General features: G+C 40.6%; 1 protein-coding gene and 1 long non-coding RNA gene across 8 annotated transcripts; one reads left to right on the top strand and one right to left on the bottom strand.

The window, feature by feature from the left end:
* Positions 1-23,413: 23,413 nt before the first annotated feature.
* Positions 23,414-33,424, bottom strand: LOC117165555 (uncharacterized). Of its 7 annotated transcripts, XR_013060826.1 has the most exons (5): positions 25,026-25,193; positions 24,823-24,913; positions 24,083-24,172; positions 23,763-23,984; positions 23,414-23,659 (listed from the first exon to the last, which is right to left on the bottom strand). It is a non-coding gene; the product is annotated as an uncharacterized LOC117165555 (long non-coding RNA). The 7 variants fall into 7 exon arrangements; XR_013060820.1 differs by having other exon boundaries at positions 23,763-24,172; positions 25,026-25,190; XR_013060822.1 differs by having other exon boundaries at positions 23,763-24,172; positions 24,823-24,910; positions 25,026-25,190.
* A 22,762-nt stretch (positions 33,425-56,186) lies between these two features.
* On the top strand, positions 56,187-58,226 carry LOC143304131 (uncharacterized). Its single transcript, XM_076626497.1, has 5 exons — positions 56,187-56,272; positions 56,350-56,556; positions 56,637-56,772; positions 56,911-57,707; positions 57,779-58,226. Exons 1-5 carry the CDS (start codon positions 56,187-56,189, stop codon positions 58,224-58,226), a joined length of 1,674 nt encoding a protein of 557 aa, XP_076482612.1.
* The last annotated feature ends 13,863 nt before the right edge of the window (positions 58,227-72,089 follow it).

The following is a 72,089-nucleotide window of genomic DNA, read 5'->3' as shown; positions in this document are numbered from 1 at the left end:
GATTGTTGTGCTCACACTGCGACTGTTTGTAAAGCTCAAAACGTGTGTGTACCTGTGAATGTGTATGAAGCCCTGAGGGGGCCAGACGCTCAAAATTTATATTTTCACGTTGAAAGTTTCTTCAGATAATTATTATCCAGATGATGACTAACTCTTACGAATTAATGCGTGTCTGTAGGATAATCCGGTAGACTTGATCCGCTTTTTATATCGAAAGTTGAGCAATCGGTGACGCGTTCTTATACACCGAACCGCGAAAAGCAAAATTTCATATGATCTCACCAATTTCGGATGTCAGTCAAATCAGTCAAATAATAAGTTCGCGTTAATATACACGTTCGATTTTTGAAAAGCTTGTTCAATTTAATAAGAGTCTTGGTAACAGGCTTATGTTTTTAGACCTAATTGGTTGTTTTCATTTACAAGTACCTCGTGTTAAAGTACTCATAAAATGACATTAAAATTAGAAAACTAATAACTGAAAGATTATCATTTCTCCTCTGTGGTAGTTTACATATAACATAATGCAACTAACATGTCACGATTAATGCAAAATAAATAAATTACTAATATAGACATTTTTTTAGTAATTTGTATAATCGTGACACGAATTGAACTTTCTAAAGGCAAATATTAAAGGAAACATGGAATTGATGCCAAATTTATCACAAATATTATTTATACTACTTATTTGCGCAGTTTGAAGCGAATCAAATTGATGAAGGTTTCTTTGTTACATGTTAATTTACATTTTAAAAGACATAACAGGCACGCTAATTAGTTTGCTTAAGATACTTTCGAGATACCAAGTTAGACGCGTTTCCATGAAATCATATCAATTTTACGATGATATTTTTCTATCAAGCATGCAATTATAACCGTATCGTTGATTAGTGCATACAATTATCCATGTACATTCGTCTTTCCGAGTACCGCGCTTCAATATTGCTAATTTCAAATTCGTACATTAATGTTCGTAAATGCTTGAAAATGCTATATAACTGTATCAGCTTCTGCTAAAAACATTTTATAGTAAAATCTCTATAAATTTGTAATATTTTTTAGACAATTTGAATTCATTATATTATACATCATACATTCTAGTCATTTCTAATTAAGTTACTTTTGCGATGTTTAATTACATTTTATGTATATTCTTATAACTCTCTCTGTTACGGCGCGTACGATGGTCCGTGCGCCGTCTGAAACTTTATACTATATACTGATCTACTACATACTATATCCTATAAACTGAATCCTTTGACGTAATCTTAATAGCTTGAAGGAATCTCTAACCCTGTAAGTGTTTTCGGTTTATGGATGGTCCTTAGAACAATGCTTAGGTTTATTGCGCACTCTTACAAATAACGGAGAAAGCGGGTAGTTATTTTTCCAATAAACAATGTCACCCACGAGCCACGTTGGTAGGAGGCTTCCTCCTCCTATCTTCATTCATTAACGTTGGCTATAATCAATGGGCACCCTCACTTTCCTAACGAAAAGTGTGAACAACGAATCCGCGTTCTTCGTTCAGAAAGCACACCCACACTGAGATTTCCTCTCGTGGCGGCACACGAGAACGCAAATCTCACCACTCGAAACCAACTAGTGTCGGACGACGGCAGCGCAGTGGTTAGCGCCATAGAGTACAAACGTTCGGATCCCGGGTTCAAATCCCGGCGCCTCGTACTTTTCCAAAGTCCGATTTTTCTTCCACGACATCTAAATAAGAAGGAAATACAGCAGTACTACACCCCGGCAAGCGACATCTACAGCCAGCAGGCTACAATTATCACGGATATATGAAGGAAGACGGAGAAAAAGAAGAAAAAAAGTGTGTTTCGTCCAGAGCCTGCTAGTGGACTCATCAGTAAGGCTTACCTAGCAGGCTCATGCCTTAGATACAATGGAAGGAGGGGGAAACAAAGCTATGTACATGGCAGAGACATTGAAGACGGATTCCTCCCTCCCACGGCCGGACACTGTATCCAAGGCCGGTCGGATCTCCTACCCTCTCTTGCGACGTATCCCAGTGGAGCGGCCCCACTCTTAATCTAGTTTGGTGGGAAAGGTTCGCGTACACACCGTGTGTAAGAACTATTAAAAACCACACAGTGTATCGCGACTACCTTTCTACTACTTAACCCAAGTCCTATATTATCAGTCTTTGGTCCGAGGCGGCTCCTGTCACGTAAAGTTGGTACTTGGGTGGTAGTAAGAAGGCTGAGTCGTAACCCAACTACTTATTTTCCTTTATAAAACTTTATTATAAATGTTAACACTTACAAAATAACACCAAACCGGAGAATAGGGGTTGTATGAGTACAGCAACTAGAAGAGGAACAAGAACTGCCCGAGCTGGGTGAAGTCTCGGTTTATATACGTTTTGGTTTTAGGATGTTGAGGGGCTAGGTGTAGGTTATGATGTAGAAAAGTGTCCGAAGGTCGGGGGTCCATATCCTATCTCTGATGTGGACTGAGGTGCATCACAGCCTTGGTGTATGTTATGATGATAAGGTGGTGATGTATCCAAAAGTGTCCAAAGGTCGGGGGTCCATATCCTATCTCTGATGTGGACTAAGGTGCGTCACAGTCTTGGTGTATGCTATGATGATAAGGTGGTGATGTGTCCAAAAGTGTTCGAAAGTCGACCGTCGATGTATTATCACTGATGTAGGTTGAGATGTGATTGATGTCACATACCCCCCTCTTTAGATTGATTTTGGTCCTCCAAAATCTTAGTGTTTCCTCAGTATGGAGCGATGGAATTGGACTCTGACTGGCTCGACTTGTACTTGTTCTTCTTCGTCGTGGTATATGCTTTTGCTATTTCAACCTGTGAAGGTTGTTGGCTGGTTAAATTTCGACTACGATTAATAGGGATAATTTGCTAAGTTTGACGAAATGCCGCAGTATCACGCGTTGAATCTTTTGTAGACTTTCTAACAGCCTGTGATATAGAATGAGTTAGTGGTCTTTGAGTAATGGTTTTATACTATCTTGTTGTTTCTTTATAGTTTGATTGTTATCCAGTTGTTCCTTTGATACTTGCATTTCTTTGTTTTGTTTAGCAACTTCTAAAGCCTTTTCAGCATCTACAACTGGTTCTTTTTCCATGCATGTAATTTCTTCTTCGACCAGTACAACTGTGCTTTCCTCTATAGTTCGTGTTTTTGTGTCATTTAGGAAACTTTTCAATTCAATTTCCACAGTATCTGGAGCTTTGGATACCGACTGACTGTCATCTTCTGCATTTTCAATGCCCCAATCATCAAAGATATCCTGAATGACACTTCTTTTGTTAGTTATGCGCACTTTATCTGCTTCACTTATAGATTTATTCCTTCCTTCTGTATTAGCAACATGTATAAGTACGACAATTTTATTATGAATAATTTTCTTTTCTACATTAATTTTATGTGAACTATCAAAAGATCAATCTTGCCATTTCCATTTGTTGTTTCTTGTTATTCTTTTCTTTAATATCAATGTCATCTGCAGTTTCTAGATCACTAATTACTCCTGAGGTAATAGGAGTTATAGAATCGTTTCTTGTCTTTGTATGATTTAATATGTCATAATTGTATTTCTGGCTACAATTTTCAGAAACTTCTTGACCCACAATTTCTGTTGAAATTACTTCTATAATTGTTCCATCACTTTCTCGTGCTTAACCTATCGAATTAAATTCTTCATTTACAATTTCAGCGTTCTTCATTCGTCTTTGTTCTGCAGAAACATTTTTTTTTCTTCATTGGAATTTACAACAGCATCCTTTTCATGTACAGTTAAAACAATATTTTCTTCTGTACTTTCATTCATATCATTAATATATAATAGTTTCTACAGTCAGTACCATTACTTCTGAACTACTATCAACTAGTTTAGACAAATCTGTGTCTGTATCCGTGAGATGCAATGTTTGGGCTTTATCATCAAAAGTTTCACCAAGTGTTTTAATTAATGCTTGACACTGAGCATTAGTAACACTAACTGTATCTATATTTAACACTGTACAAACGTTGTGTTTCTCAATGTTTTGTTCACCCTCATTTGTATTAAATATTTCAACATCGTTCGTACTTTCTTTATCTAAAGATGTGTCACCTGCATATCTTGAATGATCTCCAATCTCAGTTGTATTCTCTGCTTGCTCTTCTTGAAATTTCTCATTTTTTTTTTTTTACATTGATCATCAATTTGTGGGCCCTTATTTATTATTTCTTGTTCTACTTCATTAATCGCAACGTTCTTTATGCTCTCTTTCTCACTACTTTCCTTACTGTACAAATTTTTTTTGTTTTTATTTAAATCTGTTACATCACATTTATTTACTACTAAACCATCTTGAATTGTATTATCTGTACATTCCAGGTGACTTATTTTTTTTTTTATTTTCTGGAATATCATGCACATTCTTTATAATATCAGTCGTTGATTCTGATATTAATGAAAAAGATACATCTACTTTTATCGATGATTCTACTTTATTAATGTCACTGTGCACTTCATCTAGTTGTTCCATAGTAAAACATCAAGATTGTTACAATTACTTAAAAAGTCATGGATTGTTATTTAAATATTTACTGCACTTTTCCATCAATGTAACCCTTTATGGCAGTTTGACATTCTACAGAACACCAATGCTGTATCAGTTTATATTTTTCTTCATCATGAAGTTTTATTATATCACCTAATTCTTCCTGATGTTTTTTTTTCTTTTTTTTTAATTTTCAAATAAGAGTGTGTTTTCTATGTGAATCTTCTAATTCTTGGTTCGCCTCGAGTAAGCGATTATTAACATCTTTGGAAAGTTTTTGGACGTTTTCCAGTTCTTTTCTAAGAAAATTATTTTGTTCGTTCATATCTTTTACTTTACCTTCAATTTCTACCCTACGCAATATTTCAAATTTATTTTCATTGACAAGGATCATTTTTCTTCTTTTTCAAAATCCAGTTTCAATTTATTAGTTTCTTCTTCATATTTATATCCAAAATCACCCACTTTTTCATATTCACCCTTTAGTTCGTCTAGTTCACATTGAAGGACAGATTATTTGTCCTTGTGGTTCAAGAACTACATTTTATCTCTTTTGCATCTTTAGCTCCAGCTTATCACGTTCCTCCATTGAATTACTAACACATGAATTAAGTTTGGCCTTCTTTCTGTTGTTCCAGCAGGTCAACTTCATATTTGTGACTTATGTTATTCCTCCTAATTTTATTGTTAGTTCTTCAATTTGTATTCCAAAAGATTGAACTCTTTTCACGTGTGCGTGTTTTTTTTTTCATCTATCTATCTGAATATTATAACAAAGACTTTACATTGAATATTTTATTAAAATTGTAATATTTTCATAAACGCTTCAAAATCCACAGTCTATTGATCAACTCCTCTATCCTTTCTCTTTCTCCTCACTAAAATAGATAAATTCCTAATGTAGTTCGTGGATAATTTTTTTTTTTCTCTAAAGCAAATCACATTTATCATCTGATATATTTTTTGAAATAATTTCTGTCTGTTCATTTTCTTCTTTTCCCCTACTTCTTTTTCTCCTTCTAATGAATTCTTTTTATTTTTTATTAGGTAATTCTTGTGACTCTTTAAAGCGCTTCGCAAAATTTTATTTGTGTCTGACTGTCTTGTTTGATTATAAACAATTTCTTCAAATTTTGGCGAAGTAGCAGGCTTTGCAGCAACATTATAACGACTGCTCCGTTTACTACTATCTAACATAGATGGAGATGGATTCTTGTCATCTTTATTCTCTAAAGACTTCTCTTGTGTATTAGCATCTAAATTTCTCGACATAAGATCTGCTGAAGTTTTTGATTCTGTAGTGTCACACGCATTTTTCGCTGTCATCATTTGGTCTTCTTCTATAAGCAAATGTTCATTATTGTAAGCATTATCTCTTGCTTTTTGTATGGATTCTAATGATATATTTTGTTCAACGTTGTCTATTGATTTTGTATCATTTTCAGCAGTTGATTTACTAACTGCTTCTAATTCCTTCGTTTCAATTTGGTTTTCTTTATTTGTATCGCCGTCCAAAATATTTCTCATTGAAATATTGTCCTTCTTGTTATGATCTTTTTCTGCTTCTCCTAAACTTTTACTTTTTTTGTCAAACCATTCTTGTAAATTTTGAGTATCTTGTGACGAAGATGGTGACAAATCATTATACAATACTGCAATATCTTCTTTCCTTCGTTTCACAGACTCTTTCTGGTATTCTGTTGCGCTATTGACATCAAACATTAAGTCTGTTTTAATGAAAATATAATCCTGTGAAGCGGTGTCAATTGATACTTTCTTTTCATAAGAATTTTCTACATTAGACTGCAATTCTTTTGAAAATTCTTTCAAAACCATTTCTTCATTTCCTACAGTAACGTCTGTTTTCTGCAAGCTTTTGTTCAAATTATTAGAAACTAAACTACCCTGATAACTCCGACTAGTAGCTTCTTTAATAGTCTCCTTTAACAGTTTTCTTAACTCGATTTCGTCAATTGTTTTTCGTAGCAATTCGATTTTTTTTATCGAGGCGTTGACCCTCTTCTTTTGCTTGTTGGAAAAGGTCCATGCTTCTTCGCAGTCGCGCGATTTGCTCCCGTAGTTGGTTTGTCATTTTAATACTTTGTTCGTCCCTACCAGTGCATGCTTTACCTTTCCACATCGTTTTAAATGTCGCTAACTCTTTGTCTGAGTCTTGTTCAAAGCTAGATAGTCTGCCTCTATATGTAAAATGAATCCAGCGTTTACCTTGATTTGTTAGCTTCCGTAGATGCTTCCAGTTCCAAAGGCCTTCTGGTTTCGTGGATTAAGAATTCGTCGCCGAGGATGAACGTAGTCCAAGTTAGTCCTTCCCGTAGGTATGGATGTCCTTGTTTTCCAGACGAAGCGATGTTTCACAATCCTGGGGTCTAGCGTCCGTAGAAGCTTTATGAATATTTCTTCCGGTTTCGTTGATAGTTACTTCGTTGTCGCGGATGACAGTAGTCCCAAATGATTCTATCTTCCGTAGATGATGAATGTCTTTTGGTTTCCGAACAAACAATTTTCAGTATCCTGGCAGGATCGCCAAAATGTCACGTAAAGTTGGTACTTGGGTGGTAGTAAGAAGGCTGAGTCGTAACCCAACTACTTATTTTCCTTTATAAAACTTTATTATAAATGTTCACACTTACAAAATAACACCGAACCGGAGAATAGGGGTTGTATGAGTACAGCAACTAGAAGAGGAACAAGAACTGCCCGAGCTGGGTGAAGTCTCGGTTTATATACGTTTTGGTTTTAGGACGCTGAGGGGCTAGGTGTAGGTTATGATGTAGAAAGTGTCCGAAGGACGGGGGTCCATATCCTATCTCTGATGTGGACTGAGGTGCATCACAGCCTTGGTGTATGTTATAATGATAAGGTGGTGATGTATCCAAAAGTGTCCAAAGGTCGGGGGTCCATATCCTATCTCTGATGTGGACTAAGGTGCGTCACAGTCTTGGTGTATGCTATGATGATAAGGTGGTGATGTGTCCAAAAGTGTTCGAAAGTCGGCGGTCGATGTATTATCACTGATGTAGGTTGAGATGTGATTGATGTCACAATTTCGTCGATTTTGACGAAAACTAACTGTCATTTCCTTTCCGTTGGAGATATTTCGACGTTTAAGCGCTCGTTGAACTCCATTGTACACTGCAAATGTAATGCACTACCGTTTAAGCGTCGAAACAAGCAAAATAGCTCACAAATCGCGAAGATTTCGTCGATTTCGATGAAATCTAGCCGTCATTTCCTCCCCGTTGGAGTTATTTAGACGTTTAACCGCTCATTTCACTCCATTTTACACGCCAAGTGTAATGCACTACCGTTTCAGCGTCGAAACAAGCAAAATAGCTCGAAAATCGCGAAGATTTCGTCGATTTCGATGAAATCTAGCCGTCATTTCCTTCCCGTTGGAGATAATTCAACGTTTAAGTGCTCGTTGAACTCCATTTTACACTGCAAATGCAATCCACTACCGTTTAAGCGTCGAAACAAGCAAAATAGCTCACAAATCGCGAAGATTTCGTCGATTTCGATGAAATCTAGCCGTCATTTCCTTCCCGTTGGAGTTATTTAGACGTTTAACCGCTCATTTCACACCATTTAACACGCCAAGTGTAATGCACTACCGTTTTAGCGTCGAAACAAGCAAAATAGCTCGCAAATCGCGAAGATTTCGTCGATTTCGATGAAATCTAACCGTCATTTCCTTCCCGTTGGAGTTATTTAGACGTTTAACCGCTCTTTTCACTCCATTTTACACTGCAAATGCAATGCACCACCATTTAAGCGTCGAAACAAGCAAAATAGATCGCAAATCGCGATGATTTGGTCGATTTTGACGTAAAGTAGCCGTCATTCCCTTCCCGTTGGAGATAATTCAACGTTTAAGCGCTCGCTGATGTCACGTCCAGCGCTCCGCACGAGCCGTAACAAGAACAAGAAAACCACTCTATACAAAACTCGCGAATAAGGATTTGAATGCACAAACTAACACACGGCGCTACGAAACTAAAGGAAGGATTAACAAAACGAGGGCGACTAATAGATCCAACCAATAAACAAAATACATATACACACAACTCTAAATAAACCTACCAATAACCGACTTGCAATTTGAAAAACTTATGGTTCAATATAATATAAATCCAACCAGTATAAAATAAAATAAATAGAACCAGCTAATGGATTGAACGAGTTACGAACCAAACAAATAAACCAGGAAATAAGAATAACTACAAAAGGGGATATAATTGAAACGCCAGGAATACATGTATATATATATATATATTTTAATCAATCAACTTGGAGAGTTACATATAAGTATAAACATATATGCCAGACGTGTAATAAACTAGTAAATATTAGAGGCAGTGTTTCCAATACTATGCATCAAATACAATATTATCAATTTATGAAATATAAGTATATATGAAGTCAAAAACTAATAGTCTAACGAATACATAAAACATACAATATTGTATTATTAAAGAAATAAAGGTTACATTGTCAGAAATATATATATATGTGTGCGCATTAAATCAAATAGTAATGTAAGATATATACTTAAAACTAGCCTACATTCCGGTAAAGAGTTATAAAATAAGAACTACATTACTGTTTAGGAAATTCGAGGATTTGGGAATACAAATTATTGACTATATTTCCCACACAGCAGTTATACATCTATATTACTCTCTGAAGAACGTCTTGCACGCACGCTGGTCGCCAACCGACTACCCTAGATTCTTCTAACATCTGGCAACAGTCTTTTGTCTCCACTAAGACCTTGACGCCCTCTAACCCTTACACACACACTCTCATGTACAGTGTAAATGTATCACTTCCCTAACACGCCTCCTTACATTTATACTGTACACTTAATTTTATTTACATACTTGTCGAATTAACAAAATATTTAACATTTATCGCTTTATTTACATTTCTCTTATTTTACATTCATCCATGACCTAAACCTTTCAAATTTCTCTCTACACAGTGCCTTCGTAAAAATATCCGCAGTGTTTTCTTCTGTACTTACTTTTATTATGTTTATCTTATTTTCCTTTACGTACTCGTGAACGTAGTGGTAATGAACTTCAATGTGTTTAGAATTTTTTGTAAAAGTTCCGTATTTTGCTATACTCATTACTCCAGAGTTATCTTCATAGATTTTTACAGGGTTATCGTCTACATTTACATCGAAGATTTTCATTAGTTCTCTGATAGTCATTACTTCGCTCACCGCTTCCGATAGAGCTACATACTATGCATACGTCGAGGCTTTTGTCACACACCTTTGTTTTTTAGACTTCCATCCAATTACATTTCCATACAATCTACTTACATACCCAGAAGTCGATTTCCTATCTATATGATCTCCTGCCCAATCAGCGTCCACATAACAATCTATCGTTTCGCACTTTTCATTTCTTTTATAATGTAGCCCTAAATCTCTAGTCCGGTACAAATATTTCAATATTCGCAAGGCATATTTAAAATGTGTCTCGTTACAACAATCTTGAAATCTACTGAGATAATTCACACTATATATAACTTATATAACTACATATAACTTATATCGGGTCTGGTATTTACACTAATATACAGCAGTGCGCCAATTAAATTCTTGTATCCAATGTCCTCTCTATTTATCTCAGCTTTTTCAATTTTTAAGTTGGTCTCCATAGGTGTACAGTACAATTTGCTATTATGTAATTTATATTTGTTTGCTAATGATTCTATGTATTTCTTTTGGCTTAATCTCATTTCATTTTTTAAATAATCATACTCTATATTTATTCCAAGATATTCTTTTACTTCACCTAAATCTTTCATTTCAAATTTATCAGTTAATAATTTTTTTTTACACTTTGTATCTTCCCTTTGTTTTTACTACAAATCAACAAATCGTCTACGTATATTAACAAATAAACAACATTTTCTCCCTCTCCATAAGTATATAGGCACAGCTCTATATTGTTCTTTTTAAAACCTAATCTCGTCACATACTTATCAAAACACTCATACCAGTCCCTCGGACTTTCTTTTAACCCATAAAGCGCTTTCGATAATTTACTAACTCTATTCGTTCCGTCCGCATATCCCTTTGATTGATTTACATATACCTCCGAGCTTACTTCACCATTTAAAAAGGCAGTTTCTACATCCATTTGCTCAATTATTAATCCATTTTGACAACAATATGATAGCAATATCTTAAAGGTCTGATTACTCGCCACTGGAGAATATATGTCATCGGCTACGTTTCTTTGTTGAAATCCCCTTACCACTAATCTAGCCTTATACCTGTCCTCTGATTTTTTCGTGTAAACCCATTTTACATCTAATACTTCTTTGCCTTTTACCCTTTCTACCAATTTCCAAGTTTTATTCTTATAGAGACATTCTATTTCCTTATCTATAGCCTGTTTCCAAACTTCATTATTTTCGCAACCAATCGCCTCCTCAAATGTACGAGGGATATCTACTTTACAATAATTTGCATGAATCTCGCAAATATTTTCCTTTTCTGGATACCTTACTGGAGTTTTCTTAATACATGTAGATCTCCTAGGAGTGTTTGAGCTTTCAATACTACTATTATTTTCATCTTTCCTACCTTCTAACTCTTCCTTATCCATACCAACCAATGAATAGTTATCATCGCTATCATTTCTATCTGCCTCTGATGAATTTTCCTCAAAACCGATACATTTAGTGTCTGTCTCTATGACCTCTACATGTCTAGCTATTGTTATTTTCCCACCTAATAAGACTCTGTATCCTACTTCACTATATCCTAATAGAATTCCCATATCTGCCTTCTTGTCCCATTTGGAAACTCTTTTTTGTTCTGGCCTTCTTACAAAAACTTTACTTCCATATAGATGTAGATTTTTAACACTTGGTTTTCTCCCGAAGAATATTTCAAAAGGTGTCTTTCTTTCTATAGTATTCGCTAATATTCGATTTTTCAAGTATGCCGCTGTGCAAACTATTTCCGGCCAGTACCTTTTATGTACTTTCGCTTCCGCTAACAAGCAACGCGCCATGCCCATCACTGTTCTATTATACCTTTCCGCTGTGCCGTTTAATTCATGTACGTATGTTGGGCAGTTATTTATTCTTATACCTTTATCCCTAGCAAATTTATAAATTCGATTATTTAAATATTCTTTACCATTATCGCATCTTAATATTTTTAACCTCTTGCCCGTTAAATTTTCGGCTTCATTTACGAACTGTACGAAAGAATCAAAGACCTCATCTTTTGATTTTATACAATAGATCCTAGCTATTTTACTATAATCATCGATAAATGAAATGAAATATTTTTCTCCATTGAATCCGGTGGTCTTAAAAGGACCACATACGTCCGTATGAATAATTTCCATTATTTCCCTAGCCTTAGTTCGATTATTTTTGAAAGGTAAGTTATGCATTTTGCTTTCTATACACACCCTACATTTCAAAAGTTCCTTTTCAAATTCATTCGGTATGCCAGTCACTAGCTGCTCTTTACCCAAAATCTCTAAATATTTAAAATTTACGTGTCCTAGCATCCTATGCCATCTTTCCTTTTTACTCATACCACTACGTTCGGCGCTGTTTACTAAGTGCTTCTTCCCTTTCAATATACTTTTTATTCTATATGTCCCATTTTCTTTGAACGCTACAGCTGTAAGTTTATTATCCTCATCTATTACTTTCGCAATATTTCCTTTGGAAATAACCGTATTCTTATTGTCTGTTAGTTTACCTAAACTAATCAAATTTGCGGACATTTCTTTCGCGTAAAATACTTTCCTCATATTTATTTCATTTTGTTTTCCGAATGCTTCGAAATAACTTATAACATTCCCAACTTTTGTCGCTTTTATCGGTCTATTATCGCCTAAATATATATTTACCGGTTCTTTTAGGTCGATAGATTTATCGAAATAATTTATATTATTAATTATGTGATCGGTACAACCGCTATCTAATAGCCACACTATTTCGTTCTTACTTATTTCATTCGTCTCACTGCTGTTTGCTGCGTGCGCCGTTGCTATCCATATGCCTGCTCTTGAGTTTCCATGCTCGCCCGTGCCGGTTGTTGATTGACGATGAAAGTTTCCACGTCCTCTGCTCGTATTGCCTTTGTTCCCTCTTCCTCTGTTTCGACCACGTGTTGGCCCATGCCAATAGCCGTTACTGCTTCCCGCTTGGACGCCATTTTGACACTCTCTCGCAAAGTGTCCTAATCTTCCACATCTGAAGCATCCTTCCTTTTTGCAGAAAAGGCGTTGGTTTGCATTTCTCCTCGATTGGATTTATTTTTCTTCTCTGCTATCTCTATTTTATTTTTTACATACGCTACCGTTTGATCCTCTTCTTTCAATGCGTCTATTATGTCCGCTATGTAGCTGTATTCTTCGGGTAACGTATTCAGCATGTAATTCAGCTTTTCCCTCTCACTTACTTGTGCGCCCGCACTTTTTAATTCATTGATTAATTTTTCAAAGTCGTTAAAGAATGATGCTGAATCACTGTAGTTCTCCAGTCTTATGTTTTCCAATCTCCTTCTGCATACGATCTGCAGTGCCGTCGACTCTTTCAAGTACATTTCATCAAACCTTTTTATTATATCATACGCCGTTTTTCCTTCCCTAACATACTCCAATTGTCTGTTCGATATTGCACTATAAATTATATTAATCGCCTTCAAATCCTTTTTGTCCCAGTCTTCATCGTCTCTTTCGTTCTTCATTCTAGTTGTAACAACCTCGCATTCCTTATATTTGAGAAACATCGTGATTCTTTGCTTCCACATTCCATAATCCTCACCATCGAATATACGTATCATGATTTCCGATCTCTCCATTTTAATTGATTCTTCTTTTTTTTTCTTTTCTTACTCAAGCGTTCCTACGTGCTCGAAGTATATTTTTTCCTCTGAAAGTTTTTTTTTCTTTACTGAAAACTCACTCGCAAGATCGTAACCACGCACTAAATATCTTGTAAAACTAGTAACCACGCTCTGCTACCAGGTTAAGGAAATTCGAGGATTGGGAATACAAATTATTGACTATATTTCCCACACAACAGTTATACATCTATATTACTCTCTGAAGAACGTCTTGCACGCACGCTGGTCGCCAACCGACTACACTAGGTTCTTCTAACATCTGGCAACAGTCTTTTGTCTCCACTAAGACCTTGACGCCCTCTAACCCTTACACACACACTCTCATGTACAGTGTAAATGTATCACTTCCCTAACAATTACGAAACATGCATGTCTATATATAAATATATAAATAATCCATATTCTAAACTAAACCACTAATAATAATCTACAAAAGAAATAGAACACACAACGCAACACTTGGGACTAAGCGACAACCTGTCGATAGGCCAAACGCTCAAAATAATTAACACCGCAACGACTTGAGGAATTGCGTACAGAAATTCTATCATCAAACACAAATATGTAAACACACATTAAACACACAATAATCTAGAAACAAAACCTTCAATACTATGTTGTCACAATACAAGATATATATGTATATATGAAATCAAATAATTGACACATAACCTCAAATACACAACATTACATCTCTAAAGAATCTAAATGAAAATCACATTGCCAGAAGTATATACATATATACGTGTGCGTGTGCGTGTTCTATCTTATTAAATGAAGTTAATATAAAATAAATAATTAACATTTCATTTCGTATGAATACTACACTGCCAGAAGAAATATGCATATGAATACATATTTATATATATATGTGTGTGTGTGTATGTTTCATACTATCGAACACTCTATAAAATAAACTACTCAAAACAATAAATAACGCTATCGAAGAATTAAAAAACATTAGTCATATTAATATGACACACAACATAAATATATGTCGGGTTAACATTAGGATTTAAGGCGCGTAACGATTCTTCGTTTGAATTAGCCATTGTTTTACAAAACAGAGAATATATTTACACGAATAAACAAGGTTTTACAAATATTATGAATAATGAATTTTGTAAATGATATGATTGATTAACAAATGATAAATTAAATTATTAATTAGATTAAAGAATAATAAGTTTTATCGAACAATAAAAGAAACGAATAATATATCTTACGATTTACTAATTTAACGAATAATGAAAATTAACGATTGATAAATTTACAAATATTGAATTTAATTTACGCTATAAACAATGATCCGGGGTTCAAACGAATCCACGGTCAACGGGAAAACTTTAAACAATTTTATAACACAAAAAAATACGTTTGCTGAATCACTCGGAAAAAATTACTCGATGTATCACTTTCCAAGGCGATCACACGAATGCCTCTCTGCATAAAATCTTTTTCGTAATACGACTGCATTTGTTTGTTATATTCTCGCTGGAAACATCGAGAAGGTTCCAATCGTTGTTGCTAGGCAATATCTGTCAAAAGTTTGTTATATACTCCTTGGAAACATCGAGAAAGATCCAAACGCCGTTACTAGGCAGTTTCTGTCTGGAGATTGATTCCTCATACAACGTGTGTCCCATTATATCGACATCTCTAAAGTACAATTCTATGTGATTTCTAGGGAGAACAATACAACCGATCCACACCTTCGTCAGGCAAAACGTTTATCCCGTGACCGTGGCTACGTTCAGCGACCAGTTGTCACCTCGAACCCACTTTCGCTTTTCACAAATGTCAAACAATTACAGATGACAATTACTTAATTACAGTTATGATAAAATCTGGGCTAAAGCATTAAAAAGCTTCCTCAAAATAGCATAGGGAAGGCTCCGGTTTTCATTTCATCTCCGACATATATATATATATATATATATATATATATATATGTGTGTGTGTCGGAGATGAAAGGACACCGGAACCTTCGGATAGCCCCGCAACATTGCAATCTAAAGTCTACTATAACTGTAACTAAACTATTGTAGTTATTCAATCCGATTGTAATTGTTCGAGATTAGTGACGGTAAGCTTTGGCTCGAGGCAACAGTCTGTCGCCCAACGTAGCCGCGGTCAAGGGATGAACGCTTTGCCTAACAAAGGTATGGAGTAATTCTATAGCTCTCCTTAAAAGAAATATTCGTGGCGACACGCGACAGTAAACATTCCAACGGTTTCTGTCCCGTGGCTCGCCACACGCAGACCCTATTCTTCGAGTAAGATGATTGCCAGATGTCGATGCGTCTCCGCAGTACATGTTCGGCTAGCCCGAGGGCCCGTTATAAATCTTAAGGTTTAGTTAACTAAAGTCCTTCAAACAGACAAACAGTCTTTGTCCCAACTACGGGAAGATAGGGGAGACATATTTTTCAACGAGCGGCGTCTCCCACTAGCAACTTTCCCTCGAGGGCGGCTAGCATCTTTTTCTAACCACCGATATGGAGATTGACCAATTAGCAGCAACGTCAATTTCCCTTACTTCCTAAACGCAGGCTTTCCTCGACGAATCCGATGATCTCGTGTCCTTAGACACACCCCATTATAGTTTTCCTGTGTGGCATCATCGGGACGGGACGGGCATTCTTTGACGCGCTCCCGTCGACTAGAGAGTAACGTCTTTACGCTCAGCAATTATTTTTACGAGTCAGACTTAGATTCAGCGAGAACGCCCATCTGTCATCCCGTTGGCCGCGGATTCGTTATTGAACCGGAGATCACTGTCACTAGTGTCGCGGACGTCTCACCGCCGTGATAGATTGTCAAACCTGTGTTATTCATACCTGTGTCAATAAATCGTATCTTCGCTACACCGCAACGATGGCTACCTTCAATGAAGACTCCTCAAACACCGACAACCCTATCCCCACTGCCTCTCCGACATATATATGTCGGAGATGAAAGGAAAGCCGAAGCCTTTCCTTGGAAATTTTGGGAACATCCTCTAGTACCTTAGCCTAGATTTTATTATAGTTGTAATCGCTTAAGATTTGTAATAAGCGAGATTGGGTTCGAGGTGACAATCGGTCGCTGAACGTAGCCACGGTCACGGGATGGATGTTTTATCTAACGGAGGTCTGGAGTGGTTGTATGTGTTTTCCGAGAAATGTGGTTGTGGCGGCATGCGGCCTCGAGAGCGGGCCTAGCCACGTGTGATGTTGCCTCGGAGGTGCCGATGCAATGGGACATACATTGTATTAGTAATCAAAACTCCAGGCAGAAACTGCCTAGCAACGGCGTTTGGAACTTTCTCGATGCTTCCAACGAGTGTGCCCAGCAACGGCGTTTGGAACCTTCTCGATGCTTCCAAACGGGTATAGAAAACAAAATGCAATCGTACAGGGAGAAAAATCTCCACGAGGCTGGCATTCTTGCGATTGCCTTGGAGAGTGATACATCGAGCATTTTCGACGATCGCATTTGCGTCTAAGTTAGTTTCGCTTAGTAAGGAGTTATCCCGGTGACCGTGGATTCGTTTGAACTCAAACATTGCTAATAGTATTATTTAATTTAATTATTCGTAGATCGTATTATTCATTAGGCTTAGTGTTTGTTAGACTTATTACTAGTTGTACTTATTATTTGTTAAGCTTAGTGATAGACCTGTATATACGTGTAAATAAAATCTCGGCTTTGTGAAACGATGGCTAGTCCACATGAAGAGTCGTCGCGCGCCCAAAATTCGAATCTATATATATATATATATATATATTAAATGTCTTTTGTTTTTATGTATGATATATATATATATATCATACATAAAAACAAAAGACATTTAAAAGAAAAAAAATAATAATAATAAGGAACCTCTGATGGAAATGCCTCCGCAAACATTGTCCGAACGTCGATCACCGAAGCCTAGGGAAACAACAAAAAAGGAAAAAACATTAAAATCGCAAAAACAACCATAATATGCGAATATCCAAACTTACGAAAAATAACTCGAAGAAGGAGGTCCTTGTTGTGGGAGAAAAGCGGAATTGCGCGTGTTGCCCGAGCAAACATCGAGATGATAATGATGCTGCAGCCGCCAGCCCTTGCACGCGCCGAAGAGACACGGGTAATTCCCACGGTACAAAACATAGAAGTTTCTCGCGGAAAAGACTACATCAGCATGGAATGCTTCAAGCCTCCTAGACGCTAGCTCAGCAGAAGCACAGGACTGATAGGAACTAAGTCGAAGTATGGAACTCGCATTCTCTCACGTACGATTTCAAGAAATCCAAACTGCAACATCCCGATTCCCACGGAAGCGTACCCCCAGTGGACCACCACCCCGTGGGGGATGGCATTATAAATAAGCGTAGCAACATAGAGCAGAGCTCATTATAATTTACGTACCATATTGTGCTCATTATTATATTTTGTGTTCATTGTTATTACGGATCATTCGTATTACGCTCATTATACTTTGCGCATTAGTCTTTGTGATCATTCTTATTACGATTATTCTTTGTACTCATTACCATCGTGCTTTTTATTACGTTCGTTCAGAAATTTCTTATAGCATTTACTGTATTAATCAGATTAGTAAATTGTAAGGCGGGTATCTAGATAAAATAAATAAAGTAAAAATTGGAAATTAACTATATTCGAGTTCAAGTAATAAACCCAGAAGTAAAAACACCGACGATCACCGGAGCAGGCGAAGTAATGGCAACCGACAGCACTGTTTCCTCAAGGTAAGAAAATTAATTTTGAAAATTTCTTCTCTGATAATTTCGTTTCCCTCGTGTTACGCCGCGCGACTCTCTGCCTGGCCCAGGTCACACACCGCGGGCCAGACGGACACCAGATGTCCGCTCTTCCGTACGGCGTACCCTCAATAGCCTAAGTACCCGTCATAAACCCGAGTAATTTGCTCGTTAAGGTCCTTCAGACCCAACAAATGTCCTTTTCTAAATCAGTTTCTAAAGACTATTGTTTACTACGGCTTGGCAAGGGAAAGTTGGGTTTTTCCACGTACGATGCTTCCTAATAACAACTTTCTATCAAGGGCAGCTAAGACCCTTCCTAATCCACCAACCTTCGTTTAACCAATTAACAACGAAGCCTATTTCCCTCACTCTCTTAGCCAAAATCGTCACCAACAAATCCGATGGTCCCGTGCGCTAGACACTGATCCTTAGCCTTCCTCCGAGACAGCACCGTCTCCCAAGAGGTACTGATTCTACATCCTTCGAACGGTCAACATCCTTCGAGCGGGTATACACACCCGCAGATCAGTCACTCAATCATCTCGTACATACGCATCAGTGTAACTATCCTCGTTATAAGTTGTGGAATAAACGGTGAAATATAACTTACTACTGTGTCATATTCAATCAACCACCTCTGTTATCCTAACCGAAACAGGGGAACGACTACTTCGCGGCGTCGATTCACCGAATCGTAGCGAGAACTTACGCCTCTCGCTGACGCGTTTTCCTCGCGACCGCGTCTCTCCGCGAACGGTCGTAACACCTCGAGAATCGAATTAGAACTTCCTATCATCGATCTCGTTTTATTTCCGTGAACGGTTTTGAAGAAAGAATCATTGCTTAAACTTTACACAAGTCCCGCACAGAGAGGATCGTTAGAATCATCTTCGATTATTAAATTCAAAAGGCGAGAAAATCGTGGCAATAGAATCCATCGTAGCAAATGAATTGAGCCTCGGTTCTAACGACGAACCACTACAGCGAAATTAAAGGAGAAGAAGAAGTCAAACGTAAAAATAAATTTATATAAAACAACGAAAGATCTCACATTCCTATCCAATCCAGCAACGCTAAAATATATATATCCAGCTAATAAAATATATATATAATAACCTAAGCAATTCTACATTCAAATAAAAATCCGTTCAACGAGGACAAATATTTATTGTACCCAGCTTTAATCCTCTCCCGTGCCAGTATCCCTGCACATAGCAGGTTAGCCGAAAAGTGGAATTCGTTTGCCAGTTGTATTAAACGTCAGTTAACGCTACCCATTAAACGCAAAAAAAAATTTAACAATAAAAAGAAAATTTCTGAAATAGTCCTTAGACTATTTCTGGTGGCAGCAACTAACGTATTAATCAGAAATCTAAATCAATATTTCATACACAATAATATCATTTCAATATTTCTCTTCCGATTAAATTCAAACTCAAACAAAAAAAAAATTTCAGTAAAATTTAAATTTAGAATTTGATCGATTTAAACAAACAAATACGTAACAGATTAAATTTTTGGTGGCAGCGGTGGGATCCGCTTCACGGAGGATTAAAGTTGGTTTAAACGGTTCGATACGCTCCACAGAGGACTAAAGTTGTCACGCTTGTCGATAAAATTTATACCTAAGAAATAATGTCGACTAAATTAGAATCGTTGGACAAAGACATGATCTTGAAGTTATCGGAAAAACTTAAAGCATGGGATGCGAATTTTCGCGACATGAGTACAAAAATGAATAAATTACAAGACGATGTGCGTTCACTGAAAATAAGAAAGGAAATCAAGACACCCGTATCATCGCCGATAATTTCCCAAGCGACAATACCGATAGAAGTTAATCCCCAACCAATTAAGTTAAAAGATGCAATAGAGACAGTACCAGTGTTCGACGGACATCGACCCTCGGTATTTCGATTTTTAAGAGCATGCGAGCGCGCACGAAACATGGTTCCTAGGCATCAAGAATCTCAGTTAGTAAAATTATTAACGAATAAGCTTCGCGGACACGCGTTTCTCGCCGTAGAAGACACAGAAGTAATAAGTTTAAACGATTTCGGGAATAAATTAAAAGATATGTTCGTTCCGGGAAAAACGGTTAACGAATATAAAGGGGAATTAGCTACAATGTTTCAACGACCGGGAGAAGATATTTTGGACTACATAAATCGCGTCAGAGATCTCAGACTGGCAATAATGAACGGGGAAAGGTACGAGTACGGCACCGTATTTCAAGATAGGATAGATCGAGACACGAGGGAAGCTTTCGTTAAGGGGCTCCCAAACGAGGTGTATTTACGAGTAAAGATAGCAGGATACCAATCCTTGGACGATGCGTACCGCCAAGCCGTGAAAGCAACACGAGAATTAAAACAAGCAAACAATAGAATTCGATACCAACATCCGACACCTTCCAATAATTATAACCGAAACAACGCTCATCCACCATGCAATAATATCTACATCGGAAACAACCGCCAGGACTGAAGATTTGTACCGCCGTCGCGGAAACATCTAAACAACCCGGGAATAGAAGAAGATGTCAGGAAAGAAGCAAGAGCAATAACCTGGGAAGAAAGATGCATAAATAAATACCTCGATAGAGATATAAATCAAAAGAGAGATGCTGACCATTTCAACTAATCAACTTTTCAATGCAAACACCATTCCGTTGCTGTGATAAGGAATAATGTCACGTTAAACAATGAAGCAGAAACTAGGAAATTGAACGACGAGACGATAGGCAACGCTTATCCACTGCCTAATATCACGGAGATATTGGACCCGCTGGGAAGTGCGAAGTGCCTCTCCACGTTCGACTTGGCAAAGATACAAAAGCAAGACTCCACAAATTTTGTGAATATTTCAACCATAATAGAAAAAGAGATAGCGAGTGTATCTCACTCAAAAACTTCTATAAAACCATCAGAAGGTAACTTTATTGAACTCAAAGCCAAATCATTAAATTGCAAGGAAGATCACACTATAGAGAATAAAAATATAGCTATCCTTAAATCCAAAACAGAATCTATAAGCAAAAAGGTTTGTAATAAAAATTCAAAGAATAATTCTAAATCTACCGAAAATATTCCTAAACGTTCCATACAAATAAATAATAATTTAATTATAATAAGCACTTCCAGTGAAGCTATTCATCCTGAAAAGGTAGAGAAAAATCAAGGTGGTGTGAATAAAGTAAATAAAGAAGAAAAAAGGGTAACTAAGGAAAAGGATTCTAAACATTTTCAAGCTGAAGAAACGCAAGTTCAACAAGCTCAAAGACATCAAAAGGGAGAAAATAGGGAATCACCAGTTGAAGATATATATAAAAACTTGAATAAATACGCTAGCCATTGGATTATAATTGGATTAAAAATACTTTATTGGTTACTACATCTAATATTTGACGTAGGTAACATAGTAGGTAGTGCTGATCTTATGATTCCCCCAGGAAAATATAGATGGTATCACACTATACTATATACAAAATATTTTTGGGTTAACATGGCTGCGGTACTTTCAAAAATTTGTATTTTGAATGCTATTGGCAAGCAATTGGATAATTGGATCGGTGTCAGTAAACTTGCGTCTTGGCGTAAAATAAAAACTAAAATGAAGAAAGGGAAGAAAATAGTAATTGGATACATGGAAGTCATGAAGCCAATATTACAAAGTTTAGTAGCTTGCAAGGGAAACGAATATATAAACCCAAACGATTCCCCAAATACTCCAACTGCACGAATAGTCTCCCCAGATTTAAAAACTAAAACATATTTACTTTTAGACTCCGGATCAGAAATCAATATCATCAAGAAACCTGCCTTACCCGATTCAGCAACCATCAACGAGCAAGAATCAATTGAATTTCGAGGAATTTCGGCAAAGAATCTGGTCACCCTAGGGCAGACAATAATACAGGTTGCGGGCCATTCAGTTACTTTTCATGTAGTTGATGAATCATTGCTGATCGATCAAAACGGAATCTTAGGATCCGAATTTTTGCAGGATGCAAAGCTCGTCTGCATTACGAGCAAAAACATATTAAATGGGGAAGTATTTACATCCCGTTCGATACAATAATTGTGCTGAAACGAAGTTCGGTACCACGTACAATAAATATTGCAAATCCGGAGGCAAACGAGGGATTTATTCCCAAAATTGAACAGATTAAGGGAGTCTATTTCGGAAACGCGGTTGTGAGAAACCATAAGAGACGGGGTTATCTAAAAGTAATTAATATCACATTGAGGGATTACGAATTTACCATACCTACAATGGTAATTAAAGAATTTATAATTCCCACTTCGCTCTCTCATATTACGTGCAACAATATTTCAGTATCTAAAGAAACAAGGTTCGACAAAATAATGGAATTTTTGCGACTGGAACATTTAAACATAGAAGAAAGAAGAAACGTTGAAGCACTAATACAGAAAAATCAAGACAGATTTCATCTTCCAGGCGAGACGCTGGAGGGAACAGATATATTGAAAAACGCACCAACACGTTCCAACGATTGATGAATTCGATATTATCAGGATTACAAGGAATATCAATCACACCGACCATTATAGTAAAGCAACTACCAACAGTCACTACATCCGCTCCGAACGAGCTCAGAGATGCGATCAGTCAAATTTCCTTCGGAAATTTGAACCCCGAGAGGGGGGGGTGTCACGTCCCGCGCTACGCACGTGCCGTACCGAAAAACGGAAAAACGCAATATATAAATAACGCGAGCGACAATTCGAATATCCAAAACGAACACACGATACAACGAAAATGGAAATTGTTTAAATAAAAGTTTAATTAAATGTAGTCATATATAGAGAATTAGTATACGAGGGCAAATAAGAGATAATAAAGTTAAAATAGGTACTCTAACGAAATGGTAAATATAAAGAGTACAACATAACCTATAATTTCATAATTCGACTAAGGATAAACTATGAAGAACCAATTAACCAAAAGTGACTCGCAAATTAATTAATAAATCACGACATAATACTATATTCAATCAGGATAACCTACAATTCGACAATTTAATCAAATCTCGTAATAACTTTATGAATAATTCAAAGGAAAGGAAAAAGGAATGGAACGATAGGAATACATACCTTTATAACAAACAGGAAATATCAAGCAATTTAATATACAGCAAATATGGACATACAAAACCACAATAAACAAAATATATCTTATATACAGCTAGATATAAAATATATAAAACACCTAGGCATATTAACACACTTCAATAAACCAGGCACTATTGTCAGAATCCACACACGAAACGTCAAGATTAAAGTAAAAGGGATTCCACGAACAATACACTCGAACAAGTTAAAACTAACACAATCGAAACAGACCACAAGAACGATTTCAAGAGACAACGGAGTGCGGTAGTATATGGAACAACACTGCTTGTCGAATACTGCAGATAGTGGTAACCTAAAGGGAAAAAGGAAAATTACTATGCGTGCTCTAACTATTACTTAAATATAAAATGTGTAATTCAATAAAATAATTACAAAACAGTGGAAGTGGAAAATACCTCGTGAACAATTACTCATCGTAGAAGGAAGTGTATGTGCGAAGACAGGTTATGTGTCCATATCCGTAGAACATAATCTACGACAGCCAGCTGAAACAAATGTAGGAATTAACTTTAATTGTTCCGATACAAAACATAATACTACTAAATGTTTATAACAATATTGTGCCTGAACCAAAGGAAGTGTGACACTGCTTATCGAATCATGCAGATAGTACAAACCTAAAAGGAAAAAGAAAATTATTATGTGCGTTCTAACCATTAATTATAAAATGTGTCATTCAATAAAATAATTACGAAACAGTGGAAGTGGAAAGTACCTCGTGAACAATTACTCATCGTAGAAGGAAGTGTATATGCGAAGTCAGGTTATGTGTCCATATCCATAGAACACAAGGTATGACAGCCAACTGAAACAAATGGAAGAATTAACTTCAATTGTTTCAATACAAAACATAATATTACTAAATGTTTATAACAATATTGTGCCTAACTCAAAGGAAGTGTGACAGTGCTTATCGAATCATGCAGATAGTAGAAACGTAAAAGAAAAAGGAATATTATTATGTTCTAACCATCATTTAAATACACAATATGTTAATTCAATAAAATAATTAAAAGCAGTGAAAGTTAAAAGTACCTAGTGCACAATTAATCATAATAGAAGAAAACGTACATGCAGGAATTTCGCAGAAACAAACTGTTGACCCACTCCGTAGAACATAGTATACGACTGTCAGCAGAAACGAATAAATAAACTAACTTCAATTGCCTTAATATATATGGAAGAAAATAATACTATTAAAAATTTACAATTATATTTCAATTAAACTAAACGAAGCACAACAATCAATAATTGATGCTCGACAACAAATTTACAGTTCGCTAATGGAAAATAAAACCGAAAAAATCAAGAAAGTTAATGACATTATAACGAAATAACTCAGCGTTGACACAGCGGTCTTTAATAAGAAGAAATAAAATCAGTTAATAAGTGCAGGAAGAGTTAAGAAATAACTAAGATAGGTTAAGTGAGTGACAACGATAATTTACTACTCACATCGAAGAAGTTTATACAAGGGTCAACGCAGTGATGAGAAACCAACTACCAAATTGGAGTAAATGTGTACGAAGAATCGCAGTCGATACTACTGGAATGACCAAGAAGATGTGAGAAAATTGGAAAGTTAAAAATTAGTGACATTATAACAAACGATTCAACACCGACGGAATGGTCTTAGCAAACAAGAAAAGGTATCTTACAAGTTAACGAGGTTTGTATGCAACCAATCATCCTTAAAGGAAATGTGCATGCAGGAACTCCACGAGAATTGGCTACGGATCCAACTTTGCAAAACATAATATACGACGGTATGAAGATATCGAAGGTAATAAATACCGAGGTAACCAATCATAACCTAAAAAGGGGAAGAATGTTGTAAACCATCTTGGAATAGAAATTGATAATAATAAGAAGCTCGTTACTCACATCGGAAGATATACATTAAAGCCAACGCAGTTACAAGAAGCCTACTACCAATCTTAAGTGAATACTTATGGAATACTGAACCAGATACTACCGAAACAGTCAAGGCAGCAACAAGAAACTGGAAAACCAAGGAAATATTCTGACATTATAACAAAACAATTCGATGTTAGCGAAGAGGTCTTAGCGACCAAGATAGTGGACGGACTATTTTACTATATAGATATTTACAAAATATAGTGTTTTATATATATGTCGGAGATAAGAGGACACCGGTGCCTTCCCTCTGAAACCTCGGGAAAATCCATAAAAACATTGTAATTAAAATCTACAGTTGTAATTAAACGATTTGCCGTCATTCTACCCAATTGTATTTGTTTGAGACTTGTGACAATGAGCTTGGGCTCAAGGCGACAATTAGTCGCCGAACGTAGCCGCGGTCAACGGGACGAACTCTCCATCTAACAAAGGCATTGAGTAACCCTATAGCTCTCCTTAAAAGAAAGATTTGTAGCGACACGTGACAGTAAACATTGCAACGGTTTCTGTCCCGTAGCTCGCCACACGCAGATCCTATTCTCCGGGCAGGATGTTTACCAGATGCCGACGCGTCTCCGCAGTACGTGATCGGCTAGCCCGAGGACCGTTATAAACACTAATATCTAGTTACCTAAAATCCTTCAACAGATACACAGTCTTTGTCCCAGTTACAAGAAGACAGGAGAGACCTATTTTTCCACGAACGACGTCTCCCACTAGCAACCTTCCCGCAAGGGCGGCTAGCATCCTTTTCTAACTACCGATATGGAGATTGGCCAATTAGCAGCAACGTCAATTTCCCTTACTTTCCGAACGTAGGATATCCCCGACGAATCCGATGACCTCGTGTCCTTAGACACACCCCGTCATGGTTTTCCTCTGAGGTATCACCGGGACGGAAAGTCATTCTCTCTTGCGGTCTCATCGACAAAAAGATTAACGCCTTACGGTCAGCGAATATTAACACAGAATCCGACTTAGATTTTTGCGAGTGCGTACGACTACCGTCCCGTTGTCCGCGGATTCGTTATTGAACCTAGGATCATTGTCACTAGTTTCTCGAGTATCTAATTACCACGGTTACTTGTCCGGTTCTATGGTAATCGTACTTGCACTAGCCAATGCTCTATTGCATAACGACGACGTGTAATCCAAACGAAGATTCGCTTCACGCCCCTAACCCTAATTCTAATGTAAACCCGACATATATATATATATATGTCGGAGAAGCAGTGGGGATAGGGTTGTCGGTGTTTGAGGAGTCTTCATTGAAGGTAGCCATCGTTGCGGTGTAGCGAAGATACGATTTATTGACACAGGTATGAATAACGCAGGTTTGACAATCTATCACGGCGGTGAGACGTCCGCGACACTAGTGACAGTGATCTCAGGTTCAATAACGAATCCGCGGTCAACGGGATGACAGATAGGCGTTCTCGCTGAATCTAAGTCTGACTCGTAAACGATAATTGCTGAGCGTAAAGACGTTACTCTTTAGTCGACGGGAGCGCGTCAAAGAATGCGCGTCCCGTCCCGATGATTCCACAGAGGAAAACTATACTGGGGTGTGTCTAAGGACACGAGATCATCGGATTCGTCGAGGAAAGCCTTCGTTTAGGAAGTAAGGGAAATTGACGTTGCTGCTAATTGGTCAATCTCCATATCGGTGGTTAGAAAAAGATGCTAGCCGCCCTCGAGGGAAAGTTGCTAGTGGGAGACGCCGTTCGTTGAAAAATATGTCTCCCCTATCTTCCCGTAGTTGGGACAAAGACTGTTTGTCTGTTTGAAGGACTTTAGTTAACTAAACCTTAAGATTTATTACGGGCCCTCGGGCTAGCCGAACATGTACTGCGGAGACGCATCGACATCTGGCAATCATCTTACTCGAAGAATAGGGTCTGCGTGTGGCGAGCCACGGGACAGAAACCGTTGGAATGTTTACTGTCGCGTGTCGCCACGAATATTTCTTTTAAGGAGAGCTATAGAATTATTCCATATGTTTGTTGGGCAAAGCGTTCATCCCTTGACCGCGGCTACGTTGGGCGACAGACTGTCGCCTCGAGCCAAAGCTCACCGTCACTAATCTCGAACAATTACAATCGGATTGAATGACTACAATAGTTTAGTTACAGTTATAGTAGACTTTAGATTGCAATGTTGCAGGGCTATCCGAAGGTTCCGGTGTCCTTTCATCTCCGACACGGCCATCCTGACTATCACACGTCCTCGTGTGTGGCTAAAATATCGTGTTTTCTTACATTAGCTTCGATGCAACTGACATTATTTACTATTTAACTAAGTGTCCAAGAAAGTCAAGGGTCCATTTCAACAACGAGGTTTTGTTCGGCGGTTTGACATGCAAGGAAATGAAAGAGGGCTCGAATTAGTAGCGCTATAATTTGTGTTTAAAGAGCTAGTTGCGTTCTGTGAGTTACCAGTCAGACCGTAATGACACGGCAGATCATTTCGATTTCGTACACCGAAGAGTCTCAGTTTGTTGGATCATGTTACTGCGTTGGGTGTATCACTGTGGGTATGTTACAGATGTATGAGGCATCACAGTGGATATATTACGTATGTGCAAAACGTCACTGTGGATATATTACAGATGTATGAGACATCACAGTGGATATATTGCGTATGTGCAAAACGTCACTGTGGATATATTACAGATATATGAGACATCACAGTGGATATATTGCGTATGTGCAAAACGTCACTGTGGATATATTACAGATATATGAGACATCACAGTGGATATATTGCGTATGTGCAAAACGTCACTGTGGATATATTACAGATATATGAGACATCACAGTGGATATATTGCGTATATGCAAAACGTCACTGTGGATATATACTACAACTACAACGCAGTGTTAGTGATCCTCTTAGGTCGGTGTACTTGCATCGATATTATCACCGTCGTCGTCATCACCGCAGACGTCCAACTCAGCAGGGACGCAGCCTTCCGGCATCTTTCTCAGTCTGTCATGTCTGTCCTTATATGATCGTTTTCCGTCTAGAGTTTTTAAGGTATACCTATCTCCTTCCAAAATCTCTGCTATCTCGAACGGACCCCTGAATTTCGGATCTAACTTCGTCTGGTTCCTTTCCTCGTTTTTGCGTAACACGAAATCGCCAAGGTTGAACCTAGTTATTTTAGCTTTGTTTTCATCGAACTTATCTTTATCGTATTTGGCGCTTGCTTCTATATTCTTTATCGCCTGCTGTCTTACATGGGAGATATTTACTTCTCTTTCTAAGATATTGTCGGGTAGGGATAAGCCGTAGGGTCTCGCTGTTCTACCGATTAGTAGTTCCAACGGGCTTGACTTAGTCACGCGGTTGGTGGTACAATTTAAGGCCAGTTGTATTTCCCCGATCGCGTCTTGCCAGAACCGCCCAGTGGTTTCTATTGTTGTGAACATGTTTTTTAGCGTACTCATAACACGCTCTACCTGTCCGTTGGCCCTACTAGCTCCGGTCGCAATTAAATGGAGTTTAATGTATTTATCTTGACAAAAGTCTCGAAATTCTTTGCCCGTAAAACATCTTCCCTGATCCGCTATTACCCGGCAGGGACTGCCGAACAAAAATATAGCGCACTTAAGCGCTTTAATGGTGTTAATGGAGTCTATCTTACGGGTATGATGCAAGTATACGAACTTGGTGAAGGCGTCGACCAACACAATGACGTATTCCTTCGAATCGTTCTTACCGCTTAGTTTGCCCGTTATGTCCATATGAACCGTGTGCCAAGGTATGCTGGTCTTAGGTATGGGGTGTAATTCGGCTTGTACTCGACCCGAACTTGCCTTTGAAACTCGACAAGCATGACAGTTCTCTACGAATTTGCGAACATACTTCGCCATTCCTTCGAACCAATAATACTCGTACAGTTTCTCAAGCGTTTTATCCCAACCTAAGTGCATAATGGACTGGTGCACATGGTTAATAATAGACCACCTAAACCCTCTCGGCACGATGGGCAGGCAGAGAGTTCTACCTTTTCTCTGTATTTTACGATGAAGAGTGCCGGACCGTAACTCATACGTATTCGCGACGTCTTCCGCGAGCTCTTCGTTCTGTAATTTATTGACGATCTCAGAAATTTGTGGGTCGCGACGTTGTTCCGCTAGTAGCCAATCGTCGGAGATTTCGGTTAGGTTAATTTCTTTCTCTGCAATTTTGCTGAACGTACCGCGATCTAAGTCTACGGGATTTCGCGAAAAGAAATCTACGTGGGTCATTCGTTTACCCTCCCGGTACATAATGTCAAAGGTAAAAGTTTGCAGGTAAGCCCACCATCTGTAAACCCTGTCGTTCAAGTGTACCTTACTACTGGATGCTTTCAGGGAGTTGCAATCGGTGACGACGAGAAATTCTCGTCCGTGTAAGTAATGACGGAAGTGCTTGACGGCGTTTACAACTGCTAGCGTTTCCAATTCGTAGGAATGATACCTAGATTCTGCAGGGCTAGTTCTTTTGCTGTAATATTCCACTACTCGATTTTTATCTTCAACCCTGTGCATTAAAATGGCCCCATATCCTTCCGAGCTAGCATCCGTATGTAGTTCTATTGGGTAATTGGGGTCAAATATCATTAGCACCGGCGCGTCAGTCAGGACGGAAATTACCTTTTGTCTTATCTGTTCGTGCCGGTCCGTCCAAGGTATATTCTTGTTACTCGAGGTGAGTGCGTACAGGGGTTTCATTACTTGTGAGAATTTGGGAATGAAGTTTCGGAAGTAAGAGGCCAAACCTATGAATTGTCTGAGTTGTGTGACGGTCGACGGTGCAGGTAAAGAACTCAAGGCTTGTATTTTACCCGGGTTTGGACGGACTTCTCCGTTACGAATTACATATCCCAAATAGAGTACCGATGTCTTTAAAAAGGAACATTTTGCAAAGTTAAAGGAGAATCCGGCTTTCACGAGGGTATCTAATACGGTATTCAACCTTTCTAGGGCTTGATCTACTGAGTCGGCGATAATTAGGACGTCGTCCAAGTAAACAACAACGAACGAATACGCGAGGTCGCCTAAGGCTCTGAAAAACGGATGGTGCATTTTTCAATCCGAAAGGCATAGTTACGTACTCGTATTGCCCGTCGGGTGTAACGAACGCCGTATATTCCGTCGAATTGGGATGAATGGGGATTTGGTGGAACCCGCTGGCCATGTCTAGGCTAATGAAGTATCTCGCCTTCTGCAATCTCGCTATTTGATCCGCGATAAGGGGTAGGGGATACCGGTCCGCGACCGTATTTTTATTCAATGCTCGAAAGTCTACACACAGTCTATCCGAACCGTCCTTTTTCTTCACGAGTAGTATAGGGCTCGCGAACGGTGGGTTACTAGGCCTTACAATCTTCGCTTTGATTAACTCGTCTATTCTCTCACGCACTATCCTCCGCTCTTCTTCGCTAAGTCTGTAAGGACTTCTTTGCACGGTGACATTAGGATCGATTAACCGTATTTCTAACTGCCCCGTGCTTACGCGGGCACGTGGGAAGCCCGTAATGAATGAATCTTTGAATTTCTCGAGAACAGAAATTAACCGACTTTTATCGTTACCGATCACGTCAGTATCGGCCGCGTTAATATCGATCTCGTCTTCGGGGGTTTTACTACAGGTGTTGACCACCTTTGTTCTACAAATATCGACGCTATTTCGTGTAATGTATACGTCGAAACCCTGGCTTAAAATCTCGCGACCAACCATGATATCGTAATTCAGATAAGTATCGGCAAGAACATGGAAGGTTATCTCCAATGTAAGACCGTTTATGCATACCGTGGACAAGATCTGGGACGTACTCTTAACACGGGTGTTTCCTATTCCTCGCATTACTACTAGCTCAGTCGTCCTCTTACCGGAGAATTTCGAGGCAGCCGACTCTCTAATTAATGAGCACTCGGCTCCGGAATCGAAGTAAAATGGGAACGACTCACCCAGATGACTTAGGGTACCAGCTGGGGACTCCACCGCGCAGCAGTTGACTACACGTTCATTCTTGGTACTGGCCTTTTTGTCCCGTCGTAGCGGGCAGTCAGGTGCGATATGGCCCTCCGCCTGACACTTAAAGCAAACCACCTGAGGCGATGCGTCCGGTCGCCTTCCTCCCTGGCGTTGTGAACTCCTCTGCTGTTGCTCACGCTTCCTCGTCCTACAATCCGCGAGTTTATGTCCTGGTTTGCCACAGTGAAGGCATCTCGGGAGGCGGGCCGACGAGTGGCGTCGTTTTGCTTCAGGTTCCGCCGATGGATTATTTGGCGAAGGTACTGGCCTCTTCTTCGCGTGAGAGAAGATTTTCATTTCCCTCTGGAATTGCTCTAGGGTCCGAATATCGTCCCCGAATGCTATTCTTTCGAAACGCTGGTCATACCAGATCAGTCGCAGAAGGATAACGGCGTTGATCAGCTCGACATTGGATAGATTTCCCCATTTCGCCGACAGAAGGGAGTGGAGGCGATTTCCGAAAGTCCCAGCGGTTTCGTCCTCCAGAGGTGATTCGTCGAGCACCCTGATTAGCACCGAGGTTGCCGTCTCCGTGCCTCCGTAGCGAGCAAGAAAAAGTTCCCTAAACTTTGTCCAAGTAAGACCGTTGACCGGGACATGCGTAAGCCACTCTGCCGCGGTACCCTCTAAAGCACGACTTATAGCAATATATAACTCGTAGTCTCGTCTAGGGACACTTTGTCCATAACCGCACTAACAGCCGCGCACCACGAAGCTGGGCTGGTGCCCGCGTTCCCGGGGTTGAAACGGGGTAGCGCTACACTCATCGTCTCCGTACTCGGCCTTTGCGTCAGTGTCCGAATTAGCTCTTCCATGGCGTTGATCCGCCCTTGCATCTCTTGAATCCGTGCGGATCCCACTTCTGATGTCGGAGAAGCAGTGGGGATAGGGTTGTCGGTGTTTGAGGAGTCTTCATTGAAGGTAGCCATCGTTGCGGTGTAGCGAAGATACGATTTATTGACACAGGTATGAATAACGCAGGTTTGACAATCTATCACGGCGGTGAGACGTCCGCGACACTAGTGACAGTGATCTCAGGTTCAATAACGAATCCGCGGTCAACGGGATGACAGATAGGCGTTCTCGCTGAATCTAAGTCTGACTCGTAAACGATAATTGCTGAGCGTAAAGACGTTACTCTTTAGTCGACGGGAGCGCGTCAAAGAATGCGCGTCCCGTCCCGATGATTCCACAGAGGAAAACTATACTGGGGTGTGTCTAAGGACACGAGATCATCGGATTCGTCACTAATCTCGAACAATTACAATCGGATTGAATAACTACAATAGTTTAGTTACAGTTATAGTAGACTTTAGATTGCAATGTTGCAGGGCTATCCGAAGGTTCCGGTGTCCTTTCATCTCCGACATATATATATATATACTTACAATTCTAGGATAAATAAAAGTAGTCTTGATAAGTGTTAGACATGTAACGAAGAACCAGAAGATACCAAACGCGCACCATGTAACCGTTCCAAGTAAAGGACTCGGCGATGAAGGATTAGAATTGTAGAACCTATAAACAATAAAGATTTAGCTAGCAATGTATAAGATTAGCTCCTCTATTCTATGTAAAGGCTGCAAATTACACGCACAAGGTAACGACAACCGCATAACAAAGAAACAGAAAATAGCCAATAATATAGGAATAGGTTATGAATTAATCAAAACTGATTAACTGAGTATCAACGACAACCGCGATTAAGATAAAAAATTATTATATTGTACTTAGTTAATATAGCATAATTATATTAATTCTGGCGTGGAGAAATAAGGTTATGTTACGTAATAGAACTGGTAATAACAAACTATGCACATATTACTATCAAATTAATTAAGCGAACACTTTATAAAAATAAACCACTCGTAACACAACAATAAAACAGTGCTATTGATAAATTATAAAATTTAACAATAACACAATCCACATGTTATTATATTAAAATAACACATAGTATATATACACATTATAATGATTACACAAACAATACTATTGTCATTTAAAAATTCTAACTGCGCTAAAATAGAAGAAAATAAGCGACGGACGAATAATTGTTTCAATATTAAACAAATTAAGGACGCGTCACTACACTTTTACTAGAGACATTCACTAGCGGCCATCTTGGATTGTTACGATAGCTCTTACACGTGCGCATCGGAATACATGTAATAATTACACACATTAAATAAATGCAAAATAATATTATTCCCACTGCAATTGTACGTCAACTATTAAAATAAAGTCACAAATAATTAACGGATAAATAATAGATTTCACATTAATAAAATGTTACTATATACTAGGAACATTCACAGGCGGCCATTTTGGATAATCAACACGTTCATATAGTAATCTTTATGCGTTACAAAATAAATCATATTTTCAGCGAAGGAATAAATATTTAATAAATGATTATAAAATGAAAGATCGTAGCGAAGAAAGAATAAATAATGATCAATACAACGTCACGCAAGAATACTGGAAATTGATAGAAACCAGCCGTAAGAAACAAACCATGAAAAAATATATTAAGCTTACTATTATAAAAAAAAATGATATTTTAAAGCATAAGAAGACTCGGCAAATACTAAGTAGCCACGCGCCTTGAACGATTCACTGGCATCAGCAAGGAAGTTACCAGATACATCGCAGATGTAACTTCAGCAAGGACAAGTTGGCACGCGCCTGCCACGTTCCACTGGCATCAGTAAGGAAGTTCTGGGAAACATCGCAGACGCAACATTAGCAAAATACGAGCTACTACGATACCTACATTTTATCACGCACCTTGCATGTCCCTAATACCCAACGAAATACGAGAAATTAAGAAGACGAAACTTCAGTAGCATCTACGTGTCTCAAGAATATGAGAAATTAGGAATAGCGTAAATAAGATAATCAAGAAGACGAAACTTCAGCACAATCCGCGAAAGTAGACAGTTAGAAAATTCCTAATTTGTTACGTAGCAATGCTGTGATTCCCATAGAGATGATCCATCGCGTGACAATTAGGATATTATAAATAAGCGGGAATAACATAGAGTAGAAGAGTCCTTATTTAAAATTCAGACCATTCACATCGTCACTCTGTCCGTCGAAATCGAATATTAAAAAGGGTTTCAAAAAATCTTCATTCGAATTAAGCATTCGTATTGTCACTTCATCTGCGGAATCAAAGTTAATTGTCAAAATTCGACACATCACCAAGCCATACATACCGCCGATCGACTTTACATCTAATCAAGGTAGGAAATTTGAAATTGTATATCCTCTTCTCTTTTAACTTGCAGTCGAACAAAGCTGTCTCTGAACAAAGGCACCCGTCGGCAGCTATAGTTGACAGATAAAACTATCAAGCACACAATTTGCGTAGATTTCATCCGAACGTCTTGAATTCACGATATAAAATTGAAATAAACGTTCTTGGCCAAGATTTAATAAATTGTCTGTAATAAAACAACTTTATAAAATTTCGATCTATTTCGTTTACAATTGTTCGCTGTATCAACCAGTGATTACGGTGTTTTCAACGCAGAGAACATCTATGGTTTTTCGTTTTCCTCTTCCCATCGTTAGCAGATTGCTCATCCTTGGGCGAGGCCTACGAAGCCACACTGATTGTCCACAGTGAACCTAGTTGCCAATTAAAATAATCATTTCTCGCTTACGACTGCACTAGTTGCCAAGAATGACATATATTTTCTAAATTGTTAAATCTAACTGATTATTCGCTGTGTTAAACCTGTGTTACGGTGTTCTCAATTATCGAAAACACTTATCGACTTTCGCATTCCTCCTCCCATCGTTGGCAAATATTGCCCGTCTTTGGGAAAGGCTTGCGAAATCGCACAAGTCGCTCACAGAGAGTGATATTCATTTCACCTTGATCATATCAGATGACAAAAACAAGAAAGAATCGAGAAGATAAAAGTCACCTGAGCAAGAAGCGAGCCGAACGTTGGTACAAACGATTAATTGCTGCAGAAGTTACAAGGGAAGAAAAGAGGCGCAGAGAAGAGTTAGACTTAAATCACGAAGATTCTGTACCGAGTTTTTCGCCCTCGAGTTCACTTATTTCCGAACATTGCGAGACGCATTCCTTCTAATCTCGATCGCCATCGCCTACATCATACGATAGCGTTTGTCATAAACCGTATTATATTAATCCCCCGAACGAGTAAAAATTAGCTTTCGCCATTAATCCTATCGACACAAATAAATCTTACCCTAATAAACATTTGTAAAACTTATCCGATTAGAAGTTCGAGTATTTACTATATCTACATATATATATGTCGGGTTTACATTAGAATTGTAATATCGGAATATATTAAAGGTGTAATTTTGTCCGATTAATTATAATTTATTAATAATGGATTGAAAATACAGATATTAGTTAGACAGAGAAACGATGTTTGATTAACAGGAAAACTAAATGCAACGCTCGTACTTACATCAAATAACTTGACAACTATTTGGTAACTCTCTCTCTCTCTCTCTCACTAACAACTCTAACACTCGACAAAACTCGCAACTCAATTCTAACGACTCTATGCTTCGACGTCTCGATCAACTCTGACCCTCGTCAATGCATTCCTGCTCGGTCGTGCTCGCTCTTGCTCTCGTCCTCTCTCTCTCTCTCTCTCTCTCACACACACACACACACTTTTCGGCCCACATACTCTGGCCTCTCGATTGCCACTCCTTGAAATATGAAACCGTACTTCTGTTTTGACGCTGCATATCTTTTCTCGCGTCACTGTTACTAGGCGCTCTTGGATGTAAACAAACTACAAAAAGACGACGTACACGGTGTTTTCTAATTTCAGCCGATCTCCAATCAAAGCTATTCTACGATATTACAATCGGCCTTTCCTGACAATCACATCTGCCCTCAGATGTGCTCATCATCGCTGCTCGCACTTACATCACTATCGTTAACATTCCACCACTTCATGTGGTCGGCTGCCGTGATCGTGCTGCTCTCGCTGCACTACGTATCGGTCATTTCGCAAGACCTTTACTTTTAGTTAAGGAACTTCGGATGCAGCTTTAGTTGGGGACCGCCCTGCGTCCTCTCGATCGCCACTAAATCTCCCGTCCTGTATGCTGTCGCCTTCTTGCGTCTCTTGTTATACGTCCACTTGTCTCGGGCTTGGATCTCTTCGATCCGTCTCTTTGCATCTGTACGCAACTGATCTCGTTCCTCTTGGAACACCGCGGCCTGTTCGTCCTCGATGCTACTGCTCCTCTTTCGCTCTTCCTCTATCTTCCTCTCCGTTGTTTGTTTACCCATTTCACTCTTGTCAGGGGCTTTGATCGTCGTGGCAGCATCGTGACATTTTCGTAGGCTCGGTTCGTAGATGGAAGACGTTAACAACTTACCATCTACCGAGACTATGATCTCTTCTTTTTCGAAGGTCTTCACGTTCATCGTGTCCTCGACAATCCCATCGTCGTCTTCGTCATCCACATCCTCTGTATATCGAATCTTCGTATCGATATTATTGGAGGGATTCCGCACGTGCGACTTCCCTTGTCTTTTCGTTCGCCTTGCGTTACTCTCTTCGAGTCTATCCGAAAACTTGAAACAACTCTCACACCCGCAACGCTATCCTTCTCAGTAAATTCGCAAATATCATCAACAACATCCTGTTGCTGTTGTTTAGCCAGATTCTTCCTCCTCGTGATGTTCGCTAAGTCCTCCTGCTGGCCGCAAGAATCTGACGAGGACACCATCTCGTGGTCCACTTTGCCAATCACCACGTGTCTTGCCACTATTCTCCGTTCCTCCGACACTTGCTGCACAGCTGCCCGATACTTCTTCAAAACTTCTGCCAACCTTTCTTTATTTTCTTCCAATTGCGACAGTAGCTCAGTTCGTTCGCGACTAGCTACATTAACACGATCTTCTGCTTCGGAACGTTGCCGCAGTGCTTCCTGCAACGAAGCCTGCGTCTCATTCCGTTCTTGCTCCAGTGCCTGTTTCGCTTTAACTGCAACTGCTCTAGCGCATACTGCATCTTCTAACTGGTTCTTCAGCTGTCGTAAAGCTGCTTTACCCGTCGAGTCACCTTTCGATCTCTCCAGCATCGTTTGAGCGTCTCTTAGCAATGCTTTGGTTCTCTTCAAATCTCTTTTTAGCCTATGTTGCATGTCCTTAACGTGTGACAAATCTATCTCACTCGCCTGTGTCTCTACATCTATCTTGAGGACTTCCGGACACTCATCGGGATTTTCGTCCTTTATTCTACTAATAAAAGATTCTCCCCCTTTTATACTTATTTCAACAGTGTCCAAAAAGTCTGCGCCAATAATAAGCGAATGTTGCATCACAGTGTCTGGAACCAAATTGTCGCATTTTGATGCGATGTGTCCGTACTCCCTACATTTGAAGCATTTAGGTCCTCTCGATTTGTTCGGACACTCCGCACACACGTGCTCCGCATCACCGCAATTGTAGCATCGCGCCTTCCTCGCATCTCCAGATCGACCGGGTTCCTTGTTCCTGCTACTCTTCGGCTCCTCAAATTTCGTCCTCATCTCCATATCTCTTTTTATCGCTTCGTAGCGCCTGAAACGCTCTTTTAATTGCTCGATATTCCTGGCTCCGTATGGCACAGTCTTGTTCGCGACCTCGTCGGGAATGCCTTGAATAATGTAGTCTATCAAGGATTGCGTATCAGCCCTTCCTTGTTTTGCAATCCCGCACATGTGATACATGTAATATCGTGATATAATATATTTACAAGGAATGGATGATACAGATGTTAATCGGACAGAGAAAGACGATTGTTGTTCAACCTGAACTATTCACACCAAACGTACAGAAAACAGCACAACTAAATAATTAGATAACGACTCGACTTTCACAAAATGCAATCAATACTCTCTCGGCAACGCCACACGCAAACTCTGTTTCTCGACTGACTCTCTGGCCGTTGTAGCATTCTATTGTCTTTTGCTAGGCACACGTGTTCTGCAGACGCTCGTAGCCAGGGTCACGTAGGTCTTTTCGGCAAGGCTATTTACTTGAAGGACCCGGTAATGCATTGATGGAGCCGACAGCGCCTCGGCTCTCGCGACATTATAGTTAGCTCGACGTTTCTTAGGCCCTTCTCCCCGATGCTACATACATATATTGTTGCAGACTCTCATCTGCTTTCTTCTTTCTATGGGATAACTCGCCATGTATCTGTTGGTCGCTTACTACATTTTCAAACTCATTCCTCAACGCCTTTTTTAGCTTTGCCCAGGACTTCGCGCATCGTTCTTGTCGTACGAAGGCCTGAGCGGAGCCTGCGAGTAATTTCTTAGCATAGGCCACCATGTGGGCGTCTGACCAACCCCACACTTCTGCCATTTCCTCGAAGTCTTCCACCCACTGATTTACACTCAGCAGATCATCCCCGCTGAATTTCTCTAATGAGTCTTCTACGTCTTTAAGACTCAACATCGAACCGACGCATACCTTCTGGTGATACTCATCGCGGTCCTGATACACCACTCGCGTGCCTCTCTTGTATTCTCGCGCGCCTTGTTTATCGTCCTCTCCTTCACTTTCGTCGGAGCTCTCTTCTTCCGACGATACATCGTTTCCTTCTAGGGCCGCCTGTAGCCGCGCGCGTAGTTCGGATTTTCTTCCCGTTACCTTCAACCCCAAGCTAACGAGACGCGCTCTCAGCTCTTTCGTCCTCAGCTTCTCGAGGTCTTCCTCTCCCTCTTGACTGCGTTCGGCTCTCTGCTTGCTTCTTAGATCTCGCTGGTTTGTTGGTTCTTCGCCACGCTTCGAATCCTTAGGAGTAGATCGACCAGGTTTGCACGCTCTGTTCAACCTGGCAACCAGCACTGATCTCGCACCGGATATAGGCAGATTCATCTGTGCGAGCTTACTCCTCAGCTCTTCCAGCGTCAAATCCTCTTCACCCGACAATCGTTCGTCTTCAACGTTTGCCATTTTATTCTATTCTTTTCTACTCCCGCACAAATAGCTCCGTTAAATCGTGTCGTTCTCTGTCTTATTCAATCCCGGACGAGCCCCCACTTGTAATATCGGAATATATTAAAGGTGTAATTTTGTCCGATTAATTATAATTTATTAATAATGGATTGAAAATACAGATATTAGTTAGACAGAGAAACGATGTTTGATTAACAGGAAAACTAAATGCAACGCTCGTATTTTTTATATTTTGTAACTCTCTCTCTCTCTCTCTCTCTCTCACTAGCAACTCTAACACTCGACAATTCTAACGACTCTATGCTTCGACGTCTCGATCAACTCTGACCCTCGCCAATGCATTCCTGCTCGGTCGTGCTCGCTCTTGCTCTCGTCCTCTCTCTCTCTCTCTCTCTCACACACACACACACACACACACTTTTCGGCCCACATGCTCTGGCCTCTTGATTGCCACTCCTTGAAATATGAAACCGTACTTCTGTTTTGACGCTGTTTATCTTTTCTCGCGTCACTGTTACTAGGCGCTCTTGGATGTAAACAAACTACAAAAAGACGACGTACACGGTGTTTTCTAATTTCAGCCGATCTTCAATCAAAGCTATTCTACGATATTACAGAATTATATTTCCCCCTTTTTAATTAATTATATATATATATATGTCGGGTTTACATTAGAATTAGGGTTAGGGGCGTGAAACGAATCTTCGTTTGGGTTACACGTTGTCGTTATGCAATAGAGAAGACATTGACAAGTGCAAATACGATTATTATAGAACCGGACAAGTAACCGTGGTAGTTAGGTACTCGAGAAACTAATGACAATGATCCTAGGTTCAATAACGAATCCGCGGTCGACGGGATGATAGATGAACGTGCTCACAAAATCTAAGTCGGACGCGTAATATTCACTGGTCGTAAAGGGTTACTCTTTTCATCGATGAAATCGCGAGCGAGAATGACTTTCCCGTCCTGATGATGCCACAGAGGAAAACTATAATGGGGTGTGTCTAAGGACACGAGATCATCGGATTCGTCGAGAAAAGCCTTCGTTCAGAATGTAAGGGAAATTGGCGTTGCTGCTAATTGGTCAATCTCCATATCGGTGGTTAGAAAAAGATGCTAGCCGCCCTCGAGGGAAAGTTGCTAGTGGGAGACGCCGCTCGTTGAAAAATAGGTCTCCCCTATTTTCCCGTAGGTGGGACAAAGACTGTTTGTCTGTTTGAAGGACTTTAGTTGACTAAATCTTAAGATTTATAACGGGCCTTCAGGCTAGCCGAACATGTACTGCGGAGACGCATCGACATCTGGCAATAATCTTACTCGGAGAATAGGCTCTGCGTGTGATGAGCTACAGGACAGAGACCGTTGGAATGTTTACCGTCGCGTGCCGTCACAAATATTTCTTTTAAGGAGGGCTATAGAATTACTCCATACCTTTGTTAGACAAAGCGTTCATCCCTTGGCCGCGACTACGTTAGGCGACGGACTGTCGCCTCGAGCGAAAGCTCACTATCACTAATCTCGAACAATTACAATCGGATTGAACAACTACAATTGTTTAATTACAGCTATAGTAGACTCTAGGTTACAATGTTGCGGGATTATTCAAAATTCCAAAAGCTCCGGTGTTCTTTCATCTCCGACATATATGATAATAGAGTTTATTATGCAGATCTAACAGAGTAACGGTACAAAATGTTACAGAATGATTCAAAGTATTACAAGAGTCTGCGTCAAAATATTTTAACAGATTGATTCGAGCGCTTATTTTGGGGGGTTTTTATATCGTGCTTTCTGTACTGTGTGACACTATCGTGGGGTTTTCGTCGGTAAGTCCGACACTACCCCGACAGTGTCCATGAGGATCTCCCCACGAAAAAAAAGTTCAAGGCTTGAATATTTTTAGAAAAATAATAATTTCACTGATCTTAGTATTAATTTCAGTGATTTCAGTAAAAATAAATGTAATTTTCAGTATTACTAACAATTTGTTTTATCCTCTTCCTACCACATTTTGAAATACAAATTTTTAAACCTAAAGTTCAATCTAACAATGAAGGTCATCATCGAGGTTGATACATGTTCCAGTTTCGAATATACATCAAAAGAAGTATTTCCTTTCTTAAGTTGAGGTCACAATAAGCATCTTCAATCAGCATTTTATTCTTTTGTCTTAATGGTGAAAACAAGTGGTCGAAGAGATAGTACGCATCAAAATATAATACAATATGCTCAAATATACTACACAACCTGCTACAATATACTGCAAGAGTAATTGAGACCGAACACGGAAGACCAGGAACGATAGCGTCATAAGCAGCTTGTTCCTTTTTGTTCTTTATTTGGAGTTTTAGATTTCTTCCCTTACAATAATTAGCTCTTTGTGATCTATCTGTTTCCTCTCCTTTTTCCATCTACTTAGGGACTCATTTTTTGGAATCCACGGACACAGTACGTAATTGATCTTCATCGAGCAATCTTGTCAATACGCATCGTCATTTGCCACTCCCTCATTTGAAGAGATTTGATGATAGTATTCCTATTACGGCATGTATATATTTCATGATATGGAGCAATATCATATGATGGTAATAAAAAGATACATCGAGTTCAGCAGATGTTCATATAGATCAAATTTTTGATATACAAATTTACTATAGTGTTCCAGTGCGACATATGATCAAGTAATTTCACAAAACGTCCTGAGTTAAAAATTTGGCAGGAGTCCCATTTCAGGAATAGGTTATTCAGAACAATAAACTCCATACATTTTAAGGCAGTTCATATGAGATGGTTGTCCCAATAGATTCAAATGCCAATAAGAACATTTTACAGGACTTTCAAATGCAAGTCGAAAATGCATTCATAAGCGGTTGCAAGTTTCATACAGCGATGATTGATTTTAGTCTCCTGTGCAAGCACTAAATATGTTTTCACTTGAAACATTTTTGACTTCAGGTGTTCTCAGGTTTTTCTTTGCATATTATCTATAGACAGTCTTGAGTGCAGTAACGTTGGTTTGAAAATTTTGGGTGGATGAGAAACGTAATCGTTGACAATACATCTGTTCGGTTGGAATGTACTTGTTAAGATATAATAAATTAATTGCTTTATTTGCAGTCAACATCCATACATATATATTATACTCTGAAGACATCGATAACCTTCTAACATGCACGCTTGTTGTCAAACAGACTATTCTAGATGCTTCTAACAGCTACCAATAGTCTTTTGTCTCAACTAAGACCTGGGCGTCCTCTGACGCTTACACACACATTCTCATGTACAGTGTAAATGTATCATCTATCTAACAGTACTACCGCACTGATACATTGTATTAATTGTATTGTCACCTATACCGTGACTATAGCCAGTTTTCAATGGTACGATGAGTATTGTAACTCGTACAAGGATGACTGCAACGACATAAAAGAGGAAATGACGGAGTGCGTTTTCTGCAGTCAAAGCAGTGAAGTTTTGTGCTCCTGTTTAGCAACTGGAGGTCAAGTTACGCAAATTGCATTTTTCTGTACAAGAAAATGCAAATACGTCTGTAGTAAATGCCGCATATTTATCGAAAAGTAGGTTGTTCATAAGATTTTCAATTTTCAAATATTTTTGAGGTGTTCATTAGTTCTCTTCAAGAAGTTTTTGCATCTTACAACCTTTTCCATCGATTGCGACCTCACTGCGTATAGGTTTCTTTGTATTACATAAGCAAATGTTTCATTTGTTCGTTTATCCAAATTGAAACTTGATATTATGTTATATTATTGTTGCTATATTACATTGCACAATCCTTGTATTAAGAGAAACAAGTTAAAATTCTGGATATAGTTTCCTTACAGATAAAGCATGATTCTACATTCGAAGTATACAAATATATTCGTTTGTGAAATAAGGAGGATCTCGTCTTCGTGATTAGAAAATTGATGTACTGCATCGCATATCTGACAAAAATAATTCGGTCCATTTCCTTAAGTAAAGTTGTTACAAAACTGTGTGCTATTCACGCGATTATGTGATTTGAGTGCACAAACGAAAAATTGGAATCGTTATAGTTTTCTTCTTTTTATATATGTATCTGTATATAATGCTGCGCGTTTTAAGCGAATCACGTTGTTCATCTTCTTCCCGTTACTGTGTCAAACTTCAAACCGCAAATTTTTTCTTTTATTTTTTACTAATAATTATTTACGAGTCTGCCAAATTATTCAAATTCCCCGCCACATAAATATATATCACAAGTTCAAACCGTTGCTGTGTCATTGTCCAATCTGCATGGAGTTTTCGATGATATGATGACCAATATCTATATCTTTTGATTTGTTATAGATATCTCCAACATATGTCGATATACGATAAATTACAATATAGAAGATAATATATTGTTGGCTAGGAACTTCCTGAATATTCTACAATTCCGTTCAACTAGACGGATTGCATTTCTTTACTGTTTTCTACATTGTATACTGTACAAATATCTTTATGAACTCTATACGTTTTTCTTTATGTTGAGATGTGAATGATATTTAAGGTCGTAGCGTTGCATGTTGCAAATGCTTATATCGCTGCAAAATACATTGTACGGTTTATCGCAAGACCTACTATTTTAGCGAATCCTTTTTTACCAATGAGACTGCTCTCTGCTCTTTCTTGTTTTATATTTTGTAGCACTTCTAAGCAATTACGTTGCTATCTTTCCATTTCTACTAACAAATTTTGTAACTTCTATGACGGTGTAATTGTTTACTGTAATAGCAGAATTCTGTCAATTTCATTATTATTTAAAAATTTTTCCTTGAAGGGACACTTACTTACTTGCAAAATTTAGTGAAAGAATGAAATTTTGTGTAGACTTGTACTCTGTTAGTTTGCTTTCAAAATACCTCAACAGTAATTAATAAAAAATGTAATAGGATTCCTTTTATGACTTTAGATTTTCTTCAATAATTTTCATAATTAATTACAGCGATTTTCCATGTTTTGCGCAACACACATAACTTATAGAGTATAAACTTGTAAAACTTATATAAATATTAAGCATGTCCTGTAATTGTAATGCCAGTCTAAAACATAACCAAGAAAAGTGTATCGAAAAAAAAGAATGGGAAATGTAAATGAACAATGGAAGAAGGTAAGATATTTCTTGTAAATACAACACAACCTCTATACGTAATCTGCTGTTTCAATAATCGTGCTTTTACATATGAGAATCAGTTACGATTAATTGCAACCCGTTAGAATGAAATAATTACATAACCATACAGAATGATTTATGCAGAGACCCGCATCTAAAATCGTCCTGTGTGATGCAAAAAATATTTCTAATTGTTTACTCACAAAATATTGTAAATAAAAGTAAAAGGCAAAATGAAGACTTAAAAACTTAAATACATGGCTTAAGTACTGCATGGACCATATTAATTAGCAATAAAATTAGAAAGATTTGCCGAATGGACATATTGTAAGGTACAAGTTGAATAAATAAATATAAAAAAATATATCTGTAGCGGCACATGAGTTACAGAACGATTCGAATCGAGGGTGACTCATGTTGTTGTTTTGCCTCGGAGTATCAAGACCGTTAGGTTTCAAGTAATGTAAGAACAAATAAACTCCGGACAAAACAATGTCGCCGCTACATACAACCGTCAAACGTAGACGAATTCGAATTTTCTGGTTCTCCCCCGACCAGTATAAATAAACGGACGCAATCACGAGCGAAGGAGTTCATCGAACAGAGTCGAAGAGCATTATTCGTGTAAACAATTATCGAAGTGATCTACAAAGTTTCTCCGAGTATTTATCGGGTATTCATTTCGTAATATATTTTTGTACTAGCCATTCACAATTCGTCTGTAATTTATTTATTTATTTGGAGATATATTTAACGGATTGCGACAGCAATATTTCGCTTTCGTTATTTCGCTCAACCAAATAAAGACTAATCCTCCACATTGGTGACTTCCACGATCTTGAGATAGCGAAATTAATATTGTGAGTCTGAGCGCGTTAAGGATGTCGAAACAATACGACTACGGTTACGATTTTGCAAACCATCCGCGTGCCACCGCTGAAGCAGCAGAAGATCGTATTTTGGTTCTCTCTATTTGAGAGACAGCTCGCGGTGGTGGGGGTCAAGGACGGGAGATCTATTGGCGATCGAAAGGACGCAGGGCGGCCCCAGGCTGAGTCGGTATTGGTGATATTTGTTGACGTTACATTCCCCCGGTGTTAGAGTTAGGCTGGTCCTCCAGACTCTTATTTTCGGCGTAGTATTCCCTTTTGTATGCCCTTTTGGAATCTTACATGCCTTGCTTCGAAGATGATTGAATCGGTGTCTTGAGATAATTCTCGTAATGGTTGTATTTCAGGTGTGGAATATGTGTTTAAGGGTGCGCTAGGAGTCTCTATTAATCTATGGTAGGAGGTTGGCGGGTAGTATAGAAGAGCCGAGGGTGGTGTCCGATGTAAGGATAGGGGAGAACGTCACCATTTCGGTGGTACCAAGGAGTAGGGGGGATGAGGAGAACGACCCCTTCAGGCCCAGTAGGAAGGCCCTGAGGAGCCCTCCGAGCGGTGCTAGGCCCGAGATAGGAGTAATCGAAGATTCGGAGGGTTCCGCTGGGATGGGGGACGGCGACCTCGGTACGCCAGTGACGACGAGAGCACTGGCCTACGCCAAGCTGCTGGCGAGAAGGGTGGTGGATAAAAACTCTGTAGCGAAAAAGGCGAGTGCGACCATGCCTGGCGAAGCGGACGACAGTGTCAGGGATGACACGATGACGAGCGACGCCGTCATATAGACGTCGTGATATCGAGGCCGTGATACCGATATCCTTGTGAAAAAGTTCAGGGTAGACAAGAACAAAGGCGAGGATATCAGGGAGGTAGGGAATATGATGAAAGGTATTCTATCGTCCCTGGAGCAGTGCGGAGAGCACAAGGATAGGAGGAGGAAGAGGAGGAGGGATCCTGTCGATGAAGCGGTCAGTAGGGTGACGGCGGCCAGCGAGGACGGATATTCCAAGAGGGAAGGGATATCGCTGGCCGAGGTGGCGAAGACAGAGGAGCGTAAGAGGCCTCGAAAAGGCGACGTCTCTTATGCGGAGGCCTGGGGGAGTACGTTCAGTAAGGCCAGGATGGAGGAGGAGTATAGTGACGACTCCGAGGTGTAGACGAAGTTCGAAAGGAGGAAAAGGGAGAGGAGAGCTCCCTTATAAAGGAGGCTCCGAAAGCGCGCCCGACGAATAGTCGAGAGGTGGCCCCGGAGGATAGGGCTGAACCGAGGGATGGAAGAAGGAGGGAGGCGCTCCTGGTAAAGGTGGAGGAAGGTTCGGAGTGGCTCCAGGCGTATAAGAAGATACTGGCTGCTAGGAGCACCCTGAAGGGAGCCACGGGGGTCCGAAGAACGAGGGCGGGGCACACCCTGATAGAGTTCGACAGGACGGTGTCGGTGCACGAGGCGGCGATGAGACTGAGAGCCGCGTTAAGCGACAGCACGGAGGTGGCCGCGATCGTTAATAGGGCGACGTTGCAGATCAGAAACTGGTGGAAGAGATAAGAGCGCTATGGGGGATCAAGGACAGTGTGAGCGTGGAGGTGAAATCCCTGAAGATGGCACCATGGGGCACGCAGGTCGCGGTGGTGGTCCTCCCTGCTAACGGGGTGCCGAGCGAAGATAGGGATAGGAGGTTGAGGGGCTAACCATAGCCTCAGTTAGGTTGCTTACCGGCGCACGGCGCTGCTACAAGAGCCACATGCTGGGGCACGTGGCAGCGAAATGTACCGTGGTGTGCCCGGATAGGGAACTTTGTAGGAGGTGTGGGAGTACCGAACACGCCATGAAGGACTGCGATAGGGAACCTAGATGCGCGATGTGTTCGGGGCAGGAGGTGATCCGTGCGAAACACATCACCGGTTCGCTGGCGTGCCTGATGGTGCGCCTAGGAGTTAGGAAGTTTAGACGGGGACTCAATTAGAGTCCTACAGATTAACTTAAATAGGTGCAGACTGGCGCAGGACCTGATGATGCAGTACGCGTGTGAAAGCAGGGTGGACATCGTGGTCATCTCTAAGCCCTACAGGCAATTGCCTTATTGGTTTAACGACGAGAGCGGGGATGCATCCGCATGGGTCACCCTGTTTAACGGTAGATACGCGATGAGCGAGACCCTGGTCCAAAAGGCTGGGATCGTAGGAATCAGGGTCGGCGACGCGTTCTGTGTCAGTGGGTACTGTTCCTCGAATACGACTAGGTGCATTTTCGATGCTTTTTTGGAGGGAACTAAACGGGGTTCTGAAGGAGGGGAGGAGAAGCGCACCGGCGCTAATGGTTGCCGGCGACTTTAATGCCAAGTCTAGAGTGTGGGGTGGCATCAGGACCGAACGGAGGGGGCATGCCTGTTGAACGTGATCACGAAGCGCGGGTTGGTACTGATTAGGACGACGGGGAACTATTCCTTCCTGAGGAATGGAAGGACTAGCTTCCCGGATGTGTTGTGTATCGATCGACGTATGAGGCTGAGTTGGAGGAGGAGTGCCGTCTTGGATTGGTACTCAGCCTCTGACCATTTTTATATACTACACGTATTTACGAGCAGCGTTAGGAGGGCGGTTGGCGGGGCGTTCGTGTACTCGACGAAGCAGATCGATGCGGATAGCTTTGTGAGCAAATTCGACGTTGTCTACGCGGAGCACGTTTTAAAAAGCGACGAGTCGGCATGCGGCGAAAGGCTACAGAATACCTTGGAGCGCAAGTGTGCCGAGACATTGAGGAAGAAGTTCACGTCGCGGGCGAAAAGACGAGCCAATTACTGGTGGAACAGCGAGCCAGCCACGTTAAGGAGCGCAATGTGCGGGAGCAGGAGAAGAGGACAACGAGCGGTGGCGGCTCGCAGGGGTTCTGTGCCACTTTAGACCAGGATCCGTGGGGCAGGCCGTATCGAGTGGTGAGGAGCAGATCGGTGCGGTCGGCACCATCCGAGCCCCTAGGAGGTGACAAGGTGGCGAGTATCCTGGACAACCTCTTCGTTACCGGGCAGCAACCGCGACCGGGTAGGCAAGGAATCGGACTAGCCCCACCTGCGGTACTCGACGGAGCCGATGATCTGCGGATAGACGAGGAAGGTTTAAAGATGGCTGTCGGGAAATGCGATCCTAGGAAGGCTGCAGGGGTGGATGGGATCCCCGGTACTTTAGTCAGACTGTTGGCGGAACGAAGACCGAGGGTGTTCCTAGCTGTGCTCAATGGAGTTAACAACTGCAGTAGCATACCGGCAGTATGGAAGGTGGCTAGGGTGGTGCTGATACCCAAGCCCAACAGAGACCCGACACTGTCGTCAGCTTACAGGCCGATCAGTATACTGCCGGCATTGAGCAAGGTCTGGGAGCACACACTGAAGATACTCATCGAGAGGAGCATCGAGCGAGATCCCTTCCACAAGCACCAGATTGGCTTCAGGAGGAGGAAGGGAACCCTCGAAGCCCTGAACAGGACGGTCGCGGTTGCAGAGGACTGCAGAAGAAAGGGCCTGGTATGCGTTCTGGTCGTCCTTGACGTGAAGAACGCGTTCAATACGCTGAGGCTGCAGAATATTCTGGAGGAAGCGCGAAGGAGGCGGTTGCCAGGACGACTTCAGGGGTTGATCGGAGATTACCTGGCCGATAGGAGGATCATGGCGCACTGCCGGGGCGGCATCGTAAGGAGGAAGGTCGGTGCGGGGGTGTACGACGGAATTTTGGAGACCGGGAGAAGGACATCGAAGCCGTGGCGTTTGCCGACGACCTGGCGGTACTCCTTAAGGCCAGGGAGTTCCTTGGCATCCAGGACAGGATAAGGGCGGTCATCAGTACGGCCACTAGTTGGTGCAGCGACGTGGGACTTCATCTGGCAAGAGAGAAGACGGAGGTTATCCTCCTAACCAGGAAGAGGATACCGACGAGTTTTAACTACGACGTGGGGGACGGGGGGGGGGGAGATCTCCACTAGCAAGACAGTGAAGTACTTGGGAGTTTGGTTGGATATTGCTAGGGGGTTCTCCCCCCACCTCGAATCGGCCTGTGACAAGGCGGAATGGTTCTTGGGTGCCATACGAGGCCTGCTCCCCAACGTGAATGGGCCTAGGGACGCGGTCCGAAGGCTCTATTATGGGGTATGGGAGTTGGTGGTCCTGTATGGTGCACCTATATGGGCCTCATCCCTGGACAAGTTGAAGAACAGGAATATCATCAAGAGGGCACAGAGGGCGGCGATGATCCGTACGTCTACCGCCTACCGTATAGTGTCGCATGGAGCCTTGTGCGTGGTGACGGGTAACATGTCCACACACATCAAGGCGTGGTTGCGGTGGAAGCAGTACGGCGTGAAGAGGAGGATCGTCGGGAATGCAGAGGGAACGGAGCTGGCATAGTACGAGGAGATGGAGAGGCTGAAGACCGAAGAAGAGGACAGATGGAGGGTGGAATCCCTACAATTCCACAATCCCTACAGCTGGACTAAGAGATTGATAGAGGATCCGTTGATCTTCTACAGAACGAAGAGGGGCGTCAATTACCACGTCATGCAGATTCTCACTGGACACGGTATCTTCAATTGGTACCGTCACAGGATGGGGAAAGAGAGGCACACGGGATTGCGGAGCCACCGTGGACGATGCCGAACATGTGCTGTTCTGGTGCCCTAGATGGACTGGGGAGCGCGCGGAGTTGGAGGCCGAGATAGGAGAAGAATGTAGAATAAAGAACCGGATCGTGGAGAAGCTGGCTGCCGAGGAGCGGCTATGGCTGAAATTTAGCAATATGTGTACTAAGGTCATGACAAACTGGCTTAACAAGGAGAGGGAGGTGGAGGCTCTGCGGAGAAGAGAAAGCAGGAGGAGAAAAGTATAGCGTAGAAGATTGCCGATGAAGATGGCTACGCGTAAGTAGAGGCCAACCCGAAGTAATGTCGAATGATTGTACCGGGTTGGTACCTCGAGTACCTCAATGCAGTGAATAGGAGGAGGAGTTTTTAGTGGGTATGGCGACGTCATCTGCCGAGACCCACATAACTCAGTGACGCGGGTCCCTGGGTATGCGTAACAGCATTTTCCCCTCCTCACAAAAAAAAAGGTATCTCTGTTGGTCTAGAGTCGGCTCGAGACGTGGAGGTGGACGGACGTGTTTTGGATCGTTGCCGCCAACGGCATATATTTTCGTATATTTTTAGTGCATAATGAGTCGTGTGTGATCGTATAATAATAATAAGATAAAGTGTATTGAGAGCTCCTAATAGTGTTATTGTGGGGGGTGTTCTACATATTTGATATAAGTATAATAAATAACAGATAACACGTTACGACAAAAAAGACAATAACATACTATCAAATACTGAAAACGAAGCAGTGGACTATTAGTGGACAATAAGGAGTCGTAGTTGCATTATAGTTGTGTGGCGGATGAAAAGGGAGTCGTGCGTTTCGTCCCGGGACTCCGGTGGACTCGTCAGTAAGGCTATGCCCGGTAGTCCCTGCCTTAGACGTAGAAGGAGTCTCGCTAGGTGCGGTATTTGTATCAATCGCTCGTATATTCGACCGCTAGCGAGTTAGACAGACTCGTTGTCGTCGTAGCCCTCTAGTGTTGGCGGTTGGTACCAGCGGATCGCCCGGGAGGTGTTGCGCCGTGTTGATGCCTCGACCTGTCTGCGTCCATTTGATACCGATTCGCCACAGTTGTATTATAGTAATTAAATGGGGCATTTTAACCGTATATAATTACTAGTATTGTTAAAGGAAACGTAATGGTTAAGTTGAGGTTATAGCGGTTATATTGGCGGTACAAGTGGGGTATGTTATGATAAATATGAAGCGATTGAGAAGTTTTTCTGTGGCTACGATGCATAGATAATAAAGATATTTTATCATATAAATGTGCAGGTGGAAGGATTATTTATTCGATAAGCAATCCAGTTTAAGGATAAGATGTGCGAAAAGTTGGGATTTCAGAATTAGTTGGAATAGGAAGGCAGACACGGGATAGGTTATGTTCCTCGTAGCGTGTGTAAAATTAAGTAATATTATGATATAATGATAAATAGTTGCCGTGTTAAGGATGTAGTTGTTTATTATGGCTGAGCTCGAAGGTTCTAGTGGAGGAAATCCAATATCGGTACGTGCTTGGAGCGCGAGCGTTGACGGGTGATTACCTACAAATAAGAATCAGATGGGTAGTGTTATTTATTTAGGTAGTACATGTGCCTATATGCGTTTTGTTATCTTAAATTTTCAGTGTAAGCATAAGAATGATTGTACTATCCCTTAAGAGGTAGATAATGCCAACCGATGAGGATGTAGTGTAGCGAAGGAGGTTTCGAGACCTGTCAACAAGGATGGAATATGATTAATATGACAGGGGGTTTACAATAATTATTACAATAATTATATTAAATTGACATTGAGATGGATTCCTCTAGCCTAGACTGTGTAGCTATGTATATTTATAGCAAGTTACTTCTCTAGATTAAGTGACTTGTACTTATAAAGATGGCTACGTTAACTGGTTTGTATTTTTATATTATAAGTAATTGAGTGGAACTCAACTGTTTCTGTGAAGCAGTGTGTATACTGCGAAGGAGGTGGCGATACCTAAAATAGGTAAAAACGAGGATTATGGGGATAGGTTGCTACCTTACTTTTATTAAGTTAATATGAAATGGTGCCTTATAAGGTTAGCTGGTAGCTATTTAATATGTGATGGGTTTTTTACAACGATTGACTAGTGCTAAGTGTTTTGTATTCTTATTTACTATAAGCGAATGAGATAGTTTAAGTGCTTTGTATTCTTATTTATTATAAGCCAGTGAGAGGGATGTACCTGTTGTATGAAGTAGTGATTACTGCGAAGGAGGTGCGATACCTGTAAATAAATACAGAATAAAGAGTATTGGGACAGATGGTTTCATACGGCATATATTAAATTGAAGTGAGATGGTGTTTTTCTTTAAACCCGGGGGGGGGAGATATTTTATTTTATTTTATTTTACTTTACTTTACTTTATTTTATATATATATATTAGGCAATTTTCCTTGTTTAGTGCTTGTTTATTGTTCAGTTCTTGTTTAGTGCTTGCATTACTTATGTCGATTCATTTTAAGTGCTTTTTCCTTTTTGTTTTTTTTTACTATTTACATTTTGCTTTTTACTTTTTACTTTTTCTTATTATAAGCAAATGAGGGGGACATATCTGCTTCTGCGAAGTAGAAAATAAGGTTGACACTTGCATAGACTTTGCGTTGCAGGATTGATACCTATGATAATAAAATGAGAATGAATCTAGTGGGTATATCAGTTGGCGAGGAAGCCGGGTACTTACTGCCTACTGCTCATAAGAACTTGTAAGAAATTATTAGGAGTTAACGTGTGGGGTCATAATACCGGTAATTAGAGATGAGATACCGGGGGATGTGAGATGGTGCGCCGTTTGTAGACAATGACGGAGGAGAGGGTCATGCCACGCGCGGCCGAGTTGCTAGTGGTTAGGCGGATCGCGTAAGTACCTTTTCGTATGTTTCTTCATTGGATACAATGAACGAAGGAGGATTAAAATGGCATGAGAATAGACGCACTGTTACGCCTCGATGCCGATGCAAGTTAGTAAAAGTTGTCAACAATTATCAATTGGTAATCGGGAAATTATCAATTGGTAATTGGTAATTGACGCAGTATATGATCACACACGACGAGGTACATTTGTTTGTTAGATGTTTGTACTCGTAGGGCCGCGACACTTTACGGTCGCGCGATGCGTAATATTTAATTAAGACATGCACGTGGGAGGCATTTAATGCCATCTTGCCCGTTGAAACGCTAGGAAGCACGCGCTAGCGTGCGTGACGCGCATGAGATGTGGTTCGCTGTGAGGTGGTATGGTGATAGGTGCGTAAGGAACTACTCTTGGTGTTTTTAACGAACAATAGTTTATTTAGAACTAATCAACAATCAGAGTTAACAATTAACAATTAACAATTACACTTAACAGACAATTGGTAACAACTAACAAATAACGATAGACACCGAGAGATCATTCGACGCGTTGCTATGCAAATAATACCGAGGAGTTACACATTTAATGGCGTAAGACAGACTGCCTGTGCTTTTGTTTCGGATCGCGCAGATTCTTCCCTTCGTAGCCCATCGATATCGTAGCCCAGTGCTGGCACGTGTATGCTCTTCCGAGAATTCGGCGGAAAGAGTGTGAAGATATCGATGGTTCATTGGGCACGTCGGTGTTGCGCTTTGGCGGCGTCGCGCTTTGTATCCGGAGCCGTTGAAAAGTTCCGTGGCCCGTGCCGCCACAGCTGCGTCGCCATGTGGCGTCGCCACCTCACAGGCGGGTGTAGAGAACATATGGTCGGCTCGGCGTAAGCCCCTATTACGAAGAAATAAAGTCGGGTCGACGAGAGTTCTATTTAGATATCTTTTCATTATTTTATCGAATTATGCTGCTCGAGCCGGGATCCCTTTTGTAAATAAGAAGCAAATGAATGATGGTTAGCTGCGTGGCGTGGAGATATAATGGAGTTGTGTGACGACTAATAGGAGAACGCAACTGGAGGTGCATTTATTTAATTATTTATTTATTTGTTTATAAACCGTTATTGGTTATTTATTATTAGTTATTAACTACTTAGTGATATGATTTTTAGTATTCCTTAGGCATTACTGGTTATTATTTAATTATTAGTCGTTCACGTAACTGATTATTTTATTGATTAGTGATTATTATTAGTACGATTATGGGAGGCTTGGTTGACGATTTGGCGACTTTTTGGTCTACGAGTGGATATATTTGGACGGTTTTGAGCAAGGTTGTTGACGACTATGGCTATTTCCACGGACTTGAACACAAGTTAACAATATGGATAAGTTGAATAAAGAGAAAACAATTACGGCGCCTCCAGGTTTCGGAACCTCCAGACCCCGTCGGTGATTCGAGTAGAGTGCCAGGCTCGACCCGACGGTCATCATACGACTGGGCGAACGACGAGAGGAAGGTCGGTTCCAGGACCTCCTCTCGTTCGGTAAATACGACCGGGGACCATAATAGCTGCAAGGAGAGCGACGGTGAAGTCGCGAATGGCGGCGCGAAGATGAGTGGAGGGAGTAAAGGAAGTTCTCGATCACCCAAGAAGAACACAAAACTCCTTGAGTTTAGAGACGACTTCAGCGAAGGAATGGAAAAGAAGGACCTGGGCATCCAGAGTATAAGTAGCGGTAGGGCGCTACCGAGAGTGACGGTGATTGCAACAGGAAGAGGTAGTTTCCTGGTTCCCGTAATGAGAGGAGTTAAAGGTGAGAAAAGCACCTCTATGGTAACGTGGTCCAGTATCGCCGCGAAAGCAACGAGTGAAACAGCAACGAGGGTAGCGTCTCCGAAGGGGCGGAAAGCAGCTGTAGCGCCACGTCGATCACAGGAAAATTGAAAAGGCTGAGAGAGACGCAAATGAAATCGGTGTCGAAAGTTGCAAGGAGGGTCGAGAAAACCCCGGAACAAAAGGTGGAGGAGTGCGTGATGGTCAAGCCTGTCGAGATCGAGGAGATGGTAGAGCTCATGAAGGGAGCCTACGAGGATCTGAAAAAGGCGGTAAGAAGACTACACCTCATCTCCAAGAAGGATCCGAAAATTCATGAGCTTACTTCCGCGGCTAATAGCAAGGCGGATGAAGTATGGGGCAAGCTTATGACGATGGTACACAAGAAAGGAAGGAGAGGTAGGGGAAGAGTGGAGAGACCTGAGGAAGTAGGGGTATTCACACAAACCTCTCCTCTGTTGGAGGAGATAGGAAGGGGAAACGGGGACAGCAGAAGAGGGTTGTCCTCAGAATCCAGAAACAAAAGGAAGACGGTCTCTCCGCTGGAAATCAAAGACAAGGAGTATAACAAGAGAATATGAAGAGGCGATACCTCTTATGCAGAGGTATGCGATTCAAAGAGGAGGGGTGCTATGGACACCAGATATGTTGAATCCTGCGAATCCGGGGACGAGTGGATGGTCCAAAGGAGCAGGAGGGGGAAACGTAGGATACAGGAAAAGGGAAGAAATGACAAAGAGGACCGCGGACCACCGCCGCTGACGTCTACCGAGAACCGAGGGCCGAAGATGCTGAGAGCCCGTAGAAGGCCCGAGGCCATCCTTATCAAAGTAGGAGAGGGTAAGGATTGGCTTCAAACATATAAAGAGCTTACGGCGGCGAAGGATGTCCTTAAGGAAAGCTCGGGCATTCGTAAAACAAGAGCGGGGGACATCCTTATACAAATGAGGGCGGACTGCGAGGTGAAAGTCGCTACCAATATGATAAATGAGATTATTGGCAATAAGGTGCGAGCGACGCCCTTACAAGACAAGGTGTCGGTGGAGATAAAGGAAGTGGGTCCGCTGGTGAGTAAGGAGGAGCTCGTGGAATCCTTGTAGAAAGAGCTTAAAATCATAGATATCGGGGAACTGGAAGTTATGGCGATGAGAAGGGCGCCGTGGGGCACGCAATCAGCGATCGTTGTTCTGCCAAAAGCGTACATCGATAAAGGCGGCGACAATATTAAGATTAGGACGGGCCTAACAATAGCCACAGTCAGGGTGTTGCCCATTGTGACAAAGTGCTATAGATGTCACATGTTCGGGTATACTTCAAACAAGTGTAAGGCTGTGAGCCCCGGAAGGGAGGTCTGTAGGAAGTGCGGAGGAAGGGGTCCCTTCCCACACGATAGCAGCGTGCCCAAATTTACCGTGCTGCGCGATATGTAGCAAGGAGACGGGTGTTAGGTTTGACCATGTGACGGGGTCCCTGACGTGCCCCGGTTACAGGAGAATGTTACGACAGGGAAGACAAGGGAGGAGATGAAAATCCTCCAGATTAACCTAAACAGATGTAGGATGGCGCAGGATCTAATGTGCCAGAACGCGATCGAGGCCAGACCGGATGTGGTAATATCCGAACCGTACAGGCAGCTACCTTACTGGTATAACGATACTAAGGGTGCTGCGTCGATTTGGGTCACGCAAAAAAACGAGCACCGAATGAAACGCTTTTCTACAGGAAGGACGGGCTAGTGGGTATTGGTGTAGGTGATATCCTCTGTTTCAGTGGTTATTGCTCCCCCAATATCAAGATTGAGGAATACATGACGTACATAAACAAGCTTGCATCGGAGATAAGGAAAGGTGTAAGCAGAAACAAGAAAGTGATTGTGGCTGGCGACTTCAACGCTAAGTCCATGTGCTGGGGAGGACAAACCACGGACAAGCGAGGAAGAATTTTGATGGAACCCTGTGCGGTTACGGCGTGTTCCCTATAATGCTGGACGATAAATGCACGTTTTATAGGAATGGAAGGACGAGTTGCCCTGACATAATCAGTGCAACAAACATGGTTAACGACCTCCACGTAAGGAACAAGGTTTTAAATGCTTTCACAGCATTGGATCACCTATACATATCTCATACGTTTAAAACGAGGACCGTAAGTGATCGAACTAAATTTTTTAAATATGTGACGAAGGGTCTTGCACCCGACATATTTTTAGCTAAATTTGACGAGATCGCTAACGTACAGAATTTTAATACGACGGACGACGCGGACAAGGCTTAACTGCTGCAGAAATGTATGGTGGAAACTTGTGACAAGATACTGAAGAAGGTGAGCTGTACGACAAACAAGAAGTACAGCAATCACTGGTGGAATGAGACGATCGCAGAACTGAGAACTCAGGATCACAAAGCATTGAGGAAAATAACTAGAGCAAGGAGGAAGGAGGACAGTGGGATCAAAGCCCTTATTAGTAACTATAAGGGGCTAAGAAGGCAGCTGAAGAAAAAAATAGCTGGAAGTAAAAAGAGAGCCTGGGCCGGATTCTGTGAGATACTAGAAAGGGACCCGTGGGGAAAGCCGTATCGCACGATTATGAATAGATGTGGCAAGAAAGGGCTTCCAAATGACATGCCTGTTAACAAGGTGAAAGAAATTTTAAAAGGCTTGTTCATTATTGGACGCAGATCGGAGCTAAGGGAGGTCGAAGAGCATGACAGGGAGGATATCACCTATAACATGAAGCAGCTTGAGGACGAAGATGTTAAGGAAATCATTGGAAGAATAAATGGAAAGAAGGCGGTGGGAATAGATGGGGTCCCAGGTGATATTGTTAAGCTGCTAGTAAACAACCGAACAGAGCTTATCACTAAGGTGATTAACAGTATTACGGACTCTGGTAGGATCCTGGGATGCTGTAAAACAGCGAGAGTAATATTGCCCAGTAAACCGGGTAGGGAACCTAAGCTCCCTAATGCATACCGCCCAATAAGCGTACTTCCGGCCTTGAGGAAAGTGTGGGAGAAATGTCTCAAGTTGATTATCGAACGATGTATGGGGGTGGACTCATTTCATAGGGGACAATATGGGTTCAGGAGAAGAAGGAGTACAGTGGACGCGATTACACAGGTGATTAAAATTAAATGATTGACACGAATAGGAAATTTGGCAAGCACATTGCCTCGGTGTGCGATAAAGCGGGCATCAAGATAGGAGCATTACGAGCAATCTTACCGAATATTAAGGGTCCGCCTGGTTTGGCAAGAAGGCTATACTACAGCGTGTGGGAATCCATAATAGCATACGGTGCGCCTGTGTGGGCTGATGCGATGAAGTACGAGAAAAACAAGATCATAAAAAGGGCTCAACGAACTGCCCTGTGCATCACATCCACGGCCTACCGCACCGTATCCCTCGCTGCGCTTTGTGTATTGACCGGGAACTTACCAATCTACATTAAAGTGCGAATGTTGAAGGGGATATATGAGAGAAAGAATATCTATAAGACCCTAGCTGTTGGAGAGGAGGTGATTGAGAGGTATGCGGAAAAGAAAGAAGATCTGGAAGAAGTAAAGAAGAAGGCCTCAACGGAGTGCCAGGCGGAATGAAGCATGTATAATAAGGATAATGTGACCAGGAGATTAATAAGTAATGCGACCATATTCGCCAGGAATAGAAGAGACATCGATCACTTCACGATGCAAATGCACACGGGACACGGCATCTTCAACAGCTACCGTAAGAGGATCGGTAAGGAGGTCGACACGAAGTGTTGGGACTGTGGAGACCCGAATGATGACGCCGAGCATGTCTTATTTGCGTGCCCTAAATGGATCGACAGAAGAATCGAGTTGGAGAACTTCTTGGGTGTCAGGATAAGCGTGGGCAACTTGGTGGACACTGTAGTCACCAGGAATGAATACTGGAGGAAGTTCAGAGAGTTCTGTAAGGGCATATTGAGATATAGAAGGGATATGGAGAAGGCGATGGAGTCAGCGAATAGGAGGGGCGGCACCAGTACGCGACGATAATATGCGGCGACCCGGTTCAGGACAACTCTGATGAATGCTGATCGGCTCTGCTGGCGTTGTCCGTGTCTAATAAATCAGAGGAAAGAGGAGGGGTTTTTAGTGGGTATGACGATGTCATCTGGAGTCTCACATAACCTGGTAACGCGGGTCACTGGGTATGCGTAAATGCATTTTCTCCTCCTCGCGCGCGTAAAAAAAAAAAGAAAAAAAGGCGGCCCCGGGTTAAAGCTGCATCCGAAGTTTCTTGGACGTATCGAGTGGTAAAAGTCCTGCGAAATGACCGGTACATAGTGCAGCGAGAGGGCGAGCACGAAAGGCCACGTACAACTTCCACGGCAGCCGATCACATGAAGTGGTGGAATGTTGACGATAGTGATGTAAGTACGAGCAGCGATGATGAGCACATCTGAGGGCAGATGTGATTGTCAGGAAAGGCCGAATGTAATATCGTAAAGCAATTTAAATTAGAGGTCGGTTGAAATTAGAAAAAACCGTGTACGTCGTCCTTCTGTGGCTCGTTTACATTTAAGAGCGCCTATGTGACTAAAGTCACCTAGTTCTTACAGAGATGTGAGAAAAACATCAAACAACGTTAAATCAGAAAGACGGTTTCCTGTTTCAAAGTGGGACGACCGGAAGGTCAGAGTTTACAATTATTTACATAAAACTTGCGAATATCTTCTCATTTTATAAACCTTTATGTATAAAAACTCTATCCACGTTAAATCTATCTCTTTTTATAGAAACTTAATATAGAAAGTTAGTTTTCTGGATAGAAAAATTAAAACTTTAAGTAAATTCCTGTACAACGCGCAATCTACTGCGTCCCGGATACGAATGATGAGTGAACATTATCGAACTCTACGACGACCGCTTACATAGTGACGACGACGGATTAGTATTGCTCAGTGATGGGCTACGCTTCGAGCCTATAGGCGGTATCTTTACGCAATCACTGTGTAAAAGTCATTTCGTGGCATGCCCCCCTCACTCCTGCGCCAACCATTTACTCAGCCCCACAGGACCTAAAAGTAGGCCACCGTCCTGTTGTTACCATCCTGTAAAAGTAGGTCCTGTTTTGCGAACAAGTTTTCAGGACAGGAAAAGAAAGAAAAGACAATATCGTATAAAAGTACCGCTTTTGAGCGGCTTAAATTAAATTATAAACTGTAATGTTAAAAATGTAAACCCAACACAAAATATGGTATGACTACGTCGTACCGTCGCGTAGCGGTACTTTTACCAAAACCACTTTCAAACTGAAATTCGTTGTTTATTGTGACATATATAATTTATATTTTTCTTGGGCAATAAACATTATATATATCGGAGATGAGAGGACACCGGGGCTTTCCCCTTGGAATTCTTCGGAAAACCATCAATATTTTAGTCTCTATAATTTAACTCGATTCTAATTGCCTGAGGTTTATGATCGTGAGCTTGGACTCTAGGCGACAACAAGTCGCTGAACGTTTTTACCTAACATAGGGATGGAGAAATTCTATAGCTCTCCTTAAAAAAAATAGTTGTAGTGGCAAGCGACAGTAAACATTCCAACGGTTTCTGTTCCGTGGCTCGCCACACAAAGACCCTATTTCTTCGGGCAAGATGATTACCAGATGTCGATGCATCTCCACAGTACATGTTCAGCTAGCCTGAGGACCCGTCTTTATTCTAACAGTCCCTAAATCTACCACCTGCTATGGGAAGATACAGGAAATCTGCATTTCTCACGAACGATGCTTCTCAAGCGCGGTTGGCATCCTTCTTCAACCACCAACATAGAAATTAACCAATTAACAGCAACGTCACTTGTCCTCACTTTCCGGACGAAGGCTTTTCTCGACGAATCCGATGATCTCGTATCCTTAGACACGCCCCATTATAGTTCTCTGCAGCATCGTCGCGACGGAAAGTCATTCTCTCGTGAGGTCGCATTAGCGAGTTACACAGCATCTTTACGTTCGGTGAATATTCTACGTTTTAACAGAGAGTTAGTTCAGTAATACTTGTACCGTAGACAAGCAAGTTGAGTACAACTTGGACTTTGGAAGAAAGCGCATTTTTGTTATTCCGTTAACCGCGGTTTCTTTATTGAACCTAAGATCATTGTCATTAGCGTCTCGAGTATCTAATTATCACGACTATTTATCAAATTCTGTAATAATTATATTTGCACTAGTAAATATCTTCTCTATTGCATAACAACAATGTCTAATCCAAATGAAGATTCGCTTCACGCCCCTAACCTTAATCATAATGTGAACCCGACATATATGTCGGAGATAAGAGGACACCGGCGCCTTCCCTCTGAAACCTCGGGAAAATCCATAAAAACATTGTAATTAATATCTACAGTTGTAATTAAACGATTTGCCGTCATTCTACCCAATTGTATTTGTTTGAGACTTGTGACAATGAGCTTGGGCTCAAGGCGACAATTAGTCGCCGAACGTAGCCGCGGTCAACGGGACGAACCCTCCGTCTAACAAAAGCATTGAGTAACCCTATAGCTCTCCTTAAAAGAAAGATTTGTAGCGGCACGTGGCATTAAACATTCCAACGGTTTCTGTCCCGTAGCTCGACACACGCAGACCCTATTCTTCGAGTAAGATCATTGCCAGATGTCGATGCGTCTCCGCAGTACATGTTCGGCTAGCCCGAGGGCCCGTTATAAATCTTAAGGTTTAGTTAACTAAAGTCCTTCAAACAGACAAACAGTCTTTGTCCCAACTACGGGAAGATAGGGGAGACATATTTTTCAACGAGCGGCGTTTCCCACTAGCAACTTTCCCTCGAGGGCGGCTAGCATCTTTTTCTAACCACCGATATGGAGATTGACCAATTAGCAGCAACGTCAATTTCCCTTACTTCCTAAACGAAGGCTTTCCTCGACGAATCCGATGATCTCGTGTCCTTAGACACACCCCATTATAGTTTTCCTCTGTGGCATCATCGGGACGGGAAAGTCATTCTCTCGCGCGATCTCATTGATTAAAGAGTAGCATCTTCGCGATCAGTGATTATTTCACGTTTTACTAACAAAGGATCAGACTTAGACTTTGTGAGTACGTTCTTTTGTCATCCCGTTGGCCACGGATTCGTTATTGAGCCTGAGACCATCGTCACTAGTGTCGCGAGTGCCAAACCGCCGTGATCAATTGTCAAGACTGTAATAATTCTATCATTGGAATAAACTACACCTGTGTGTACCGTACCAATGGCTAATTCTCGTGAAGATTCATTTGACGCCCACAACCCTACTCCCAGTGCTAATCCGACATATATATATATGTAAATTCTATAGAGTTTAGAATACTAGCCGACGGTTTGACTTTCCCTGTGTTTACTGCAAGTCGGTCGAACGATATAAATAGAGAGGGACGGGGACTTAGGATAGAGAATAAAACAGGACTTCGAGAAGCGAAGATTGAACAAAGAAAAAAAGAAAAAGAAGCAAGTTAAGAGCTAGAAGGAGAAAGAGAAGAGGGATTAGAAGCGAAGAGTTCTGTGGAGATACGGAAGAAGACTTAGAAAATCGATTCTTGAGTTTTCACGAATCGATCGCCTCATTTCCAAAAACATTTCGTTACATATACATATATGTCGGGTAAGCGTTAGGTTTAGAGGCGTGTCGGAGCGGTCTAGGATGGGTGACCGCTCCGTGAGGTGTTGACGAAAGAAGGAAGGAGGCGCACCGAAGCCATTTTTCCGGGAACATCCAAGGAGCACGAGGCAGGCAGAAGCCCCCGGGACGCAGGACTACCCTGGGAAAACACCGATGGATCTGATATTTCTTATAGTCGGGTGGCGGCTGGCCGGTGCCCGCGACACTAGCCAGTTCGCCGATCCGGTGCGGAAATTTCGGAGAAGTTGGTGGCCCCCACGGAGTCCTGTGAGCATCCCGACGGATCTGATATTCTCTCATAGACGGATGGCAGCTGGCGGTGTCCGCGGCACCTGCCAGTGCGCCGATCCGGTGCGGAGAATTTTCGGAGAAGTTAGTGGGCCCCACGCCTGCCAAGACCACGTCGAACCAGGAAGAGGCGTCAGGGGACGGGGTCCCAGGATGACGCAGCAGGAGCGAGGCGCTGGGGGGCGTGGTTCCCCCCCAGCGGTCCAAGAAGAGCAGGACGCCTCCCTTCGACAAAGAAGGAGAGATAGACGCCCGGGGGCAACCGGAGTAATTCGGGAGAGATCCCGGGTGCATCTCGACTCAGGCGTCAGGACAGGCCACCGTGGAGGTTTTAGCCGGTAAGAATCCGGCACTACCCAGCGCCCTCTCCCCGGAGGGGCGCGGGGTGCCTATGAAGGTTTCCTCCACGAAAAAAAAAAAAAAAAAAAAAAGGTTTAGAGGCGTGTAACGAATCTTTATTCGGACTAGCCATCGTTGTTGTACAATAGAGATTATATTTACTGGTATAAATATTGATTTTTACAAAGTTTGACAAATAACCGTGGTGATTAAACACTCGAGATATTAAAGACAATGTTCTTAGGTTCAATAACGAATCCACGGTCAACCGGGTAACTCTTTGTCAAACGTAGAATATATTTTGAAGCACAAAGTAACGTTTGCTGTGACGCTTGGTATAATACCGCACGTAAAGACGATGTGCAAACTCTCCAAGGTGATCGCAAGAATAAAAGACTGATGGAAATTTTCCTCTCCTTACGATCGCGTTTGTTCGTTGCATATTGGCCGGGGATATCAACAAAATTCCAGCCGCCGTTGCTAGGCAGACCCGCGTAGAGCCGACATTGCTCCTGCCCGGGGTTTGATTGTTAATACAACATGTGTCCCACAATATTGGCACTTCTCTGTTAGGCAAGAACGTTCATCGCGTCACCGTGGCTACGTTCGGCGACCAGTTGTGTCACCTCGAGGCCAAGCCAGTGTCACAAATCTCGGCCAAACATAATCGGATTTGTGAAGGATTGGTCGATGAATGGTTGAGTGAAATAACGAGAGCGAAATATTGCTGTCTCAGTCCGTCAAATATATTGTAGTATCGTGGAAATTAAGATATAAATTTTTTCCTGATTACTTACAATTTATTAATAATGAATTGAATATACAGGTATTAATTGGACAGAGAACGATGTTTGTTTAACTGAAACTAAATGCGATGCTCGTATCTATCTCAAATAACTTTACAGTTACTTGGCAACTCTCGTCACAACGAATCTAACACGCGCGCGCGCGCGCACACACACACACACACACACACACTCTCTCTCTCTCTCCCTCTCTCCCTCCCTCCCTCCCTCCCTCCCTCCCTCTTTAGCAACTCTGACACTCGATCAATTCTCTCAACTCTACTCTCCGACGTCTCGATCAACTCTGACTCTCGCAATCCACTCACTTTTCAACTCGCATACTCTGACCTCTCGTTGTTTATTGTTTTTCTCACATCACTGTAAGAACTACGTGACTTTAGTCACATAAGCGCTCTTAAATGTAAACGAAACACAGAAAGACGACGTACACGGCTTTTTCTAATTTCAACCGACCTCTAATTCAAATTACTTTACGATAATACAATATTGTGAGTAAATAAATAAATAAATAACTAAATTATTCACAGCCTAATTCGCGAATCGTTGGTACAAATACAAGTCGCGGAATAAATACTCGATAAATACTCGGAGAAACTCTGCAGATACACTTCGATACTCGTTTATACTCGTTGATGCTCTTCGATACTGTTCGATACTCTCTCGCTCTCGATCGCGTCCGTTCATTTATACTGGTCGGGAAAGAACCGGAAAATTCGAATTCGTCTACGTTTGACGGTTGCATGTAGCGGCGACGTTATTTTGCCCGGAGTTTATTTGTTCTTACATTACTTGTAACCTAACGGTCTTGATACTCCGAGGCAAAACAACAACAGGATTTGAATTGTCCTCTGACTCGTGTGCCGCTACAGATTGAATCATAACAACTACCTCTAAGTTTTATTATTTAAGTATAGCTATAATAAATAATTTAGACTAAAGTATTGGGGATCTTCCCAAAAATTCCAAAAGAAAGGCCCCGATGTTCTTTCATCTCCGACATATACGAGGTAGTTGGTAACTGGTGGTACAAGCTTAAGGGTGGTGATTCTACGCGAAAAAAGGAGTCGAAAATGTAGAATAAAAATTTTCTTTTTTAATTTTTTTTTTAATTTTTCCATCGAGACAACGATCTACAGTGAGATTCGTTATAACGAGACGTGATAAAGTGCACGCGTACCGAGCGAAAATTCAAAGTCGATTTTCTCGAAAACAAAGCCTCAAACGAAAAATTTTTATTCTATTTTTCGACTTCTTTTTTCGCGTAGAATCACCCCCTTTCCGCTTGTACAATGATTTTAATATCGAAAATAGCGATTATTATACTGCGAATATTTATATGAATACGTTATGTTAGAATATATGAAACATAAGGTCCTGTGAAATACGGTCAACAAACGATAAACAATTTTACACGAAGAAAAACAAGAAAAATATAAAGAATAACAGGCTTTGTTTTCAAGAAAATTGATCTTGGAAATATGTTTGAAACATGTAAATTCGGTTAGTTACCGACTAGGCAGACGGAAGTTACTTTACATGCAAAAATAAGTGAAAAATGGGAATAAAATCTGTTCACTGTTCGACACGTATCTAATTTTGCAACCTTCGATAGGCGATTCTTGTAGATTTTTGCAAGCTACACTCGAATTTGTAAACCGTTTTTTCTTTATAACTCACAATTTTCGAAAAAATCAATTTTGAAGAGAATTGCAAATTTTCAACTTTGGAAATATTTTACGTTATTATAGTAGCAGCTATTGAGTTAGGGTTGAGACGAAAAAATTCTGTGGACTCTCCCGAATAAAATGATACGTATTGTTATTGCATTGTGAACATTTAAACAAGTCTAAATAATAATTAGAGCGAAAAGGTATCTCAAACGCAACATTTCTTCTTACATTTCTTAGTTTATTGAAAAAGCTAAAGGTCTAGGAGAAAACCTAACCACAATACGCGATGCAACAAATATTTCTGCTAAGGCAAGCATCATCTACCGCATTTCATTGTCATTGGCACCTCGAGTATCTAATTACCACGATTACTTGTCAAATTCTGTAATAATCATATTTGTACTAGTAAATATCTTCTCTATTGCATAACAACAATGTCTAATCCAGGTGAAGATTCGTTACACGCCCCTGACCCTAATCATGAATCTGCATTGTACTGCACATAAAAATTAATTCAACGATTCCGCATGACTAGATTGAGCTAAATTTTTATGTATTCAAGAATGTAAAACACACATGAAATATATTCAAAGCGTACGTAATGTAGATATTTTTGCATATTTTGTTATATTTAAGCATAAATTAATATTTCAAAACATAAGGAAAGCTAATAATAAGTGAGTTATCGTGCGCCAATATATTTCATAACAAAATAACTCTGATTCATAGATACTTGTTGACACGTTTTCAAACTCTCCTGCTAGTTATATTTTTCTCGCCTTTATACATCTTTTAACACTTGTATTAATTACCACATATACTGCTGCGAATAATTATAAACTCAACCCTATTTTCAGTTTTTTTATGATACTAAAACAAAAATTGAAAGAATCGTTTGTATAATTTCGTATTACAATATAAAACAAAACTGAAGATAGAACAAACAAAAATTGTTTCCTTTCGAACTCTGGAAAAACTTAAATTTCCTCTTAAAATTGTGTTCTTGGCTGTGAAACAATTCAATGATAATTTTGTTATCCTTTTATTTAATATTCAGTGGATTTTCCTTTATTTTTTATTGCTTCTATCAATCTGTGAGGTACACTATACACTGATTTATTAAAAAAACAGGAGAGATATTATCCAAAGAAATTATTGCCTTTTTTTTAGAATTTAATGTATATATTAATTTATAAGTTAATATATGTATTAAAGAATGATATTGTCGCACTCAAATGGAGAGATTCGTGAGATTTATCAACAAAGCTCACTCCCATCATGGTACCAAGTACAAGAAATATTCGTTGCTGCTTTTACGAGGCAACAGTCATCTGGAAGATTGAAACTACTAGCTGCTCTTGCATACAATAAAGTATAGCGGATCAAATGTTTTCTTATGCCACTACAATTAGAAAAGGGCTCAAACGATACTGGAAACTTGACATTCAGTTTCTTCTGGGAATTACAGAAAAACGCTTTAATAGTTTACAAGATTACGATAAAGAAGAATACAAATAGAAAATTTAGGGAATTATTAGTTATGAAAATATTAGGGCTGATTGATAATGTAATGAAATCTTCTGTTTAACGTAGATATCATAATATTGTCATCCGAAAAAGTGCTTCTGGACTGTTGAGGTTATCTGATAGAGGAACGCGTGGATAAATTTCTAATAGAAATATATATTGAAGTAAGCTTAAGTACAGGTATAGTATATGCTGATCCAGATGATGAATTTAGCAGTGTTACATTACAATAGAATATAATAGGGAGCACGTTGATACATTGACAGCAATGGGCGTTACCAAAACATTAATCTTGGTATGTAACTAGTTGTAAGTTACAAGAAACAGCAATAAAAATCTACTTATAGCTCTTTTGTTTCTAGACCTTGTGACCCAAAAACAACATTTATATTCAAGGACACAATAATATGGACCTCTCCTTTTCGTTAATTTTTTTGCTTCACTAAGTTCTATTTTCACAGTAACAGCTGTGTCCAGGTCACGAGTATACAGAAGAAAAAGAAGTAGAGTTTTTCTAGAAGTAAATACTTCATCATAGACAAAACATTACATTGTAAATAATTTTTAAATAAGCCGTGTTTCTATATTACTTTTATAACAGTTTAATAGTCTTATTATTGTTGAGGATTGTGGATCTTAGTTGCCGAAATAAGCATATAGCAACACTCACATTACACATAGAAATGATATTAAAATAGTTTCATATTTATTTAATATGTGATTTACAAGATATTCGTAGATACACACTAAACGTGTCTCAGCACTCTTTTTGTCTCACAATCATTTTCTCCGTTCTTTTGTTCTACGAGACGCTGCGCACGCACATACTTGCACACACACTCATACTCACATATATGTGTTAAGGAAATTCGAGGATTTGGAAATACAAATAATTGACTATATTTCACACACAACAGCTATACATCTATATTACACTCTGAAGAACGTCTTGCACGCACGCTTGTCGCCAACCGACTATCCTGGATTCTTCTAACATCTGGCAACAGTCTTTTGTCTCCACTAAGGCCTTGACGCCCTCTGACCCTTACACACACACTCTCATGTACAGTGTAAATGTATCACTTCCCGAACAGTAAGAAACAAGAAATTCTGACAGTGAAATAAATAAAAAAACAGAAAAAGATAAAACAGATAATAGGAAACTACAACGGAACAAAGAAAGCTCAAGAAAGTAGACAGTTACAACTAAAATGGCAGAGGAAAGAAACACAAGAGGAAAATTAGAAAAACACATCATAAACAGCAAAATGGCAACAAAAGACAAAGAATAGATAACAACAAGTATAAACAAAGGAAATATAGTTGTGAACACAGGGAATAAGGCATGAAATTTGAAATCCTGAAAAAGATAGATATGTTTAGGGAAATGAGAAATATGAAAGACAAATTAAAGAAGATAAGAAAGGCAAATAATATATTTAGTTACACCTAATACAAGATGTTAAGCTAGAGAAAAATAACAAGAGATAAGGAAACAAGATGGATAGAAGAAGAAGAAAACTTGGAAGTACAAGATAAGATAGATGAACTCAAAGGGATGACGATAAATTAAAAGTGATAAATGAAGCGGGATATATTCAAAAGATAAAAACAAAACACCATTAAAAGTTGTAACAGTTATACTTTCAGACCAGAAGAATAAGATCAGAGTATAAGTAAATGAAAAGATATGGAACATTTGAGGACTATATATATCTAAGATATCTTTATATCTAAGATATAGCATTGCAAAGAAAGGACAAGAGACGGAGACGCATCGACATCTGGCAATCATCTTGCTTGAAGAATAGGGTCTGCGTGTGGCGAGCCACGGGACAGAAAAATTCGGAAGAGTTAATATGAATAATAAATAAGCTGAGTGCGTGTTCTTCATCCTTTTATAGTCGACACTACTTTAACTTTAATAATTAGCACCGTGAGCTTCGTTCGACTCACCGCTACTCTTCGCATCACGTTCCGCGCTAGGTTCATATTTATTCTCTTGCACAAGTTGCTACTTGCACTGATGGTTACTACGATATTGCGACGACGAGCGGTGGCGGCGGTATCGGACAGATGGTGGAAGTTCCTGGAAAAAGGAAGAGGGGCGTCGGCATCAACAGCAATATCAATACCAATACCAATACTAATGCCGCATTCACCGTCACTACTACCGGCTCGGGATCGCTGGAGTCGATGGCGCAAATCAAACTTGGTACGATCGATATGACGACCGCCGACATTGGAACTGAAATTACCAGAGAGATGGAGGAGGTCGGGAGGATTGCCTCCATCTTGAAAAGTCTTAAAGGCAGCTGTATGCGTAGATTGAAGCTTCAGCAGCGTACGGTCGTCCCATTTTATCTCGGCACTGCGGGCAGTCTTTAGCTTTCTCAACAGCAAGAACAATATCTCCACGACAGCGATAGAGAAACGGAGAGCGTGTGCGTGAGCGTGTGTGTGTGTGTGTGTTAATTAACATCTGTTTAATCCATTTATTATTAATAAACTAATTATAATAGTCTACGATACTACAATATATTTAAATCATTGACTTTATGTATATCTGTATCAAAAAACTGTATCAAAATCTTTTACGTATATATTGAAATCATTGACGTTGATGTATATATTAAAAATCATCCTATATAGACATATAAAGTGATTCAGATGATATGGGAAGTACGTAAGCCGATTCACCACAATAAAACGAGGAGAATGGTTTATATAAACATATGCCCAATATAACCGGGGTTTCGAATGGCAGCTTATTTTTTGTTGTAGCATGTAATTTTTTACGTTGTTTGAGTATCATGTAAACATTGTGTTATAGATAGAGCCATTAACATACAAGCTACATTCACTGAATCAGAGTCTGTATGGGAAACGATTTTCGAATCGCCGTTTGCTTGAGAGGAAAATGTTACAAATAATAAACGAGCGTTTTCGAAATACCCGTTCTTAGAGGAAGCTTACAACAAAAGGAAATGCGCGTGTCGGTAAAAGTGTTAGACAAGAACGAGGTTAAGAAGTACGAGGGGGGGAGGGAGAACAAGAGGAAAGTAAAAAGTGATATGCAACTTGGTAGAGGTTCAGAAGAAAAGTCTGAGGAAATTGTGAAAGGAAAATGTCTGACATAAAATGTGATGATTAAGAAAAGAGTAGGGCATGAAACATGTTATATAAAATATATCTTATATGTTCTATTTTGGTTCATATATATGTCGGAGATAAAAGAACATCGGTGCCTTCCCTTTGGAACTTCAGGAAAATCCCTTAACACCGTAATCTAGATTCTATCATAGGCATAATTAAACAATTGTCGTCTTTTAATCCGATTGTATTTGTTCGAGATTTGTAATAATGAGCTTGAGCTCGAGGCGACAGCCAGTCGCCGAACGTAGCTGCGATCAGGGGATGAACGCTTTGTCTAACAAAGGTATGGAGTAATTCTATAGCTCTCCTTAAAAGAAATATTTGTGGCGGCACGCGACAGTAAACATTCCAACGGTTTCTGTCCCCTGGCTCGCCACACGCAGACCCTATTTTTCGAGTAAGATGATTGCCAGATGTCGATGCGTCTCCGCAGTACATGTTCAGCTAGCCTGAGGAGCCGCTATAAATCTTAGGATTTAGTTAACTAAAGTCCTTCAAACAAACAGTCTTTGTCCCAGCTACGAGAAGATAGGAGAGACCTATTTTTCAACGAACGGCGTCTCCAACTAGCAACATTCCCTCGAGGGCGGCTAGCATCTTTTTCTAACCACCAATATGGAAATTGACCAATTAGCAGCAACGTCAATTTCCCTTACTTTCTGAACGAAGGCTATCCTCGACGAATCCGATGATCTAGTGTCCTTAGACACACCCCATCATAGTTTTTCTCTGTGGCATCATCGGGACGGAAATTCATTCTTTCTTGCGATCTCATCGACGAAAAGAGTAACCCCATACGACCAGTGAATATTACGCGTTTTATTAACAAAGAGTCCGACTTAGATTTTGTGAGCCCGTACATCTACTATCCCGTTGACCGCGGATTCGTTATTGCACTTAGGATCATTGTCATTAGTTTCTCGAGTATCTAATTACCACGGTTACTTGTCCGATTCTATAATAATCGCAGTTGCACTAGTCAATGTCTTCCCTATTGCACAACGACAATGTGTAATCCAAATGAAGATTCGTTTCACGCCCCTAACCCTAATTCTAATGTAAACCCGACATTTATAATGTAAAAAATGTATATGTAATACAAAAAGAATGCAGAATATAGGTACTAATGTTTAATCTGATTTTCTGTAATTTTGACAGTTTTGTAATCTTTTATTTTTATATTTTTATATTTTCTATATCTTTGTGTTCTTGTATTTTTCATACAATTCTATATTCAAGTAACAGTATAAAAAGGATACGAAAAGTATGGAATGGCAATGCATGTAACGGTACGTGAATGTTACGCGTGCGCAAGATAACCAGGAGAGGTTGTATAGGAATCAAGAGGTCGTTGGACAAAGAGAACGTTTTTTAGCATTACCTTATGTTTAAGACATTCATATATTCTGCAGATATTAGTTCCTATCAGTATACCCACGTCGTTATTAACAAGATGTTTATGTATTTCCATTATCTTTGTTTTAAAATTCACTGTTATTTTGGGAATTTGTTAAAAAATCTCTTAATCCTTTTAGGAGATGTATCACTCTAAACTGAGATCTAAACTCAGATCACAGGTTTTTTTTTTATTTTATAGATTAGATTCACAATTTGTCCAGTTTGGACATTTGGTAGAATTTTTTAGCTGTTAGATTATTATGTGGGTAGCTACCCCCAGTGGGATACCATCTTCGTGTTTGTTTGGTTGTGTCCTTTGTGAGGTCTGCTGGGTATTTCCCTTTCAGCCTTCTATCCATGTTTGAGGTGTTGATCGTTTCCGCAGCTAGCCAGTTTGGCTGTGTTCCTATTCTTTCTTTGTATTTTTCTGCGTGTCTGCTAATTTTCTCTTTGACCATTGGTATTCCCAGGTCCTTCCGTATGCCTTCGCTTCTAACGTACCATGGGGCGTTTACTATTGTTCTAAGAATTTTAGCTTGTACTGTCTCTATTTTGTTTATATGGCTCATTGCCGCTGCCCCCCATAGTGGTATTCCGTACGTCCAGATAGGTTTTATGATCGTTTTGT

Source organism: Bombus vancouverensis, unplaced genomic scaffold, assembly GCF_051014615.1.
Source record: "Bombus vancouverensis nearcticus unplaced genomic scaffold, iyBomVanc1_principal scaffold0022, whole genome shotgun sequence".
NCBI classification, from domain to species: Eukaryota; Metazoa; Arthropoda; class Insecta; order Hymenoptera; family Apidae; genus Bombus; species Bombus vancouverensis.
The sequence above is the reverse complement of the archived record's forward strand: the minus strand, read 5'-3'. Positions and strand labels throughout refer to the sequence as shown.

What these genes read in the sequence shown, in the direction of transcription:
- LOC143304131 (XM_076626497.1), top strand. Translation starts at nt 56,187, where the DNA reads ATGGCGCAGGATCTAATGTGCCAGAACGCGATCGAGGCCAGACCGGAT. An exon ending in GGAGGACAAACCACGGACAA is followed by an intron (nt 56,557 to 56,636) that starts GCGAGGAAGAAT and finishes CACGTTTTATAG; the next exon opens with GAATGGAAGGACGAGTTGCC. An exon ending in ATACGTTTAAAACGAGGACC is followed by an intron (nt 56,773 to 56,910) that starts GTAAGTGATCGA and finishes TAACTGCTGCAG; the next exon opens with AAATGTATGGTGGAAACTTG.